This window comes from Lycium ferocissimum, chromosome 4 (assembly GCF_029784015.1).
Source record: "Lycium ferocissimum isolate CSIRO_LF1 chromosome 4, AGI_CSIRO_Lferr_CH_V1, whole genome shotgun sequence".
NCBI classification, from domain to species: Eukaryota; Viridiplantae; Streptophyta; class Magnoliopsida; order Solanales; family Solanaceae; genus Lycium; species Lycium ferocissimum.
This window is the reverse complement of record NC_081345.1, coordinates 23,053,686-23,125,774: the sequence shown is the minus strand read 5'-3', so window position 1 is coordinate 23,125,774 and position 72,089 is coordinate 23,053,686. Positions and strand designations below refer to the sequence as shown.

Below are 72,089 nucleotides of genomic sequence, written 5' to 3'. Positions count from 1 at the left end.
AAAAATTTTAAAAATTACGGTCAAAGCCCCCCCCCCCCCCCCACCCCCGAGAAAGAAACGAGGCCATAAGAAAACCAAAAGGGGTGGATATGCTAATGAGAAAAAAAAACTACAAAAGAAAAATAAAAGGACAAAGTAAAATCTTTTTGAATTTTTCTTGGTTTTCTATTTTTAATTTTTTTTTAATAAACGACTAGGGAAAAAAATTCTTTGGTATAATCATCCTCAACCTTAAAATATCAAAATTGCTTTCCCACCCTACACTTAAATATATGCATTGTCCTCAATGCATATGTAATAGAGAAAAAATTAAAACAAAGGTGAGAAATGCTCCCGAGACTCTCTAGGGCCTATTATCGTTATCATTGCCATTATTATTATTATTATTATTATTATTATTATTATTATTATTATTATTATTATTATTATTATTATTATTATTATTATTTTTCATCATACTGCGAGCACTTAATATTATAATCGCGATGGTCACTCTTAACATTTCTAGTTATCGTCTTATGCAAAACGCATGGCATTTATTTTATTGAACGATAACATTTCTTTACTTTTAAACCTTATAAATATTATTGCACAACTATTATAATATATATATATATATATATATATATATATATATATATATATATATATATATACACATTTATTTTATTTATTTGAGTACTAACAAATATATTTTTATATTAAGTAATATTTTTAACGCCCGTTACTATATAATTAAATAAAGAGTGTTCATCATTTAATTTTTGAAATCCAAATTTACATAAAATCTCGGTCCTAATTTGGTCAACAATAGCCCAAAGGAGTAGCCCAATCCCAATAACCCATTCCATTAACTTTTTCACGTGGATGCCACTTGCGCCACGTCCGCGCCAAATGGTCAACACACAAAGGCACACACCTCCCACACTAGTGCCTGCCTATGACGTCCTTGCCACTTGTCTCCTCTTTATTGGCTAGTTAACGAAAATACCATTCTCCGTCCCAACCTAACTATCCTAAATAACTAAAATACCCCTACACCATATGGGAAACCCTAACATTTTCCTATCAGCCCTCTTTTCTCATTCTTCTCTAGGGCAGGAGACATGTTGTCTCTTTGCCCATTTTGGTCGATCTGCACCCTTCCGCCAACCAAATTCAGATTTGCCCTTCTCAATTTGGGTAAGTTTTTTTTTTTTTTTTACCATCGAAAGTGGGCAACCTCGTGATCTTCCCCGCCCATTTTCAACTAATGTTTCCACCTCTAACCATGGTAGAGCATGGTTTTTCCATTTTCGAGTAAGATGACGGGCCCTCATCTCTCTCTTTAATTAGTCAACACAAAAAACCAAAACAGATTTCAAGTTTCTAAGAGAAAATCGATTTGCAGAGATTGATTGTTGACTTAAAACGGCTCTTGATTTTCGTTTTGGAGCCAAAAAGATTTGAAATCCGAAAACTCTAGCTCACAGCTATAAATAGGAGCTTGTAGCATTCATTTAAGGGAGGGGTTAATAGCCATAGCCTCACTCTAAAAAAAAAAAAAGCAAAGAACAACCAACATATTACTCTATTTTCACTTTTCGGTTTGAAACTTTGGTTAATTCAAGCGGATTCGGGTTCGTCGTGTTATGAGTGTGGATCCGGGACCTAAAAGCTCTAGTTATTTGCACTCGAAAAAAGGTAATATCACTTTTCCTTCGTTTTCTCTTGTCTATGATTCGTAGTTTTAGTTTTATGTTTTAATTGGTTCCATCTCTGTTTGGATTCTTCATTGATATTCATGTTAGTTTATGTGAGTTGTGAGTTTTAGTACTTATTTGCATGCTTGAATTAGAATAGGTTACGGTGTTGAGATTGCTTATGAGGAAAACAAAAACTATTGTTTGTGCACTGATTCAATATAGATGTTGGTGTAATATAGCTCCAGTTTTGAGTAGCTTGATTAATGATTGAAATGAATCTGATAAGTGATTAAGTGCTCATTACGTAGTCTTTATTGGTGGTTATTGAATTGGAGTCCATTCGATAATTAGTTGAGTTTATGGATTAGTAGTTACAATATTCTTAGTGTTGTCGTCTCGGTCTCACTCTGTTTTAACTAAATATATGACTAAGTATGGACTGGGGGCTAATTAGCTACTTAAGCTTGTTTAGGATTCCCATTTAAAATATAACAGTTTAGATAGGATTGGTATTTGACTCTTTATCTTGTGATTGGTCCCAAAATGGTTTAATGTAGAGTCAATCCTGAATTACAGATCTGTCTATGTTTTAACCTCAGGAATAGTTATTTGAACATGGCTTTAGCAGGTCTGCTGTTATGAGTTGGTTCCTCTTCATATATTGTTTGTAGGAAAGTATTCTCTCCTGTGTTATTATTTGCTGCTTTAGGCTTCAAAGGTCTAAAATGTTCTGTGAAGTGTGTCTAGAAATATTAGTTGATGTGCCATGTTCCAGTTCAAGTATAATGTTGTTTTCCAAATGTTAGTGTAAAGACTTCAAGTGAGTTTCAGAATTTTGCTTTTGAAGTTAGATGAAGAATTTTGTAAGAATAAGTGTTAAGTACGATTTGAAATACGTTTTATCCTGTCATGTTATTCCTACCGAATTAATTTACATACAAAAGAATAACTTTTATATAACTTGTCATCCTATCCAATATGAAGTGCTATTTGAAATGGGCTCAAGTGAAATGTTCGGTTAAAAGAGATCCTCCCCTTTCCTCTCTTTCACCTTTTTCTCAGTTTTGATTGCTACATTTACTTTGGGACCTCATTTTGTATGGTTATGGTACTTGTATGCAGTGAGAATATGCAAGGATCATTTATATAAGGAAAATCCATTTCTGTCTCATTTCACTTATCAATATAGAGATTTAGAAAGTTTCTCACAAATTCTTTAGTTTAGTTGGCTTAAGTTAAGAAAAGATTCTTTAAAAACTTCTTAAATCTTTTAAATTACCTCTCACTTGTGTAGGCTTGTTCCTCGTTTTCTGTCCAAGTGCTATCTATTGATGATATACCTTGAGATACATCATTTTTGGTCTTAACTGTATAAGTGTTTTTCACTAGTATATTTGTGATGAACATTAGATTAATTTGAATCAGTAAATCTCAGCCTAATGTAGATTGTTGTCTGGGCTTAGCTGCTTTAGTCCCATTTTGTTTTAGCTCAAGATGGTTTCAAATGTTCTTGCTTGAAGAATGACTATCCAGTGCTTTCGAGTTTGATAATATGTTTTAGAAATGCTCAGTACTTCTATTTCTGCCTCTTCCCTTTCTATTTTTAAATTTGATTCCAGTAGTGATTGCGTTAGTTTTCTGAAATGGAGTCATCTAAATCTGAATATGTGGCAGATAGAATTTTAGGTTTCTGTAACACTCAGTAGTTGCACCCCGTTTTACCTTGTTACTTTCTACTTCTATTTGTGCATAATCCTTTTGAAGTTATGTGTTTACATTTGATCATGGACACTAAGTAATGATTATTCCTATCTTTGTAGAACTAAAGTTATACATGATTTAACTTCATATGCCTATCTTGATCTTTTGTTCTTTAGTTCCTAACAAGAAAATTGGGTGTATAAATACTGTTATTTTTTTGTTTCTTCAAAAATCTTTCAACTGAAATTTGCCTCGCCTTTGTCTCTTAAGTATTCGAGCATGCGCTTTGTTTCTAGTTTGTTGTTGGGTTGACAGCTTAGTTTAAAATTACAGTCTCAGTCAACTTGCGCCTTGTTATACCTCGCATTTCGCACGTCGGAATATTGTTAAGTTGGTTGCAAAGAATTATGGATAAGGTTATCTCTCGGCCTTGTTTTATGACAAATGGTTTATGATTTTATTGGAAGGAAGCGTTAAGGAAAGATTTGGGACTAAGAACGCATTATGGAAAAATTTAAAAATTTCATGAAGTGAGAGTAAGGTGGGCCATGGCCACATGGAGACTTGAAATATATATGCATGTGGAATTAGATGACTTGTTGACCATATTAGTCATCTTTCATTTTTTTAAAGGAAAATTCAAAACAAAAGTTTGAAGAAGCTTGGAGGGAAAGAAAAAGAAAACTCTAGAGGAATTGAGAAAATTGAAGAAAAATTGGATGGAAAATAGGCACACATGACCGGCCATGTGCCCCCTTCATAATATATATATGTGTGTGGTTAATAATTTAAGACACAAGTCATTATTTTTCCTAGAATTTTCAAGAAAGAAGGAGAAAAAGAGAGAAAGAGCAGCCACGGCCAAGAGCTGGCCGAACAGCTCTCTTGGTAGTGATCATGGAAAAATTATTTTTCTTCTAGTTTTCTACTAATTGAAGAGCTCTCGTCGACGTGGAGTGGTTGTTGGAACAAAAAAAATCATTCGTTGGTGTCATGACAATTCCTAGCCGAGAAGATGAAGTGGATGAGGAAGGTGAGGTCCAATCTCTTATATTGAATGTTATGCATGATTTATGTATGTTGTAGTGTGTAGAAGTGAATGAAAGTCATGGAAGTGTGGTGTGTAGTGTAGCCGTGGGGTATGGGATTGTAGCCGTGTGTGTATGATTGTTGAAGGAATGAAGAACGAATTGTATTCAACATGTTTTTGTGTTGTTGTAACGCATAGATAATGGATGAAACTTATGGAATGTTGTATGTTGTGGAGAGAACCGAATAGGGGCTGCTTGGTGTGTATTAAATGAATCAATGTTATCTTGCATTTTGGTTGTCGTCGATATGAATTCTACGACGTAAAATAAAGGTTTAATGACTTATGTTGGTGTTGCAATTGTGTGGGCTGATTTGATGTAGTATTTTAATTGTTGTGGTATTGTGAACTTTATGATGGAAAATGAAGTCTTAATGATCCAAGATTAAAGTTGAAATCATATGAGCCGTTTGGAAGCTAATGTGATCGTAATATGCTTTCTTGAATTTATAGAAAGAATGTTGTAATGCGGATTGTCGATGTAGTCTATGAGTTTGGAAGGAATGAAATGCGATTTGTTGATATGAGTTTGAATATATGGAGTTGAATTAAATATGCATGATTGTCGCCGAATTATGTAGAATGGAGTTATTAATGTTAGAATGCGGTTGGAATTGCTTATCGATATTGTTGAAGTCGTTGTTGGTGTTGTTGTTGAATATTTGGGCGAGCCATAATTCTCGGGACGGTGTACTTACGGGATGTCTTTCGAAATTCCGCGAATATAAGTGAACGTGTTTGAAGGGTTAAGGCAAGTGTTTGATAATGAAACTAATGAGTGGATGAATTCTCTTGCATGTAGACTATCAAGTTTGGATGGATAAGCGTAGCAAGGAAGGCGCGGCCAAGGTATGTAAAGCTCACCTTTCTTTCTTTGGCATGTCTTAGTACGGTTAGGCTATGACTCGAGCCTTGGGGTAATTCCATTCTTAGATTCCGAGCTTAGGTATGTATCTTGTTCGTTCCTTAACATCTATTCTTTGACGGGACCAAAATAAGATTTTCATGTTTTCAAAAGTATGAATTTCAAAGTTTTATAAAGAATTTGACTACAAAAGGTCCCGAACTTCAAACGTCCGTAACTTTTACATACGAGCTCGAACGCCCCCAAACATAATATGTATGTTCACAAGACATAACTTTCCCTACTTACCCTAGTTGGGCTCGGGCGGGGTCGACACCCGTCCGTGGGGCCCGCGACCTTTTATGCTCATTTCGGACGATCTTCGGAAAAAGGTAAATTTCGCTTTTGTTTGGACTTTCGCATAAGGATTTCTTACTTACTTAATGATTTATGAATGTGATTTTATGCATGTGTATGCTCACGACTCCGCTCGTGCTCATAGTTATACCTCCTTCACCGAGTCCCGGGCCGGTAAGCTTCGTGCGCATTATGATGAATTCCGGTGTGATGCTGTGTTACGGTTCTCCGAGCTCCTCTCCAGAGGGCCGGGTTCCGTTTGGTGTGATCTTTGTGTTATGGTGTGATGGCTGGCTATGATGTGTTACGGGGATTTGTCGGGTTACGGAGATCCGAAATCTTTACGGTGTGATGCGTGGCGTGGCGCCAACGACGGAGCGGCGACCACCGTTCTAAGAGCGTGTGCATGATTTGCATTTTAATTACATATTTTGATACTTTGCATATTATGTCTATCTTCCGTATTTTGTTCCTATGGTTCGCATTTACTTTACATACTCGGTACATATTCCGCACCGACCCCCTTTCCTCGGGGGCCGCGTTTCATGCCGCGCGTGCACACCTGTGTGAGCTAAAGGACACTAGAGAAATGTTCCACGGATTGGCGAGCTCCACTTGTTCCGGAGTGCCGCCGAGTCGAGTTTGTGCATATTATGATATCCGAGTCATGTTAGAGACTTTGCGCAGTCAGTCATGTGCATCGTATGATATACGTTGTGAGCGGCTCTATAAGCCATTCCGTCATTTTGTGATATGTGATATTACAGATTTTGTACATTCGCAAGTTTGTATTTGATTTGAAATTATGTATTTATGATTTGGCCATGGGCCCAATGTGAGTATGTGTGATACGATAGTCCGAGGGTTCGCTCGGCCCGAATAAGGGTCGGGTGCCCATCACACCCTATCGGAAATTGGGGTGTGACAAAGTGGTATCGCAGCGGTGTCCGTCCTAGGGGGTTGCCGCAAAGTCGTGTCCGGTAGAGAGTCCTATTTATGGTGTGAAGCGCGCCACATTTATAAACGAGGAGGCTACGGGGCATCTAGGATGGTTACTCTTCTTTGGCATCTTAGATCGTGTCAGAGAATATATATAGGAAATATCCCGACCTTGGCCTTTGATCCCGGCGAAGGATTTGGCGTTGACGGCGGAAGCGACTAGCGGTATGGAAGGTTGCAAAGCACGCAGTAAGTAAAGATACGAAAGATATATGTTAAATGTGTCGGTATGCGATTGGAAGGCAAAGTTGGAAAGCGAAAAGGAAGGTAAGCAAGAAAATGTGATATGTGTGGTCGTGTGGAGCATATGAGGTAAATCTAATATCTTCGGACCTTTGTGAATATTGAGAGCCCTGTGTGGCTATGATGCGATACAATATGATGTGATATGTATATATGTTGATGGCCCTGTGAGGCACTGTTGGTATTTCCTGCGTGCAGGTTCTGGAATGGCAAGAAATATAGAGGAAACTCTGCCGAAATTTTTCTAGAAACAATACGAGAGCGAGATTCAAGTTGGAAAAAATATATTTTGAAAAAGTCGGGCTAATAGTAGCAATAAAAGTTGACTGAGCTATAAAGTATGGCTGTCCTCTAGGAATGAGTTAACTGCGGAGTGAGTGGCGAAGTAGTAATTAAGACGTCGATGGAAATATGGTAGTAAGGAAATTTGGAAGGACTTGTGCTGCTAGGCGACGACTTTGCAAGGACTGGTAGGTTTAGATAAAGTGATATGATTGAGATAAGGGTACGAGGAAAAAAAAAAAGAAAAAATTGTGATGAATAGGAATGGGTGAATCGATCGGATAGTTTTAAGAAAGGCTATGAATTTGGCGCGGATGATGGGACGATTACTTGAATGGAAGCCCAGGGCAAGAAGTAGTCGCACACGCGGGTGGAAGGAGAACATTCGGAACTAAAAAGGGGCAAAAGAGTAATTATAAAAGAAAGGACGTGTTACGAAAGTGTTTCAGACTCGGTGAGACTTCGACTTACTCCAAGACATGTAATAAAGGTCGTACGAGGAACTGGACGCGATTATGTCAGCATTAAGGCGCCGTATTCCATCAAAGTTCCAAAGTTAAGCGTCTTTGGCGTGGGAGCAATTCCAGGATGGGTGACCCCCCTGGGAAGTTTTCTGAAAATCCTACAAATTCAGAGGTAAGGAGTGAATAAGAAATTGAGGTAGTTTAAGAGAGATTAGAGCATGTGGAGTGACCGAAACCTTGAAAGGACACGCGAGAATAGGTGTGAATCGGGTCGGCGAAGAAGGAGTTAGTGGAAGAAAGGAATAAAAAGGAAGCGAGACAACAGTGTAGTAATAGGCTATGATGTATGATTGAGGATACGAGTACCATAAGCGGAGGATTGTGAAGGACTAAGTTATAGAAAGGCAAGAAACAAGGCGGAATAAACGCTAGAAAATGACGGAGGTGATATGGATAAAATGTGAACGCATAGGACACGTTTTGGAAATGAGAAAAAGGGCTATGTAAGAGTAGTATGTTCTGAACGATCCGGAGGTAGTATAAGATTCCTCGGGTGCAGATAAGAGACAGGCATGGATGGATAATGGTATAAGCATACCCCTAAAGGGGGGAAGCGGGTAAGAGAAATGCAAGAGTGGGAAGAGAACAGTTGGTATGATAATGTGTTGGTATGGACGTCTGGGCTACCAAGGAGGCCCCCCCCCCCTTACCGAAGTAAGCTAGTGGGATCGGAAAATCAACAATAATGTACAAGGTTAGGATGGCGTTTGAGGCAATGTGGGAAATCTTACAAAAGACCTCGAATGACGGGGCACCAGAAAACGGACGGGTATGAAGAAAAAGAGTGTGACAAGAGAGATACGGGATAACAAAAGATGGTATGAAGGATGGAAATAGCTATAAAAGGAGCTCCCCTAAGGTGCTTGTGAGACCCTGTGCGACTAAGTTGAACATTCGAGGACGAATGTTCTAAAGGGGGGAAGAATGTTATACCTCGCATTTCGCACGTCGGAATATTGTTAAGTTGGTTGCGAAGAATTATGGACAAGGTTATCTCTCGACGTTGTTTTATGACAAATGGTTTATGATTTTATTGGAAGGAAGCGTTAAGGAAAGATTTGGGACTAAGAACGCATTATGGAAAATTTAAAAATTTCATGAAGTGAGAGTAAGGTGGGCCATGGCCACATGGAGACTTGAAATATATATGCATGTGGAATTAGATGACTTGTTGACCATATTAGTCATCTTTCATTTTTTTTAAAAAAGGAAAATTCAAAACAAAAGTTTGAAGAAGCTTGGAGGGAAAGAAAAAGAAAACTCTAGAGGAATTGAGAAAATTGAAGAAAAATTAGATGGAAAATAGGGGCACATGACCGGCCATGTGCCCCCTTCATAATATATATATGTGTGTGGTTAATAATTTAAGACACAAGTCATTATTTTTCCTAGAATTTTCAAGAAAGAAGGAGAAAAAGAGAGAAAGAGCAGCCACGGCCAAGAGCGGCGAACGGCTCTCTTGGTAGTGATCATGGAAAAATTATTTTTCTTCTAGTTTTCTACTAATTGAAGAGCTCTCGTCGACGTGGAGTGGTTGTTGGAACAAAAAAATCATTCGTTGGTGTCATGACAATTCCTAGCCGAGAAGATGAAGTGGATGAGGAAGGTGAGGTCCAATCTCTTATGTTGAATGTTATGCATGATTTATGTATGTTGTAGTGTGTAGAAGTGAATGAAAGTCATGGAAGTGTGGTGTGTAGTGTAGCCGTGGGATATGGGATTGTAGCCGTGTGTGTATGATTGTTGAAGGAATGAAGAACGAATTGTATTCAACATGTTTTTGTGTTGTTGTAACGCATAGATAATGGATGAAACTTATGGAATGTTGTATGTTGTGGAGAGAACCGAATAGGGGCTGCTTGGTGTGTATTAAATGAATCAATGTTATCTTGCATTTTGGTTGTCGTCGATATGAATTCTACGACGTAAAATAAAGGTTTAATGACTTATGTTGGTGTTGCAATTGTGTGGGCTGATTTGATGTAGTATTTTAATTGTTGTGGTATTGTGAACTTTATGATAGAAGGAAAATGAAGTGTTAATGATCCTTGATTGAAGTTGAAATCATATGATGGAGGGGCCGATTTGAAGCTAATGAGATCTTAATATGCTTTCTTGAATATATGGAAATGAATGTTGTAATGCGGATTGTCGATGTAGTCTATGAGTTTGGAAGGAAGAAATGCGATTTGTTGATATGAGTTTGAATATATGGAGTTGAATTAAATATGCATGATTGTCTTGAATTATGTAGAATGGAGTTATTAATGTTAGAATGCGGTTGGAATTGATTATCGATATTGTTGAAGTCGTTGTTGGTGTTGTTGTTGAATATTTGGGCCGAGCCATAATTCTCGGGACGGTGTATTTATAGGGGATGTCTTTGCCCGAAATTTCCGTAGAATATAAGTGAACGTGTTTGAAGGGTTAAGGCAAGTGTTTGATAATGAAACTAATGAGTGGATGAATTCTCTTGCATGTAGACTATCAAGTTTGGATGGATAAGTAGCAAGGAAGGCGCGGCCAAGGTATGTAAAGCTCACCTTTCTTTCTTTGGCATGTCTTAGTACGTTTAGGCTATGACTCGAGCCTTGGGGTAATTCCATTCTTAGATTCCGAGCTTAGGTATGTATCTTGTTCGTTCCTTAAAATCTATTCTTTGACAGGACCAAAATAAGATTTTCATGTTTTCAAAAGAATGAATTTCAAAGGTTTATAAAGAATTTGACTACAAAAGGGTCCCGAACTTCAAACGTCCGTAACTTTTACATACGAGCTCGGAACGCCCCCAAACATAATATGTATGTTCACAAGACATAACTTTCCCCTACTTACCCTAGTTGGGCTCGGGCGGGGGTCGACACCCGTCCGTGGGGCCCGCGACCTTCTTATGCTCATTTCGGACGATCTTCGGAAAAAGGTAAATTTCGCTTTCGTTTGGACTTTCGCATATGGATTTCTTACTTACTTAATGATTTATGAATGTGATTTTATGCATATGTATGCTCACGACTCCGCTCGTGCTCATAGTTATACCTCCTTCACCGAGTCCCGGGCCGGTAAGCTTCGTGCGCATTATGATGAATTCGGTGTGATCTTTGTGTTACGGTTCTCGAGCTCCTCTCCGAGGGCCGGGTTCCGTTTGGTGTGATCTTTGTGTTATGGTGTGATGGTGGCTATGATGTGTTACGGGGATTTGTCGGGTTACGGAGATGCGAAATCTTCGGTGTGATCTTTGTGGCGTGGCGCCAACGACAGCGGGCGACCACCGTTCTAAGAGCGTGTGCATGATTTGCATTTTAATTACATATTTTGATACTTTGCATATTATGTCTATCTTCGTATTTTGTTCCTATGGTTACGTATTTACGCTTTACATACTCGGTACATATTCGTCATCGACCTCCTTTCCTCGGGGGCTGCGTTTCAAGCCGCGCAGGTATACCCAGGTGAGCTAAAGACACTAGCGAAATGTTCCGGCGACGTTGGCGAGCTCCACTTGTTCCGAGTCTTCGCCGAGTCGAGTTTGTGCATGTTATGATATCCGAGTCATGTTAGAGACTTTGCGGCGAGTCATATGCATCGATGTCGGTTGTGAGCGGCTCATAAGCCGTCATTTTGTGATATGTGATATTACGCATTTTGTACATTCGCAAGTTTGTATTTGATTTGAAATTATGTATTTATGATTTGGCCATGGGCCCAATGTGAGTATGTGTGATACGATAATCTGAGGGTTCGCTCGGCCCTGGATAAGGGTCGGGTGCCCATCACACCCTATCGGAAATTGGGGTGTGACACGCCTGTATGCGTGCTAATCTTTATTCTTCTTTTTTTTTACATGTACACTTCAGAGCCAAATGGAGTCTTCATAAAGACTCATTGTCCAAGCGGTCTCATTTTGAGACTATGCCGTCACTAGACCTTGAATGCGCATTTTCATTCACTTCTCTCGCTCCTTCGAACACATCTGAACAGAAACATGGAGGAAATCTGGGATTTTCATTTGCTTCTTAATTTGCTCCTCTTCCTTGCCTGGAAATGGTCTGAATGAAAATGAGAAAAAGAGGGAGGAAGGGGAGAATACCTACTGCATTGTTTAATTCTCTCTTGTGATTAATTGTCTCGGTTTGTTCTAAGTTTTGATTGTATATCTTACTTATTTAGAACTACCAGCCTTAAACATTAGAATACTTTAACTATTAGAGGGGTAATGGGGATATTAGTTTTTTTTTTTATAAAATCTTAAGAAGGATTATTATTTTCGAAACTTAATTGAGCTCACCTCCTGAATGGTTCGACTACGGTTTTTATGACTCTAAAAGCTTCAAAATCAACTATATATTTTTCAAAGGGAAGCTGAAGATATTTGTAATGATTTGAATGTGTCGTTGAAATTTCTCTTGAAAATAGGTTGTTGTTTAAGTGCAAAGATAAATAAGATTTCTTATAACTTTCAAAATTAACGTGATAAAAAAGTTGTAGGATTCAGTTCATTCGTAAGATTTGAGTCTATTTTTGTTTCACAATTAACTTTGGGGCTTTGAGTCAAATCAGTTTTTTTAAAAGCTGCCTGTTAATGCCAAATTAGAATCAGTTTTTTTTATTATTATTTTTTATTTTTTTTTATATCTTTCATAATTCGTTTAGCTATCAAATAGTTTTTCAAATCATTCGACTTAATGCTACCTCTAAGTGTAAGCTCTCCAACCGTTCATACTAAAAAATATACAAAATTTTTCATAAGTCTTTACCAATCTATTATTTTATGTACTTTTGCCTATATTATATTAACCTAAGTTTGGCCGGTTAGCGTAATTAACGGATTCTAATGGATACCTAAGACCTTCCCATTAGGATATTTAGAACCCTTACCTAGAATTTATTAGGTTAGTAAGACCTTTAAAATTGAAGATTAGTTTAGCATTACTTAGTTAATAATTAGGTGTCCTAAGTCACCGTTAAAATAATTAGATGGCGACTCCTTATATCACTACTAAAAAATCCTGATTTACCTAGGGAATTTACCGAGGGACGTCCATCGATAAACAGGATTTACCGAGGGACACCATCGGTACTAGGCTCGTAGGGAATTTGACCCTTGGTAAATAATACCGAGGGACACTCTCGGCAAATACCGATGGAGACCCTCACACATCCCTCGGTACTTCCCTTCCATCATCTTCAAGCAAAATTAAATATACCGAGGGACGACTCTCGATACTTAAAAAATATATATAATATTGATATATCATTTGCGAGGGACAATCGGTATATTAATTTTAATCAAATTAAATTTTTAAATACACCGAGGGACAACCCTCGATAAATATAAATATTTAACAATTATATTTTTCATTTTGCGAGGAATGTCCATCGGTAAGCTAAATGAAAAGCACTTTGATATTTGAAAAATAACGAGGACGTCCCTCGGTCACACGAAAATACGAGATTTACAATTACACATATTCCGAGGGACTATATCGGTAAGTCCCTCAATATTTCGGTAATATTTTGGCAAGCATTGCCTATTTTTCAATCGTAGCACCTATTGTAAAAAACATTTCGATAGGCGATTCAATAAGAATCGAAACGCATCCAACAACAACCATCAAAACAATAATAAAAACACATCAAAATAATTCAAACATTAAAATTAAGCCAACAAAAAACGTACGAATCCAACCAATGTCAACGTTATCCAAACATATATCAAAAGCATCCCACTAGACTTCAAACAATCCAAAATAACATAAGTTAGAACAAAAATAACAACGGACACCTAATACTCCATTTCGGCCTCTCCATGCTCCCGATCCTCCTCGATCCTCTACATCCTCACCATCATCATGATCGGGGCTCGGGGGCGGAGAGCGAGGCAACTTGATGAGGTTACACACGATTCTTGAGTTCTTTGACATCGACTCAAGATTTATCTGCGTCTCTCCTCCTCCAACCTTTTCTTACGTTCCTCGTCATAATTCCTAGCAAGTTCCGAAGTTCATGTCGCATCTCCTCATTTGCTCATTTGACACGGTGGCGAACTTCCTATACCTTGCAATCCAACGGAGGCGGTGAAAGTTCTTCTCGGAGCAAAGGCCGTATGCTCTTCCCTTATTCACGCCGCCGACCACGTCCAACCAAGGAGATAGTTTGTTCCTCCGATGGCATGATTGTATTGCCTTGATCATCGGTCGTGACTCTAGTGAGCTCCTCCATCGCTTGATTATACCGATTCTACATAAAAAGTGTCACGCCCCAAAACCCATATCACGAACAACATCGGAAGAACCTAAACAACACAATAATGATAAAAGTTCAACTTTCCAACAATTTATAAATTAAATGTAACACATCATCCATGAATTAAATGGATCTTTATAAGTCATAGTCATAAACGTGGCAAAAAATACGAGACTTTGACAATCTACCCACAATTCGACAACTATCTATGGAGCTTCTAAGAGACATAACAATCGTCAAACTTCGGGACGCAGCCCGGAAATCGAGAATAATAGCGAAAGCGGGAAGTGTTACGAACAAGAATGTGGGATCACCAAATCGATAGTCCTCTTAGCGTCGAAAGTATCACGAACCTGCTCTTCTTCGTTACCTAACATACCATCAAAAACAACAATGGTATGCCTGAGTACTTTCGTACTCAGTGAGTGCCTCGGGGACAACAAGTAATATATAAAAAAATAAAATATAATAATACACAAAAGAAATCGATTAAAAGATAGTATAAAAGTTGATGATTCTTAATATCACTTATTCCACGGTTTACAAATCCATTAATCAATATATAAACAAGTATTCAACATATGTATCTCCATAAGAATTATCAAAACCGATTATGAAGTCTTTTGTTAAGTTACAACTTTTAATTATGCCTTTCGAGTGATTATGATTGTCAACAAAGTTCCATGAGAGATTACGAATATTACACATGCCAACGCGAAGAATCAATCACGTCGCGCATAGCGCACCACACATGAACATATATCATTTGTTCTCAATATCATTTGTTTAGTTTATCAAGTCATTTCAAAATCCCGATTTGCAATTATGCTTATCGATAATAAGGATGGATGTCATGCCCGTATAAGCCCAACTCAATATCAACAACACTACGTAATACACCGGAATATGAATTCACGGTGGCTACTCTTCCTCCCGAATAGCAAGGCACAACTTGCGCAATCACCGGAGTATGGATTCACGGTGGCTACTCTTCCTCCCGAATAGCAAGGCCATTAATGCACCCCGGTAGCGAACCGGAAGTGGCCACTCTTCCTCCCGAATGGCAAGGCAATTAATACACTAGGATCCATAGTGGCTACTCTTCCTCCCGAATAGAAGGCAAACACAACAACAAAGTTCATGGCATAAGGATTCGATTCACAATTCGTCTCAAAGTAGTCACACCATCAATAACCTTAAATGCGTGTCGAAATGATAAGTCATTCCAACCAATATTTTGAAAACGCAACTTCTTTACAAAGATTGTCATGTCCCAATTCACCAATGAGAAGGTCATTACCAACAATTAAGTAGCATTACTAAATATCCCTCATAGAGGAAAACATTCATAATAGCTTATACATATATAAGGTTTGTTGTCATCTAGGTATAATGTGGGTTTGTCCCACACACATCAACCACCATTTAGACATGAATTAGAGTTCAAGAAACATGAACATATTGCTTTTTCTTTCATTCATTTAAAGAGTCTTGAATAATATTTATGCTTCCAAATTCAAGATAACAACTTATCAACATCATCAACAACAACATCAATAATTATTTCATATCAATATCCAACTAATCATATCCATTAAATCATACCAAAACAGCCACGAATTTTATCACCAAAACAACCACGAAATTTATCACAAAACAGCCACGAAATTTATTACCAAAACAGCCACGAATTTTATCACAAAACAGCTCCAAAACAGCCACGAATTTTATCACAAAACAGCCCCAAAACAGCCACGAAATTTATCACAAAACAGCCACGAAATTTATTACCAAAACAGCCACGAATTTTATCACAAAACAGCCCCAAAACAGCCACGAATTTTATCACCAAAACAACCACGAAATTTATCACAAAACAGCCACGAAATTTATTACCAAAACAGCCACGAAATCATATAAAAACAGCCCCCAAATATCGTCACAAAACAGCCCGGTATACACTTTGTATACAATATCTTCATACACCTTATTCTCCCAATTTCAAGAAAAACAACTTACCAACAACATTCACAATTATTTTATATCAATATCCAACCAATACTATCCATTTAATCATACCAAAACAGTCCACAAATCATTTGATATCCAAAAATTATAACCGAACTTTCAATGCCATTTTCTCTATTCTAACTCGTCAAATCTATCAATGATAAGGATAAAAACATCATTAAAATATTAGACATACCTTATATGGGCAGATACCAGAAAACAACATCCCCAAGTTCAATTTTTAGCTTATAATGACGGCAACAACTTGTTCTACACTTTACCCTTCACGAGCCTCGGGATTCGGGGCCTCGAACTTGATTGAATCATCACTTTCTCTCTCTAAATCTCCTCTCTCTCTCTCTCTAAAAATTCTGAACCTTTGGTAGGGGAAATGTGGCTGCTAGGGCTGAACATTTCCCTTAAATACCAAGGGAAATGGGCCTGACCCGGTTTTGAATTGGGTTGGGCCAACAACTTGACCTTTCTGTCTTAAAACGTTCATATCTCCTTGTCCCGATGTCACATGGAGGCCCACGACCTATGGTTGGAAAGGTATTTCAATTATCTACAACTTTCGTTCTTTGAGTTTCTCCAAATTCCCAATAAATAATGGGGTTATGGCCTCCTGAAGTTAGATCAGCCAAAAACGTACTTGACGGACCAAGTTACGGCCCCAAGGGACGGTCCGTAACACATGTTACGGCCCGTAACTTGGCACCGTAACTTGGTGGAAATTTCCAGTGAGTTTCTGGAAATTTTTGGGAACTGACCAAGGGACAGTCCGTAACTTGTGTTGCAGGACGGTCCGTAACGCAGATCAAATTTCCAGTGCGGACAGGCTTCAGTAAAACGGTCATAACTTTTTGTACATAGCTCCGTTCAAGACCCATAATATACCGTTGGAAAGCTCTTTCAAGGATCTACAACTTGTATTTGAGGAATATTTTCCAAATTCTTAACAGAATTTCACGAAAATCGCCTAGAAGGCAGACCTATCAAAACTTAGGCGAATTTAAGAGCCCTTAAGAACTTCACTAGTTGGTTTGACTTCAAAACGACCATCCTCCACCCGAATTCATCAAGAATTGATTCATATAGATAAAATATCATCTTAACACTAGATATTTACATACTCACACCTAGTTCAAGTTTACGGGGTGTTACAAAAGTAAACTTTAGTATATAAATAAACAGTATGCCAAATGGATCTTTATACTTTACATTGCAATACGGGGAAAAATATACACAAGAGATAGGCTTCATATTTGGGGTATGATTGATCATATATGCCCATTATGTGAATAAGATCATTTTCCAATATATATAAATATAAGGAATGGCAAGGATATCATAGGAATGTCTTACCATAAGGAAAAATGGATAATATTCTATGCTAATGGCAAGGGCGCAAAAGATGAAATGCTCATAATTGTTCTGGCTGGGACCATATATTTCATCTGGCAAGAGAGAAATCATCATGCATTCCAACAGAAACAAAGGAGAGCAGAAGTGCTGATTAGATTAATAGTACGGGAGACTATGTAGGATGGCCAAACCGAAACTAGCTGCTAGACTTAGTCAGTTAAATTTCTATCCGTAAGATAGTGTCGAGAGAGGAAATGTTGTTTGCTGTTGCTGTCACTGATAACTTGGGACTCTGTCCAAGCATTAGTTTTTTCTGCGCCTCATTGCTCTTGGTAATAAAATGGTTCCATCGTTTACCAAAAAAAAATAAACAATATAAAATAAATTCTGAAAAGGGAAAAACAAAAAATACAAGATAAGATTCACACCAATACCAACTGCCCAAATCTTCCTCGTTAATCAAATGGAAAATGCTTTTGCATATTACATGTTAAGCTACGAAGATAACGTTTTACAACTCTCCTTGGCCAATACATAAATAATAATGTGATAGGTAAGATTAACCTCTACTTTTCTCTGTTACAGGTCTAGCAACAACAAAAAACTACTATGTAATATTATAGCAGTAAAATGGATATCAGTAAAAATACTCAAATTGCCTTGTGTCTAACTGCTAATATATCAGACTTCTAAGGAAGTTCTGATTTTATAAGCCCGAATGCTTAATATGATCTCCATTTTGTGTCCATAGAATAAACCAAAGTGGAAAACAAAAAGCTTTGCTACTAACAAATGAGACATAAAATGCTTACGACTATCTTTCTAAACTAAACTATACTTCCAACAAACACAACTAATAGAAAGCTCTACCATATTTTACATTACTTGAATATTTTAGTGTATTTGACAAAAGACTAAGCTTTGTCGATGATATCAGGCATTAAGTGCTTTTCTTAACTTACATACTGACATTGACATTGACAATCCATAATAATTCATAATGAAACACATTTTATAGTTCATGAATAAGCATTAAATGTTTTATTTGTAGTATTTAAGTGATCAGTTGTCTTATGTCTTACAAATAACCATAAAAACAATATTACTAGTCAAATATATTTCACATAAGTTTAGAGCTTACATAGGTATCCAAATCTCGTTCCACAATTTTTGGAGAAACCAAACAACATAACGTGGCTCGACCCAAACTTCTTTCCGTCTTCAATTTTCGTATGTGTCTTCTTCCATACCTCATGACGATTGGGTGGTCTACCAAGAGTAACTTGCTGCAAATGAAATAAACAAAGTTAATGTTTTTTGTCATTATTTGTAATTGTATTTGCTACCATCCAAATGGTTAAACAATTACCAATTTCCTCCTAGCATTCCCCATGGACACCGAACCACAAGTGTGCAATGAGCCACCCTTCTCGGACTTTCGAGCTTGCACAACTTAAAGCCTTTGTCCGGGCGCTCTTCTTTTGAAACTCCGGCGTAGCCACGTAATTGATTAAGCTCCTCCCAAATTCTTTTCCGTCCCAAGCCGTATGTGTTTTTGACCTTTTTTTCGAGCTGAAATAAACAAAGTTAAAAAAAATGTTTGACAACCGAGAACTCGCCTTCTTTGTAAAATTACTTCTAATAACATTATCCTCGACGGGGTTCCATGTACACTTTTACGCAAACAAATATGTAACAAACATCAGAGAAACAGATGTCCGGAAGTGCCTACACTAAGAACACAAAATTAGACGATGAAATCTGTATGATCTCTGTAATTAAGGATTAAAGATCATCCTGTCAGGTTGATCTGATTTTGATGAGTAGATAACACTATGAAAATCACAGTAACCTGATACGTTCATTTTCTATTTTCCCAAGTTCAGTGTAATTCTCATTCAGACACGAATCCGATAGTCTTTGTCGATAGCACAGCACATTAGAATCTACAGCAAACTGTTAATACTTGTTGCTAAGTTCATCAGCAACTTGCTGGGTTCAGATTTTCTAATAAGCAATCTGTTTACATAGAAGTAGTGTCTAGTTTGGAAAACTCGGTCACACTTTTTAAACATGAAAGATTTCCCTTTTCTTTGTGATTTTTCTTTATCAACTCTACCAAATACATACCATAAACTCATTAAGGATCGCTGCTTTGCGTATGACACGGCACTTCACCCCACGTCGCGAAGGCACCACTATAAAGTTTTTGTATTCTTTGTTGAGATTGCATTTGCGGTGGCCTAGAAGGATAAAACTGCAAAATAACAATTTTAAAACATTTAAAATTGTTAACTCAATAATTAGAAAATAATAGAGGAATTAGAATGTAATAAAGAATAAACTTACCCTTCTCCATCAGCGATGATGCGCACCCTCCGTAGATGATCTAACTTTCCAGGTGATGGAAGATTTGGACCATCAACTGAAGACGGAGTAGAAGAACGGCTAGGAGATGCCTCAGAATTTCTCGATCCAACATTTAGCCTAGAAAGGCGTGGACTGGCTGATCGAGTGGCCTCTGACGAAGGAGTCTCTGGAGATGGACATCGTTCCATGGCAGCGAGGTAAGCGGAATGCATTCCAGGTGGAGTTATATAAGAGGGAGGCATCGAGGAACAGCCTGGGGGAGGCATATTGTAGAAAGGTGCAGTAGGTGAAATCCCGGAATAGCCTTGTGGAGGCATTGGACTATATCCCGGGGGAGGGATCAAGCTATAGCCTAGGGGAGGCAGAGTACCATAAAAAGAATGTGAAAATGATGACGTCCCCTGTGAAGGAGGATGCCTTTGGTGGAATGGAAGAAAGTGATGGACTCGGTGTAGATATAGTTGATTTCTCTTTACTCTTTGATGACGGGCCATGTGAAGGAGGATGCACTGGTGGAATGGAAGAAAGTGATGGACTCGGTGTAGATACAGTTGATTTCTCTTTACTCTTTGATGACGGGCCATGTGAAGGAGGATGCAATGGTGGAATAGAAGAATGAGATGCCCTCGATGTAGAGACGGTTGATTTTCCTTGACTCTTGGTAGTATTCTTCCCACGCTTACTCTTAATAGTACTCTTCCCAGGCAAACTATTACTCCGATGTCGCTCATTTTTATCACTTGATGCCATCTGCAAACTGAGATTGTTAGAACATAATAAATTAGCTAATTACTGGATAATGAGATTGTTAAAACTAATATGTTGAGGATTAAGTTTTTTTTTATTGAAGTGGACATTTCATCTTCTCCCATAATGCACAAAAAGAGTAGAGAAAATTAATATTCACATGCATCATTTTGTATGTTAGTGCACGACTATGCATCCTTTGTATGTTAGGGAAGAGTAATATTCATATAGCATCACCGTAATTAGATAATTCGCATAATGAGATTGAAGTTTATTCCGAAAAAAAAAAAAAAAAAAAAAAACTAAGAGAATCCAACACCAATACTAGTCAACGCATATTTTGATTAGGCATCTTGCATATTTTTGGAGCAAGCTGGAATGTAGAGTTGCAGGTCAGCACAGATGGTATGGTGCAATGTTGGTTTTCAGGAAATATGGCATGAGAACAAAAGAGAACCTGGTGTATCTCTTGGTTAATACTAAAGACTGATAAGTTGCTAATTGTAGATCTCAATAGTCTTTGAAAATTACCACAAGTTTTGCAACTAAGTTGGGTTTTGAACCTGGTGGTTATTGGTACATGAATTTTGGGAACTTTGAACAAAAGGCTCCTGGTGGTTGCTGTTTGCTCTGATGAATTACTGCACCTGGTGTGGTCTATTCAGCTGGGTCAAAGATACAGAGCTGTTGGTTTCTCAGTTTCTTGTACAACTGGAGGAAATTACAAGGAGGAATTACAAGAAAGGGGCCTGTTTGTCACTGTTTTCAGGTGGAAATTTGGTTTCCTATTTTTGTAACAGGTATGGGAGTTAGAATAGGGCAGCAGCAGCAGGTTCTACTACTGCTGACTCTCTCAGACATGCATCAGAGGAGCAGCCTGGTCTTTGTCACTTTGCAGCCTTGGTTTGGTTGCTGTTGGTGCACAAGGTGCTACTAATAGGTAAAAGGTGTACATAAATGCAACATTTGTTGCTGCTGGTGTGCACCAGCAGGGGAACACACAAGGAAAAAAAAAACAGAATGCAAGAGTCTTGTCGCGTCTAGTTCAAAAAGTTCTTCCACATGGACAGAATTCAAGAATGATCTATTTGATGACTATGGTGGAAAAAAAAGATATTGGGAAAGATTTTAGGTATATCCATAACGACGCCAAGCCTACTATCTTTTTGTCATATAAGAACACTATGAATCATAATCATTCGGTGCAATATGATTTAAGTTCTTGATTGATGTCAATCAAAGTCCGCATAGTATTGCTAAGAACGTTCTTGAAAAACGAAGAATCCATTAAAACTAATTATACAAGATTCCTTTGCTTGATCACCATTTGGTTGTTATGGGACTTGGACACACACAAAGGTACATAAGTTAGTAGGATCTTTGTCAATATGAGCAAGTACTTGAAAAGTAGGATGATGTGACCTTTAGCGAGAGAGTTTTTCGGAGAAAATAATAAGATGGTACTACAATAGTACATGTAACTTTGAATGTTATTGGAGAGTATTAAATAATTGAATATACATCATATCAATCTACTATTAAAGGGACACTACCATGGTTAAAATTGATTCAATTTGGATGTTAGCTAGATATGCCAAATCCACTTTGTATTAAGTTGTAAGTTCTATTTGATTATTTGTCTAATATTCATTTTGGCTCAATTTCTTACATCTTTAGTGGAGATAACTTGGAAATCATATGAGAAAAAATGCAATCAACTAAGAAATCATGATTCAAGATGAAGGACGGACGACTAGGAATAGAAAAGAATATATAGTAGGATCCTAGTCAATTCGAAGTGCCGAGACCATATCAAAAAGAATTGACGAACTACGAGATGAAGAATTGCGGCCTCAAATCATTGAACTGAGAAGACAAAGGAATTACCCGAGTAGCAAAATATCTCTTAATCCAAGATCTTCAAAAGGACTTTTGACCCTTTTCCACAAGATGATGAGATGGAAGATCTTTTGTTCCCATCAAGAAGACAAGATTATACAAACATGAAAAAGTTTCAAGGTCCTACATATGAAAGTTTTCCAATGACTCTTCGGCTTGTAGCGGCTTGACGTTGAGGTGGTAAATTACATTGTTGCCCGAAGGCTTATGCGGAGGCATCCATGGAGACCTTATATTCTACACAAGGAATGGATTCTAAAAGTAGGAGTTCAATTTTGTCGAGCTAATGGTCCTCCACTTCTCATGATTTGTCAAGATTGGTTGTCGCATGAACAAGGACATGATAAGGAGGAATTGTCTCTAAAATATTATCATGGAAAATTAAGAGCTTTGTGGGTTCGGCGGGGAGGGGAACAAAGAACAAAAGCGAAAAGTTGACAGCATGTCCAAAGAATTAGACAGGAAAATACTGGCATTCCAAAAGGCAGAAAACAAGCTTTATGAGTTCAAGCTCACGGACCGAAGCTTGGAGCTTGAAGGTGATCATAGAGCTGAATAAACAAATAATTAGCCCAAGCAACCAGTTTGTAGAACCCTTAGATAGAAGTCACAGGTTCAAATACCGCCATTCCTACCTATTTGTATATATAGGCTTCATTGCTATGTTGAATGAGAACGGAAAGAAAACCATTTCTTAAACTTAAAACTACTAGTCATTAAGAAGAGTGAATCAAATTGGGACTTGGCTATGCATTATATCGACTTTTTAAACGAGTTTAATCTTAAGAAAACAAATGAAAGCATACGCTATGCAAAGGAGTTACAAGAGCATTTACACAGAATATTATCATCTATGTATCCCTTTTGTGAGAAAATAATCGAATTCGTCTAATCTCAAAGCCACAAATTTTCATGGACGGGGGGATTAAAATACGGTTGATAGAAGAAGCAAAGCGAGTATAATCTATTTTTTTTTGAGGAAGCAAGTAATTAAAATGTATGAGAATGGCATCAAGAAGATGTGAGGTTACAACTAAGCATAGAGTGCTTCAAACAAGAATTAACATGAAGCTAGCGGAGCAAAAATCAGTAAAACCAGTCAAAAGATCCAAAAAGATATCCCCTAAGACCCTACTGTGCTAGAGCTAGGGAGCTAACAAAATCCAAAAAATTATCCACACTGTTTACAGGGGAGAAAAAGTGCCAACTGAAAAGAGTTTAGTTACTCTTAAGGCTAGATGTTTAGTTACTCTTTTCAGCAAAGCAGATAACCTATACTAACTTTATAATTCAAAATCTGAATATTGTCCGGAAGTTACTTCAATCCAACGCTCCTCAGAGAGGACAATAAGGAGGAATTGTCTCTAAAGGTATATTATCATGGAGAAATGTTATTCCAATTACTAAAGACTTTAGCTATTTGTAGTATCAAGTTAAGACAAGCAATTTTCTCTAACATCTCAAAAATATTTTACGTTTTTTACCAACACTTGGTCACAAAAGATGATCTTAAAAAAAAAAAAAAAAAAAAAAAGAAGCAACAAGAACAATAATCAGAATACCAAAACAAATAACTGGCATTGAAAAAGAAGTTGAAGCTACTGCTACTGCTACTGGTGCTACTGGAAAAACATCCATTTTATCATAAGCACAAACAAGAACAAGAACCTGAACCCGAACCTGCAAACCAAAGAACATTCAGGGTTGAGAGTTTAGGGCACGGGACTAAGAAGAAGAGTACTCATCATCAACAGATAATTCTTCGCTTATTTCTTCCTCCTCGCTTATTTCATTTTCAACAGGTAATTCTTCCTCTTCACTTGTGTCGCTACTGTTTGCTGGATCTTCCTCATAAGAAGAGTACTCATCATCAACAGATAGTTCTTCCTCTTCATTTGCCATGGAAGTTCCTTCCCCGAGATCAATTTCTTCATATATCTTTGTCGGGATGCTCCAATTCATTTTCTAATTCTCTCGTCCTATCGTTTCTTGAACACTCGATATGTCATTTTGGTATGCAACATTCAAAGCATTCTCGACTTCCACACGACCCACAGGCTTTGTTTTAATAACAACCCACCAATCCGATTTATCCCTACGCAATGGATAAGGAGCATAATACACTTGCTTGACATTTTGTGCAATGACAAAAGGATCATAGCTTCCATACTGCCTTGTATGCTTAACTTCAATAATTTTGTAATGTGGATCTATCCTTGTACCAGTTTTTGGTGTTGGGTCAAACCACTTACAACGAAAAAGTATCAACTTTTTGTATGGCCAACCAGGATACTCTAGTTCTAAAATCTCTTGGAGCACACCATAATAATCAATATCTCCATCCTGATTGTTAGTGTCCCCTTTAACCCAAACTCCGCTATTATTGCTTTTATAATGCTTGGAGCTTTCTTCAGTACGGAATTTGTAACCATTGACATTGTATTTTTTCATTGTTTTGACATAAGGGTCTGGTCCCCAAGCTATATCTTTCAGAAATTGGTCAGCTATGCCATTATTTGGATCATGGACCTAGTGGTAAAAAAAAAAAAAAAATTATAGTTTATAAAAAATGAAATATAGTTGAATTTTATAGCTTAACACTTACATAACATTTGAACCACTCGCTAAACTCGGAATAAACAGGAGCATAGCCATACATACCCACGAACAAACTGTCCAACACATTTAACGCTTGTCAGTGACATATTAGTATGGATTATTTTGAAAAACTCAATAATATAATTCGAAACATACTTATAATATGGTTGAACTTCCGGGCAATTCAACAATACATGTGTTGTGGCTGATTTTTTCTCCATATCGATTAGAGTCTTCTTTTAATAGTTTTAGAACCCGGCACGGTCGATTGAATATGGATTTTGGCGGGGCCAAAGGATCATTCTCACCTTCATCGTTTCGAGTTGGCCTATTTCTCAAACATGGAATGTGTTTCTCAAAATAATAAGAACGAAGTGAGAGGTTTCCGCGCAAAGCAAGATAGGCCTCACATATAGATCCCTCGATCCTATTCTTCTGTTTCACAAACCGTTTACATTTGCCAATTTTCCTGTATAACTTCAAGTTAGATAGGAACTACAAGAATTATTCAATATTCAAAAATTAAATAATAATTTATAATAGTTACCTCTCCCAAGGGTACATCCATCTATATTGAACTGGGCCTCCGAGTAGTGCCTCTTGTACAAGATGGACCGGAAGATGTTCCATCACATCAAAGAAACCACATGGAAGAAATCTCTCCAGCTTACATGAGGTTACACGAATGTTCTGATTCATCAAAAGTAGAGTATCTTCCCTCAATGTGTTGGAACATAACTCTTTGAAGAACAAACTAATCTCTGTAATTGGTTTCCATATTCTTTCGGGTAAGCCACGAAATGCAATAGGAACTAAAGTTTCCATGAAAACATGGCAATCATGACTTTTCATACCCACCAACTTTCCTTCTACCACATCTACACGCTTACCCAAGTTGGACGCATACCCCTCGGGCATCCTCAAACTCTTTATCCACTCACAAATCTTTCGTTTATCCTCCAAAGTGAATGTATAACTGGCCTTTGGCTTGGCGATCTTATTTTTATTTTTTGATTGTTGTAGGTGCAATTCTGGTCGCCTACAATATTCCATTAAGTCCTTCCTGGCCTTTATGTTATCTTTTGTCTTGTCCCTAACATCCATCACTGTATTAAACAGATTATCAAAATAATTCTTTTCAATATGCATGACATCAAGATTATGTCGGAGAAGATTATGCTTCCAATAAGGTAACTCCCAGAATATGCTCTGTTTCGTCCAATTATGCTCAACCCCATATCCATTTAATCTAGAAGGTGGAGTTTCTGTCACCTTAGGCAAGTCCCTAACCCTCTCCCAAATTTGCTCCCCTGACAATGTTGGCGGTGGTAAGTCATGTTCAGTTTTATTCTTCCTGAATGCATTTCTCATACTCCTAAACTCATGATCCATTGGTAAGAACTGACGGTGACAATCAAACCATGAATTCTTGCCCCCGTGTTTTAAAGTGAACGATTTAGTGTTTTCCATACAACAAGGACAAGCTAATTTGCCAGCAGTCATCCACCCTGACAACATTCCATAGGCAGGGAAATCATTAATAGTCCACATAAGAGCAGCACGCATGTTGAAGTTTTGTTTGGTTGATATGTCGTATGTTAAAACACCTTCGTGCCACAAAGTCTGTAACTCGTGAATCAAAGGCTGCAAATATACATCAATCAAACTTTTTGGATTACGTGGACCGGGACAATGCAAGTTAGGAACAAATATGGACTTGTCATACACATCTCGGTGGAAGATTATACGGTGTGACAAAGCGGCCAACATGAATATGGTGCGCAACCGAGACGAGAAAATGGTGTGAATCCATCAGCACACAAACCCAATCGAATATTCCTTGGTTCATTAGCAAAATCCGGAAACGTTCTATCGAAATGCTTCCATGCTTCTCCATCTGATGGATGACACAATACACCGGGTGGCCTTCTATTTTCATAGTGCCATCTCATATGAGGAGCAGAACTCAGTGATGCATACAACCTCTTTAACCTTGGTATAAGAGGTAAATAATGCATCGCCTTAATCGCAACCCTCTTACCGCCGGGCAAGCTGTTTAAAACGAGATATTCCACAAACTTTGCAATTCTCTAAATCTGCATCATCCCTATAATACAACATGCAACCTTTTTCACAACAATCAATTTTCATAGACGAGAGACCTAATTTGGAAACCAATTTTTTTGCTTTATAGTAATCATCGGGTATGTCTAAGTTCGGATTAAGTTCTTTCATAAGCTCAATCATAGCGTTCATGCCCGCTATAGAAATATTCGCATCCGATTTAATACTTAGCGATCTAACGACAACGTGACAATGCGAGTGTGACATGCCTTCGCAAAATGGACGACTAGCAGACTCTAATTGTGCATAAAAACGTTGTGCCTCTTCATTGGGAGGTTGATCAACAGGTTGTTGGTTGTTACCCTCATTGTACATCCCAAGAGCATCCATAACCATTTCATGCAATCTAGGATCTTGACTACTTTCACCAACAACAAAATTATGATTGCAAATATTCGGCACTACCCTCAATTTCTCCATGACTAGTCCAAACATAATAGTCGTCCATAAAACCCTTACTACAAAGATCAGCCCTAACATCCTCGAGTTTTAACCACTTTATACAATTGCAATCTGCACAAGGACACCTAATTGTCCCATCCTTTTGACAAAATAAATTTGCCTGATTAATAAACCCCTCAACGCCTTGCTTAAATTCATCCCTCAACCCCCGTCGATTAGGTAACACCCTATCATACATCCATCTACGATGTTCATTGTCCATCTACATGTACAAATAACAAATCCACATGAATAGTTTAAGATGCATAGAGTAATTCTACATCTAGTACACACTTTAGTGATCTAGTAAATAAACCAAATTCGATATACAATTTCATGCATACTTAATATTTAAAAGATTACATGATGAAGAGTTGACATATGATGAAGAGTTGTTTTCAAAATAGATGATCCTTCCATTTCAAAATAAATAGTGTTTTAGGCTTTTCATTTTGTTTAAAAATAAGTTGTTCTTTAGAATTTCAAAGAGGAAATTGATCTTATTCTTCCAAATTAAAAACAAGGGGCTTGGGGGAAGATCTCATAGAAAAGCTTCTAAATACCACAGTACACAAACAACAACTATGCTTCAATCAAAACTAGTCCGATAAATAATATGAATCCTCGCTATCCTTTTCCCTCTATTTGGACCTTCTAGAAAGAAAACTAAACCCTATGGCAATTTAAAGCTAAACCCCCCCCCCCCCCCCCCTCAAAAAAAAAAAAAAAAAAAAAAAAAAAAAAAGGCCAAAAATGCGAAAATACTCTCACAAAAAAACCCCAAATCGAATTCATTTAGCATAAGCCTAAAATGTTTGAAACTTATATCTTTGCACATAAAAAAGAGGAAATTTAAGCAACATATGCAATCAAGATATTTCCTATTAAAATCTAGAAAGATGACAAATTTTAAGCCGAGAATACTTCAAATTCCTTCAAAATAATTGCAGTAATTAATGACTTCAAATAATAAACCTTACCTCTTCAAGAATATAGAAAAAACCCAAACTTTGTCTCCACTTTGAAATTGCAAAGTCAATTTTTTTGCTTTGTGTTCACTGTTGCTTCCAATTCCACAAATTGGGTATCTTCTGCCTTGTATTCTCAAACTAATTCATGTCTCTTAGCTTTCCTCTGTTCGTGATTGAAGTGGCGCCGTTGAGAATTTTGCTTGTGATTGAAGTGGCGCCGTTGAGAAGAGAGCAGCACATAAAATAAGAATTTTGCCTGTGATTACGTAGTCCTCATTCTCTGTAATCCTCCGAATGAATGAAAGAATTTGGGGAAATGGAATGGTTAGGTTAAAAGTGCTCTATTTTTCTTTTGGCTAAAATAAATGGAGCCTAAGTTTCCCGCTGTTGTTTTTTTTCCCCAACTTTTTTCAGCTCCACTTATGTTCTAGCGCCTAAGTGTCTTTTATTCTAGCCTTAGTTTTTTAATTTTTTTTTTTTTAACACAAATGGGATGGGTAATGGAATGTATATACTCTCTCCGTTTTAATTTATGTGAACTCATTTGACTTTGCACGAAATTTTAAAAAATAGAGAAAGCTTTTAAACTTGTAATGTTAAATGAGTCACATATATTTTGTGTGGCTATAAATCATTGCATGAAGGTAAATTGTTTCCAATTATACAAAGAGATCATTCTTTTTGACACGGACTAATAAGAAAATAAGTTCACATAAATTGAAACGGAGGGGGTATTAAACTATTTATAATCTTTGAGATAATAAGTAAATAAAAATATTAAATTTAGATAATAACCATCAAATTCGTAGAAAACTTGCAAAACAATTTACTTTAAAAAAATTGATAACTCAAATTAGCCTATTTTAGATCGAATCAAGTTGAATAAAATTTTAACTTAACAAAAGATATATTATATATTTGTGAAGACAAAATTGAGATTGTTTTAATAAAAGATGAATTTATCATAAAAGAGTGAAAATAAAATTTTGTTTGGGAATGTCAAACCAAATTATCTCCAAACAAATCAAGAATCACTAAACTTATCTTGGTAGTAGTTGGTGGTGGCGATTGATAGTGATAGCTAATAATGTTGGTAAATGATGACGGTGATTGACGATACATAGTGGTGAAGGATGACGGTGATAAACGATATATAGTGGTGGTGATTGTGGTGATTGCGGTAGTCATGAACGATGGTGTGTTGTAAAAATGGTGGTTGGTGGTGATGATTGTAAATAGTGACTAGTGGCATTGTACGTTGATTATAGTAATTGATAATGGCGGTGGTTGTGAGTAGTGACGAGTTAATAATGGTAGGCAGTGACAATAATTGATAATGATGGAAGATGTCGTAATGGTAGCGATAATTAAATTGAGGAAACGATGAGCTGCCATCTTTGTAGAATTTTTGTAATCGATATTTTAATGATATTAAGACTTTGTTACAGATCTTTAATAATCATTCGGACTCATTAAGTAGTTGTAACATAATAGATTAATATCACAAATACAATTTCACGTACTGTAATTATTGACGTATACGCTAATCAATAAATAATATTTCTTAAAGATACCACTCATGCACTATATACTACTTAGTATAATTATCGATTTATAAGTTAATCAATCAGTATTACTTAAGAATACCACTAATATACTTCTACTTACTAGAATTATTATATAATAGACTTATCAATCACTAACATTACTAAACAATACTTCTAATACAACGCACTTTAATCATTGTCAATTTATAAGCTAAACAATCATTAACTTTTATTAAGGATGCCACTAAGAACACTTCTATTTATACTATCACTTTTTAAACTTATCACTTATAACATTCTTTAGAGTGCTATCACTATACACTTTTACTCGGTACAATAAATAAGTGGTACTAGTTAATTTTCTTATGATAAGTCTAGAAATGTAATATAAGCGAAAAAAAAAAAAAAACTTTAAACAATTACCGAGGGACTTACCAATTGACACCATCGCTATTTTTTATTTAAAAAATATAAAATAATTATTTATTAAATACTCAATTTTACATATTTAATTTACCAAGAGACGTCCCTCGGTAATTTCAAAAAGAAAACTCAAAATAATTATATCTACTCTATCGAGAGACTCCTCGGTACATTTTATTTAATTTTCATTTATTTTTTATTAACATGCGATGGTGTCCCTCGGTACGGGAAAAAAAGAAATTCAAAATATTTATATTTATATTACCGAGGGTCTCTCTCGGAAATTTTAATTTGTTTTTTATTATGTACCGATAGAGTCCCTCGGTATAGTCAATTAAATGTTGACTTTAAAAAAGTCAAATAATTTACCGAGGGATGTCCCTCGGTATCTTTAAAAAATAATTAAAAATTAAAATATTTGACTTTTTCGAGGGACGCCGTGGCAAAGTACCTCGGAATAGTGACATCAAATTTGTCCCTCGGTAACCCGCGTAGGTAAATAGCTTGTTTTTAGTAGTGTTAAGTTAAATAATTAGGAATCACCAATATGTTGTACTCCGTTTTGACCCGGTTAAAATGGGGTATAACAGCTTGGCGACTCCACTTGGGATTTTAGGGTCTAACCATAATAAACTTAGGTATAATTAAATTGTTGACCTTTGGTTGCTATTTTTTAGGTCATTTTCCTTATGTGAAACTTGTTTTTTTATGTGATGTAATATTGTAATTATTGTTTAAATTGTTCCTTCTATGTGAATGACTTTTCATGTAATACTGTGTTATTGCTTTCCTTAATTGTCATTCCGTTCATATTTCCTCCACTCCTGGAAAATTCACACAAATTCACACACTTAAGCGGTTTCACGGTTCGCGGCCGTGCACTACTAAAACACCCTCTAGATTGGCTCGATCTTGTGGATTTAGTCGATCGGCGGTGCAGTCGACATCCACGGACTTTTCACTCCCAAGTTGTCCGGTTGGGGAGCCTTGTGTCATAGGAAACCAACTCTTAGTCGGCCCTAAGATAGAGCTCAACCAAAACCCTCCTTAGGGACATGCATCATGCAAACTTAGGAGGCTTAATACCCAAGGTGCATTAAGTCCATTAGTCAACCTCGTCCAAATATCCGAGTGTGTGTATGACCCCGAGTGACGATTATCACATTATATGCATTGGTTTGAAGGATAAACATGTTTATTATGTGGACCATGTGCTATTTGAAAGGGTAGTGGGTAGAACTAACCATATGTGAACGCAGGTAACCATGAGTCAGTACAACATTTACCCAAGGTTTGGCATGGTCTTGAGCACCCCTCCTCAACTAAAGGCATAGTGGATTGATTTGGGGGACTACGGACAGAGGGTGGTACGTGGAGCACTTGGACACTTACCGTCTTTAATGGATATCCAACCATGTAGAGACATCATCGAGGCGGCAACTGTGTTTTGGGATGAGAAGAGAGTCGTGTTTAGATTCGGCAACAACGAAATGACTCCATTGTTAGAGGAAATAGGTGGCTATGTGGAAAATGCCGCTTTATTACATAGGAAGAAAAAATGGCAAAAATGCGGCATGATTATTCCAAAAGAAGCTTCACCAAAAGAATTTGTTGACAGTTTCGGATTCAGGAAGGGTAAAGGCGTAGAATGTTTACAAGGGTCTGCGATACCATTTGACTACTTGTATCATAGGTTTGGCTATCAACAAAGTTTCACCAATCATCAAGATGAATTTTTTTCGTATGACTCTTGGAAACAAAAACGGTGCTTCGCTTTCGCAGTGTGCTTTTTGGAAACTATGGTGTTCCCTAAAGGGCAAGAGATATTCACACGACTTTCATTCTGCGTAATGTGAAGCTCTATTTGGTGGCATTGAAGGGAAATACTACCCGTGGTTCCTATGGTCGTGGCAGATATCTATCGAGCGTTAGGACGTTGCAAGCACGGATACAAGCATTTTGAGGGATGCAACTTGCTTTTACAAATTTGGCTGATGGAACATCTTCAAAAGGTCGACAGAAGTCTAGCATTCCGAAAGCCGACGGGCGAAAATCACATTCTTGGACATGTTCCAGGTGCTATTTTGACTAATAGATCATTTGAAAAGCCAAATTGTGTAGAAGGGTGGGTAAGACTTCTGAGCCGTTTGAATGATGATTCAATTCAATGGATGTTCGGTTGGTTTCCATCCGAAGCTTTGGTGTTTCGTACAAAGATCGTACCATTTTTAGTTTTGATGGGACTTCGGGGCTTGCAACCTTATGCCCCACTGAGAGTTTTAAGACAATCTGGAAGAAAACAAAACATACCCTTAGTGGCATACATGGATCATTATCGAGCCGACTACAAAGAGGGGAAAAATTTCTTTTGCAAAGGAAGTTCTAAGCATGTGAAAATCGACGGAGGCCATGAAAGCAGAGTCAATTGAGCCAAACAGATACCAAGCTGGATGCGATGATAACTATTTGGAGTGGCTGACCGCTAACTTGGAAGGATCAATCAAACCCAGTGTGTTTGAGGGGACGAGTTAAGGATGGAGAAGCGAGAAGCACACATCTTACTCGGCAAAATCGCATAAGAAAAAATCTTGTCTGCGAAGCTAAGCACCGTGCACAACTTGAGGAAAGGAAAGGGGAGACGAGAGAAATGGAAGCAACGGGCACTTAGTTATGAACAAAGCATGCAAGAATTAGATACACTTCTAGCTCGAAGGAGAAACTTGCATCAAAGAAGGTATCAAGACGGGGAGGGGTTCGGCTATGTCATACCTTATCCGGGATCGGCGGAAGATCGATCAATCAATTCAAGCAACCAAGAGGCTCAAGAACGATGAAGGGCCTTCTTCATATTAATTAGCTCATGAAAGTCAAGTATTAGTTGTAATAATTTCCTTTATTACTCTGTACTAAGATTTAAATTTTCAAACAATGTATGTTTTTGGGTCTTAAATTAATAGCACGTTGGGATGACATATAATTGCATGTTTTATCCTTCAGATCTTCGCTAGGCCTACCTCTGGCACAAAAGAGGTCCCATGCATAATAGGTCGCGCTATGATTTTTCTTTTGCTATGTGATTTGTTTGCTATGCGATATATGTTTCTTTCAACATTATTTGTTAACGTTAACAGTATTTTATCAAAGTAGCAATCATTCGCACTATACTAACGTAGTTTTCTTCATTTTTGAAGGTTTTCTTTTATTTTGATTATTTCCCCAAAGGTTGATTCATGTTGACTGCGAACTGGCGGATCACCCATACTTCACAAGATCAAAAGCACGAGCATCCAACAACATGAATGATTCAGGTGCATACGAACGGAGAATGGCTTAGGATTATCACCGTTCGAGAGACGAACACCGAGGCTTCGGAGGGAAGGAATCGATGAACTCATCGCCCAATTGATGCAACAAATGGCCAACATGCAAAGTAAAATTGAGCGACTTTGAAATCTCACCAATTTGTCCATTACCCTCAACACTCCTCCTCACGAACAGAGAATAAGTGCGACAATCCCACCATGCTTTTCGCCTGTTGACTCGCTACTTTGCCCTCAACCATTTCCTCAAACCCTCCACCTCACACAATCAATCCAAGTGCTACTAATTCGCCCCCATCACATAACAAACTAATCTACAACAAACCATCTCACAACAATCTAATCCACAACAAGCCATCCCACAAACAACTAACCCACAACAAGCCATCCCGCAATAAAATAACCCGCAACAAGCCAACCCGCAACAAGTTAACTTTCAACAAGCCAATCCGTTACCCTTCACCACTCCATATGTTTCTCAGCCTTCAGTTATCCAAACTATCCCACTCAACTAGACTACCCCACTTACCCAAAGCTACCAAGCAACCCAACACATACCGTTGGCACACGCCGCTAACCATAACTCGCATAAGATGCCACCGGTATATGTAAGCGGAAGCTCAACCCTTCACTACCCATTGCAAGCCGTGCGGCCGACGGTGATCCGCATGAGGAGATGGAAAGGGAAGCTAGGAAAAAGCGGACGAGAATGTTGCAAAAGAGATTCATAGTACGAAGGAAGCATTCGAAGCATCCAAACCCACAAGGGATGTGAAGGACTTGAATACGAGGATACGTGTATTCATCCCGAGTATTGATTTACTGCGGATATAAGGTGCCAAAATTTGATATGTTTGATGGAAAAGGAAATCCTCGGGCTCATTTGAGATCGTCTTGTGATAAGCTTGTTGGAGTAGGGAAAGATCAAGCCATTAGGATGAAGCTGTTTATAAGAAGCTTGACAGGAGAAGCACTTAATTGGTACACATGCCAAGATCGACAAAAATGGCGTAGTTGGGGAGAGATGGCGCAAGAATTCATGGATAGGTTCAGGTTTAACACTGAGACTGTCCCGGACAGATTCTATTTGATGAAGTTAGAAAGGAAGTCAACAGAAACTTTCAGAGAGTATGCTATGCGGTGGAGAGCAGAAGCTGCAAAGGTCCAGCCCCCGATGGCGGAAAGTCAGATGACGACGCTCTTTATACAATCTCTAGAAGACGCAACATACTATGAAAGGTTGATAAGTGTCATCGGGCAAAAGTTTTCTGAAGTTATTAGGATGGGAGATTTCATAGAAGAAGGTACCAAGACGGGAAGAATCACAAATTTGGCAGCCTTGCAAGCAACAAGCAAGGCAATTCAATCAGACTCAATTGGGGGAGCACCTAAGAAGAAGAAGGTCGGAGTGTCCGCGGTCATGACCATCCAGGAACGTAGACCAAACCAGATGTTAACCTACCAATACCTTTCATCCCAGCCTTCATATTACAGCCAATACGCCCAAATCCCTCAGCCTTATTACCAATCTGCACCCGTTTCCTATCTTGTTTACCACACCCAGCCAACATATTGTCCACCTCGAGCACCTGCCTATCAGAGCCCATCACAATACCAACCAACCTACCCATCTCAACCCCAATACCAACCACAAAACCGTCCACAAAATACACCCAGACCTCGCCCAAACTTTGAAAGAAAACCAACTAAAACTTATACACCATTAGCCGAACCTTTAGCCCAGTTATATGAAAGGTTGAGAACCGCAGGGATACTCCAACCGATTCAAGGAAGAGTTCCCAACCCCCTTCCTGGATGGTATGATGGGACTAAACATTGTGCGTATCACTCAGGAGTTGCCGGACATGATACTGAAAATTGTCTTACTCTCAAAGATAAAATTGAGGCGTTGATCAAAGAAGGAGTCATCCAGCTCAAATGAGCTCCCCCAAATATAAACAACAACCCTGTACCCAATCATGGTGATGCAAATATGAACATGGTCACTATTGATGAAGACTGTAACTTGGAAGGGACTATTATACCGGTCAAAAAAGAGAAAAAAGTTAAATCATCAGCCTTTATAGCTCCCGTAATTACAGTCCAAATGAGGGCACCAATTGAAGTGGAAGTGCTCACTCCAAGGCCTAAGATCACAGCCTTAGTTGCTCGCACCTTTCTTTCAACACCAAAGCGAGTTCCTTGGAATTACTCGGGCGATGAAAGGAACAAAGGAAAGGCAAAATTAGTTGTAAAAACTGTTGCTGCCGGGATAACAAGATCTGGGCGGTGTTATGCCCCCGAAGAGGTAGCACGAGGAGCACCGAGTAAGGAAAACAACCAAAAGAAAGCTATGACAGAAGCTGAAGTAGAAGAATTCTGGAGGAAGATGTCGACTAAAGAATATTCTGTGGTAGAACAGCTAAAGAAAACACCAACCCAAATTTCTTTATTGTCATTGTTCATGAATTCTGAAACCCACAGGAGCGCTTTAGTAAAGGTACTGAATGAAGCTAATGTTCCAGCTGAGACCTCTAGCGAGAAATTTTCAGCCATAGTTGGGGAAGTCCTCGAAGCCCACAAAGTCTCTTTTCATGACGATGAGTTGCCACACGAAGGTTTGGGGCACAACAAGGCATTGAATATCACAGTCAAATGCAGAGATAAATCCATTTCTAAAGTGTTGATTGATGGGGGTTCAGCTGTTAACATATGTCCTGTCGTTACTCTCCGAGCTTTAGGACTTGATATCGGGAAACTTCGTGACAGTCACGTGAGGGTTAAAGGTTTTGATGGAGCTCAAAGAGGTGTCATAGAGGAAATTGACGTAGCACTGGAATTTGGGCCCGTGGAGTTTACGGTGGAATTCCAAGTGATGGATATATCCGCTAGTTACAACTTCTTTGATAGGAAGACCTTGGATCCATATGGGCCGATGCGGTCCTTCTACCCCGCACCAAAATTTAAAATTTGTCCGGAATCATCGGAAATTGTGATCCATGGAGAAGGCAACAATTCGATCTATCCCGAAAACTCAATTCCTGTTATTGAAAGTGTAGAAGGGCTAGATGGATCTGTTTTCCATATTAAGGAAACCATGTGTCCTACTCAAGTTGAAAGGGTAAAGTTGTCGCGTGTGCTTATGATGGTGTCTTGGGAGATGTTGAAGAATGGTTTTGAGCCTGGTCGAGGTCTCGGAGTGCACTTGGATGGAATAGTAGAACCAATTCAATTACCCGGTCAGAAGGGTACTTTTGGTCTTGGATACGAGCCCACTCTTGAAGAAATCTCATTGGCTAGTCTCAAAAGGAAAGGTGATATTCCCTTGCCAAAGCCTGTCCCTCTCCTGAGTCAGTCATTTTTTAAGGCGTCTGTCACCCGAGTATCAGAGGAAGCTGCTGAAGACAACCTCGTGGAAGGTCTCAAGATCTATTCATTACCGAGGAAGAAGTTGAATGCAATGTGATTCTGGATGGTTGCCCTGAAACTCCAACTATCTGGGATGCTGAGCCTGGAGATGCTTTAAACAATTGGACTTGTACCCCGCCCTCGGTTCTCCGGGAGTCTTGGTAGATGATTTGTATTAGTATTTGATGAAACAACGCGATTCAAATTGGAGGCCTGAATCGGGTTTATGCTTTTGTTGTGTTTTGCCTCCACCTTTTGAAAGCTTAAATGCCAAATCCAAACTATAATTTTCTATTTTAATTTCATCTTCATTTAATTAATTTCTCTTTTCTTTTTCAGCAATCAAACTAGTAAATTTGTTGATACTGTGAATATGACACGTAATAAAACAAGCGAACCAATCCTAAATGCCGAACAAGATTCTGAAGAATATGAAGAGGACATACAACCTGAAGAGTTAACTAAAGATTTTGAACATTTTGAGAATAAGCCAAAACCAAATTTGGATGAAACGGAGACCATAAACTTGGGAGACTCAGAAACAGTGAGGGAAACAAGAATTAGCGTCCATTTAACTCCGTCACAAAGGGAAGAATTTTAAGACAATATATAGACGTGTTTGCTTGGTCTTATGATGATATGCCCGGTCTAAATACGGATATTGTTTCACATAAGTTGCCTATTGATCCATCTTGTCCTCCAGTGAAACAAAAGAAAAGAAATATTAAACCGAATTTGAGTTTAAAAGTCAAGGAAGAAGTCTCCAAGCAATTTTATACAAAAGTCATTCGAGCTGCAAGGTATCCCACTTGGCTAGCCAATATCGTGCCTGTACCAAAGAAGGATGGCAAAGTTAGGGTATGCGTGGATTATCGGGATCTCAACACGGCTAGCCCGAAAGATGACTTCCCCTCCCCGGATATTCACATACTTATTGATAGCGTGCGAAGCATGAGCGATCATTCATTGATTGCTTCGCGAGATACCACCAAATTCGATGGATGAAGAAGATCGAGAAAACGGCATTCGTCACACCTTGGGGAGTATACTATTATCGAGTGATGCCTTTGGGACTCAAGAATGCGGTGCCACCTATATGAGAACCATGACTACCATTTTTCATGACATGATCCATAAGGAGATTGAAGTCTATGTGGACGATATCATCATCAAGTCACGAAAGAGTTCAGATCACTTGACGGATTTGAAGAAGTTCTTTGACAGGTTGAGGCGATATAATTTGAAATTAAATCCCGCAAAGTGTGCATTTGGTGTTCCTGCTGGGAAGCTGTTAGGCTTTATTGTGAGTAGGAGGGGCATGGAACTGGATCCTTTGAAGATAAAGGCTATTCAAGACTTGCCTGCCCCAAAGAGTCGAAAGGACGTGATGAGTTTCCTCGGTCGTCTCAACTACATTAGCCGGTTCATAGCACAATCGACAGTAATATGTGAGCCAATAATCAAGTTATTGAAGAAAGATGTTGCTACCAAATGGACGGAAGATTGCCAACGAGCTTTTGATAGAATCAAAGAGTATTTGTCTAGTCACTTTGTTTTGGTGCCTAAGCGGAAGACCTTTGTTATTATATTTGTCTGTGTTAGCGAATGCATTTGGATGCGTGTTGGGACAACATGATGAAACAGGAAAGAAGGAGCAAGTAATATACTATTTAAGCAAGAAGTTCACGCCTTATGAGGCCCGATATACTTTGTTGGAACGCACCTATTGTGCATTAACTTGGGTTGCACAAAAGTTAAGACATTACCTGTCTGCATATACTACTTATCTCATTTCAAGAATGGATCCACTCAAGTATATCTTTCAGAAGCCCATGCCTACTGGGAAGTTAGCCAAATGGCAAATTTTACTAAGTGAGTTCGATATTGTATATGTTACCCAAAAGGCTATCAAAGGGCAGGCAATAGCGGATCATCTTGCTGAACATCCCGTAGATGAAGAGTACATGCCTATTAAGACTTATTTCCCCAATAAAGAGGTGTTGTTTGTCGGAGAAGATATCTCAGAGGAATATCCAGGGTGGAGAATGTTCTTTGATGGGGCTGCAAACTCCAAAGGAGTTGGCATTGGAGCAGTTTTAGTTTCGGAGTCGGAGCCAAGATTATCCAATTTCAGAAAGCTCGGGTTTCCGTGCACCAATAATATGGCAGAGTATGAGGCTTGTATTCTTGGAATCAGAATGGCCGTTGATATGAGCATACAAGAATTATTGGTTATAGGTGATTCTGATTTATTGGTTCATCAAGTACAAGGCGAATGGACCACTAAGAACATGAAGATACTTCCGTACCTGCATTGTATGAAAGATTTATGTAAGAGATTCATCAAGGTGGAATTCAAATATGTCCCAAGGGCTCAAAATGAGTTCGCTGATGCTTTGGCAACCTTGTCCTCTATGATTCAAACACCGGACAAGAATTACATAGATCCTATCAAGGTGAATGTGCAATATCAGCAAGCCTATTGTTTCCATGTAGATGAAGAACCTGATGGAGAACCTTGGTACTATGACATTAAGATGTATCTCAAGACAGGAGACTATCCAGAAGGCATAACCAGTGTTCAGAAGAGAACACTTCGAAGATTAGCAAACCACTTTTTCCTAAATGGAGAAATCCTTTATAGGAGGACTCCAGATTTAGGATTGCTAAGGTGTGTTGATGCCAAAGAGGCGGTCAAGTTGATAAAGAAATACATGGCGGTACATGCGGGCCTCATATGAATGATTTCACCCTGGCTAAGAAAATTCTACGAGCTGGCTATTTCTGGATGATTATGGAAACAGACTGCATTCGTTTTGTGCAAAAATGTCACCAATGTCAGATTCATGGTGATTTGATTCGCGTCCCACCAAATGAGTTAAATGTGGCAAGTTCTCCTTGGCCATTTGCAGCTTGGGGCATGGATGTCATAGGTCCTCTCGAGCCGGCCGCATCAAATGGACATAGGTTCATTTTGGTAGCCATCGACTACTTCACAAAATGGGTAGAAGCATCTTCGTACAAGTCAGTGACGAAGAAGGTAGTGGTAGACTTTGTTCGCAATAACATCATTTGTCGATTCGGAGTCCCTGAGTCAATTATAACAGATAATGGAGCTAATCTTAATAGTGGTCTAATGCGTGAGATATGCGAAACGTTTAATATTACTCACCGCAATTCCACCCCATACCGACCTCAGATGAATGGAGCAGTTGAAGCAGCCAACAAAAACATCAATAGAATATTGCGGAAGATGATTGATAATTACAGACATTGGCACGAAAACTGCCATTGGCCCTTCTCGGTTATCGCACCACTATTAGGACTTCAACTGGGGCAACGCCTTACCTTTTGGTCTATGGAAGTAGGCCGTGTTACTGTAGAGGTAGAGATACCATCCTTGAGGATTATCCAAGAAGCTGAGTTGAGTGATGCCAGGTAGATACAAAATTGATATGAACAATTGATGCTCATTGATGAAAAGAGGATGAATGCAGTTTGCCATGGACAACTTTATCAGAATAGAATGGCCAAAGCTTTCAACAAGAAGGTAAGACCGAGACAATTCAAACCGGGGCAATTGGTGTTGAAGCGCATATTCCCACACCAAAATGAAGCTAAGGGAAAATTTGCACTTAAGCGGCAAGGGCCTTACATGGTTCACCGAGTACTAGCGGAGGAGCACTAATTTTAGCGAGAAATGGATGGCGAAGTGTGGCCGAAAGCTATCAATGCAGATGCCGTCAAGAGATACTACGTCTAGGAGCTTTTCATTTATTTTATATGTAATGTTTTGTAATGTCTTTCTATGTAATGAAAACTACATTCCCTCGGTGGGATACGTAGGAAACCCATATCGGGTTTGGACTCTTTAAGATAGGAATATTTTTAAAATTTCCATTTGCTTGTATGTTATGAACTACGCCTGACCTGATTCCCGTGGTGGGATACGTAGGCGGCCTACATAGGCTTCGGTCACATTATTAGAAAATTTCAATTTTATTTCGCCTTGTATGTTTTGAACTACGCTTGACCTGATTCCCTTGGTGGGATACGTAGGCAGCCTGTATAAGGCTCGGTCTCGTCATGTTAAAAGTTCAATATCCTCCTATGCCAGAAACTGGGACAATTTTTAAGGGCATCATTGCAAAACGACATCGAGAGACATGAAAGAGTATATGGTCAACAGAGTCATCAGACAAAGGAAAGACTTTGGAGAAAAGACGTTCGCTTTGTTTCACAATGTGTCACGGTTCCAAGTTCGGCAGAAATTATTTATCACTATATACATATTTACCATAAATTTATGCATATTTCCTTTTGAAATAATATGATTTTTAATCAAATAGTCTTATTAATTGGCTAAGACTTAGAAATAGGCGGAGGTTACAAGTCCAGACAAAGCTGGAAGCACGAAGCATCAAGAACTGGATCTTCAAAGTCAACGCGAATCAACCTCCCCCGAAACTTACAAATTTTCTTTGAGTGCAGGTTTTCAAATTGCGGAAGCTGAAAATATATAATGTTTACAGCCTTGCAAGGACTATGTGTCGAACGGTTTGGGTTTTCTTATAACATTTAGGAGAAATTATACCTCTCAAGTGTCAATAATTCTCGAAATTTACGATGAATTAATGCTTAAGTCTTACAAATATTTTCGAATGTATCGATGCATAAATATTTTCTACTGCTTTCAAATGCTCCGCATAAATTCTTTCAAATGCACTGCACATGCACTACTGCTTTCAGATGCTTTGCATAAATGCTTTCAAACGCACTGCACATGCATCGCGCTGCTGCTTTCAAATGCTCTGCACAAATGCTTTCAAACGCAGTCCACATGAATCGCACTACTGTTTTCAAATGCACTGCACACGCATAGCACTACCGCTTTCAAATGCTCTGCATAAATGCTTTCAAATGCACTGCACATGCATTGCACCACTGCTTTCAAATGCTCTGCATAAATGCTTTCAAATACACTACACATATATTGCACTATTGTTTTCAAATGCACTGCGCATGCATTGCATAACTGGTCTCAAATGCTTTGCATGCCTAGTTTAAGAAACACTGCACACGCACTGCACAAATACTTTTAACCGCTTCGCGTAAATGCTTTCAAACACACATGCACCGCACAAATGTTTTAAAATACACTGCATAAATGCTCTACGTCATGAATCATGTTGGTTTGAAAAACCTCATTTTCATCAATCATTGGGTTTTAAAGAAAAACCTCATTATGCCGGCTTAGAAAGCCTCATTTTCATAAATCATTTGGCTTAAATAGCCTCATCTTCATATCTGGTTTAGGGCCTCATTTTCATTAATCATCGCCAAAGGCATCATTCTCATGAATCATCGGCCTAAAACCTCATTTGCATTTAGCCTTAGCTAAGGCTATTTTATGTCGCTTTACTTTCGATATTTATTTACTAACTATTTTATCTAGTTTAAGTTTCGTAGGAGCTTTAGCGCAACGTGAAACTATTTCTTCGGCAATGAACTGGGGAAATTTGTTGGGAAAGGTAATCAAACTTCCCGACAAAGGTCAGGGGTCTACCTCGAACGCTCGTCTCTACCCCCAAATATTTCGCTTACATCCATAACCCGATCATCGAATTCGCACGTGATCCTAGTCATAATACCCAGTGTCATTATAATTCGACACTGGGGCAATATTTTTAAAAGATTTGCACCAGTCATGATTGCTTATTCGCAGGTGTCGTAGCTATCCCAGAACTACACACGGCCTGATTCTCGTGCAACCCGGGATATGTAGGCAACTCGGAGACCGGAGTTCGGCCGCAATTCTCTCAAATTTTCTTTACCCTTATAGTCTCCCAAATTCTTTTAGTCGGGACAAAATAGGCTACTAAGTCAACGTCTTTGCCCGAAAATTCTTTCATCATTACCGGTCAAAGAGGGACAAGTTGTTGACACCCAATTTTGTCCCGCCTTTCTTCCAAAATATTTATTTGCGCTTCTAATATTTTGACAACTTGAGAATAGTTATGTATACTTTACTACAATTATTAGCTTTCTATTAATATGGTCGTTTTCCACTGTCCAACTATAGTCATCGCCTATTATCATTATCATTGTCGTTATTATTTTATTATTATTATTATTATTATTATAGTTATTATTATTATTATTATTATTATTATTATTATTATTATTATTATGATTATTATTATTATTATTATTATTATTATTATTATTATTATTATTATTATTATTATTATTATTATTATTATTATTATTATTATTATTATTATTATTATTATTATTATTATTTTTCATCATCCGCGAGCACTTAATATTATAATCGCGATGGTCACTCTTAACATTTCTAGTTATCGTCTTATGCAAAACGCATGGCATTTATTTTATTGAACGATAGCATTTCTTTACTTTTAAACCTTATAAATATTATTGCACAACTATATATATATATATATACACACACACACACATATATATATATATATATATATATATATATATATATATATATATATATATATATATATATATATATATATATATATATATATACATATATATATATATATATATATATATATATATATATATATATATATATATATATATATATATATATATATATATATATATATATATATATATATATATATATATATATATATATATATATATATATATATATATATATATATATATATATATATATATATATATATATATATATATATATATATATATATATATATATATATATATATATATATATATGTATATACACATTTATTTTATTTATTTGAGTACTAATAAATATATTTTTATATTAAGTAATATTTTAATGCACGTTACTATATAATTAAATAAAGAGTGTCCGTCATTTAATTTTTGAAATCCAAATTTACATAAAATCTGGTCCTAATTTGGTCAATAATAGCCCAGAGGAGAGCCCAATCCCCATAACCCATTCCATTCAACTTTTCCACGTGGATGGCACGCAAGCGCCACGTCCGCGCCAAATGGTCAATAACACACTACCAGCACACACCTCCCACACTACCAGCACACGCCTCCCACACCCCCCACACGTCCTTGCCACGTGTCTCCTCTTTATTGGCTAGTTAATTGGGAAAATACCATTCTGTCCCAACCTAACTATCCTAAATAACTAAAATACCCCTCCACCATATATGAAACCCTAACATTTTCCTATCTGCGCCTCTTTTCTCATTCTTCTCTAGGGCAGGAGACATGTTGTCTCTTTGCCCATTTTGGTCGATCTGCACCCTTCCGCCAACCAAATTCAGATTTGCCCTTCTCAATTCGGGTAAGTTTTTTTTTTTTTTTTTGCTTTTCTGCTAAATTCAGAACCTTTCTCCCTCTTTTTCTCTGTGGCAGCAACCTCGTGGTCTTCCTGCCCATTTTCAACTAATGTTTCCACCTCTATCAGCCATGGTAGAGCATGGTTTTTCCATTTTCGAGTAAGATGACAGGCCCCTCATCTCTCCTCTTTAATGGAGTCAACACAAAAAACCAAAATAGATTTCAAGTTTCTGAGAGAAAATCGATTTGCAGAGATTGATTGTTGACTTAAAACGGCTCTTGATTTTCGTTTTGGAGCCAAAAAGATTTGAAATCCGAAAACCCTAGCTCACAGCTATAAATAGGAGCTTGTAGCATTCATTTAAGGGAGGGGTTAATAGCCATAGCCTCACTCTAAAAAAAGAAGAAGCAAAAAACAGCCAACATATTACTCTATTTTCACTTTTCGGTTTGAAACTTTGGTTAATTCAAGCGGATTCGGGTTCATCATGTTTTGAGTATGGATCCGGGACCTAAAAGCTCTAGTTCGCTGCACCCGGAAAAGGTAATATCACTTTTCCTTCGTTTTCTCTTGTCTCTCAGATTCGCAGTTTTAGTTTTAGGCAGTTTTAATTAGTTCCATCTCTGTTTGGATTCTTCATTGATATTCATGTTAGTTTATGTGACTAGTGAGTTTCAGTACTTATTTGCTTGGCTGCTTGAATTAGAATAGGTTACAGTGTTGAGAATGCTTATCAGGAAAACAGAAACTATTGTTTGTGCACTGATTCGATATAGATGTTGGTGTAAAATAGCTCCAGTTTTGAGTAGCTTGATTAATGATTGACATGAATCTGATATTTGATTAAGTGCTCATTACGTAGTCTCTAGCTGGTGGTTGCCCTGTTCAGTCCATTCTGATAATTAGTTGAGTTTGTGGATTAGTAGTTACAATATTCTTAGTGTTGTTGTCTCAGTCTCACTCTGTTTTAACTAAAGATAACAGCTAAGTATGGACCTAGGGGGGCTAATTAGCTACTTAAGCTTGGTTAGGATTCCCATTTAAAATATAACAGTTTAGATAGGATTGGTATTTGATTCTTTATCTTGTGATTGGTCCCAAAATGGTTTAAGCTAGAGTCAATCCTGAATTACGGAATTGTCTATGTTTTAACCTCAGGAATAGTTATTTGAACATGGCTTTAGCAGGTCTGCTATTATGAGTTGGTTCCTCTTCATATATTGTTTGTAGGCAAGTATTCTCTCCTGTGTTATAATGTGCTGCTTTAGGCTTCAAAGGTTTAAAATGTTCTGTGAAGTGCGTCTAGAAATATTAGTTGATGTGCCATGTTCCAGTTCAAGTATAATGTTGTTTTCCAAATGTTAGTGTAAAGACTTCAAGTGAGTTTCAGAATTTTGCTTTTGAAGTTAGATGAAGAATTTTATAAGAATAAGTGTTAAGTCTGATTTGAAATCTGTTTTATCCCTGTCATGTTCAGCTTCTGAATTAATTTACATACAGCAATAACTTTTATATAACTTGTCATCCTATCCAACATGAAGTGCTATTTGAAATGGGCTCAAGTGAAATGTTCGGTTAAAAGAGATCCTCCCCTTTCCTCTCTTTCACCTTTTTCTCAGTTTTGATTGCTACATTTACTTTGGGACCTCATTTTGTATGGTTATGGTACTTGTATGCAGTGAGAATATGCAAGGATCATTTATATAAGGAAAATCCATTTCTGTCTCATTTCACTTATCAATATAGAGATTTAGAAAGTTTCTCACAAATTCTTTAGTTTAGTTGGCTTAAGTTAATCCAGATTCTTTAAAAACTTCTTAAATCTTTTAAATTACCTCTCACTTGTGTAGGCTTGTTCCTCGTTTTCTGTCCAAGTGCTATCTGTTGATGATATACCTTGAGATACATCATTTTTGGTCTTAACTGTATAAGTGTTTTTCACTAGTATATTTGTGATGAACATTAGATTAATTTGAATCAGTAGATCTCAGCCTAATGTAGATTGTTGTCTGGGCTTAGCTGCTTTAGTCCCATTTTGTTTTAGCTCAAGATGGTTTCAAATGTTCTTGCTTGAAGAATGACTATCCAGTTCTTTCGAGTTTGATAATATGTTTTAGAAATGCTCAGTACTTCTATTTCTGCCTCTTCCCTTTCTATTTTTAAATTTGATTCCAGTAGTGATTGCGTTAGTTTTTTGAAATGGAGTCATCTAAATCTGAATCTGTGGCTGATAGAATTTTAGGTTTCTGTAACACTCAGTAGTTGCACCCTGTTTTACCTTGTTACTTTCTACTTCTATTTGTGCATAATCCTTTTGAAGTTATGTGTTTACATTTGATCATGGACACTAAGTAATGATTATTCCTATCTTCGTAGAACTAAAGTTATACATGATTTAACTTCATATGCCTATCTTCTGATCTTTTGTTCTTTAGTTCCTAACAAGAAAATTGGGTGTATAAATCTGTTATTTTTTGTTTCGGTTCAAAATCTTTCAAACTGAAATTTGCCTCTGCCTTTGTCTCTTAAGTATTCGAGCATGCGCTTTGTTTCTAGTTTGTTGTTGGGTTGACAGCTTAGTTTAAAATTACAGTCTCAGTCAACTTGCGCCTGTATGTGTGCTAATCTTTATTCTTCTTTTTTTCTTACATGTACACTTCGGAGCGAAATGGAGTCTTCATAAAGACTCATTGTCCAAGCGATCTCATTTTGAGACTATGCCGTCACTAGACCTCGAATGCGCATTTCCATTCACTTCTCTCGCTCCCTTGAACACATCTGAACAGAAACATAGAGGAAATCTGGGATTTTCATTTGCTTCTTAATTTGCTCCTCTTCCTCGCCTGGAAATGGTCTAAACGAAAATGAGAAAAAGAGGGAGGAAGGGGAGAATAGCTACTGCATTGTTTAATTCTCTCTTGTGATTAATTGTCTCGGTTTGTTCTAAGTTTTGATTGTATATCTTACTTATTTAGAACTACCAGCCTTAAACGTTAGAATACTTTAACTATTAGAGGGGTAATGGGGATATTAGTTTTTTTTTATAAAATTTTGAGAAGTATTATTATTTTCGAAACTTAATTGAGCTCACCTCCTGAATTGTTCGACTACAGTTTTTATGACTCTAAAAGCTTCAAAATCAACTATATATTTTTCAAAGGGAAGCTGAAGATATTTGTAATGATTTGAATGTGTCGTTGAAATTTTTCTTGAAAATAGGTTGTTGTTTAAGTGCAAAGATAAATAAGATTTCTTATAACTTTCAGAATTAACGTGATAAAAAAGCTGTAGGATTCAGTTCATTCGTAAGATTTGAGTCTATTTTTGTTTCACAATTAACTTTGGGGCTTTGAGTCAAATCAGTTTTTTTAAAAGCTACCTGTTAGTGCCAAATTAGAATCAGTTTTTTTATTTTTTTATTTTTATTTTTATTTTTATTTTTATTTTTTATCTTTCATAATTCGTTTAGCTATCAAATAGTTTTTCAAATCATTCAGCTTAATGCTACCTCTAAGTGTAAGCTCTCCAACCGTTCATACTAAAAAATATACAAAATTTTTCATAAGTCTTTACCAATCTATTATTTTATGTATTTTTTCCTATATTATATTAACCTAAGTTTGGCCGGTTAACCGTAATTAACGGATTCTAATGGATGCCTAAGACCTTCCCATTAGGATATTTAGAACCCTTACCTAGAATTTATTAGGTTAGTAAGACCTTTAAAATTGGAGATTAGTTTAGCATTACTTAGTTAATAATTAGGTGTCCTAATTCACCGTTAAAATAATTAGGTGGCGACTCCTTAAGTTAAATAATTAAGAATCACCAATATGTTGTACTCCGCTTTGACCCGGTTAAAATGGGGTATAAGACCTGTAACTTGCATATCATTACAAGTTTCAGCTTCAGCCTACATCTCTGTGAGTTTTACACGGATCCTCTCTATGGCCTTCCCTAGTTCTGTGTTTTGCTCTCTTATTAATGTGTCATGCTCCATTATTTTTTCATCATATCTCTAACCCGAGCAAGACATTCTGCATCCTCCACTTCATTATTCCTATTAACATCACAAATGGTAAGAGAATCATAATAGGGGATGGGGAATAAGAGTTAAGACAACCATTCCAATGGCCATCTTGACCACCACATATACTACAAACATTCCACTCAATGGATTGGGTAGGTGCGCACAACCCATTCCCGGAAATATTATAACAGTGTTTCCACATGCGGGGTCTTCCACAAATTAGAAAAGAATAACCAAAATAGGAACAACAAATATTCGACCAATTTTTATTCCAAGATGCGATGTCAAGAAAGATAACCAAAATATTAAATTAAAAAAAAATTAATTAAAAAAAAAACTTGAATAGACTAAAAAAAAGTCTAATCAAGATAAACAGTTAATTCCTAAGTCCCCTGCCACGGCGCCAAAAACATGTTGCTCCTAAATGCACACGCAAGTATATGCGGTCATACAAATAATATAGGATTTAAAGTCCAAATATCGTACCCACAGGAACTTATGATTAACTATTTACTAAATTAAACTAATGTTAATTATCTAAAGAAGAAATAAAAACCAAATTTATATTTATAAACTAACCAAAAATAAAAGAAAGCAAATAATGAACTTCAACTAAGAAAGAGCGAATTTTTATCAGAGAAGAGACAACTAAGAAAGAGCGAATTTTTATCAGAGAAGAGACAAGTCTAGGGCTATGACCACCAACAATCCAGTTGAGTCTTCAAATCGTTCTACCGATGGGTTACTAGTTGATGGATTGATGTTAACTTCATGAGCATCTTATGAGTTGCTCACAAGCCTGTAGATACTACTATAACACTTATATTCCTATGGCTGCCAGAGGTAACAAGAACGCATTTACTTCTCCGTATTCAACTAAGCAAGGCTAAAGGGTATATTCCTATCCTCAGTAGCAAAATGATTAATCGAACAAGCTCTATTTATTCTTATTACGCATGAAAATTCCCTATCCCTATTTCAATTCACACACCACAGATAGTGTTCAACTATTTCATCGAATATCAAACAATTATGATCAAGAATAAATAAACAACTCAAAGATGGAAAATCAATAGATATAAATGATAATCAAACATCAACTTTCATGTCTGGCCCAAAAACTTAAAACTAAAGAGTTTAGCTCCACATAGACATGGAGGAAAAACAACAAATCATCCGAATAAAAATGTAAAAAACAAGTAATACAAAGAAGAAAGGATAAAACCCTGTAACTACGGACTCCATGACGGCTCCAAGCTCTCTCTAGGTCAAAATTTATGTAAAAACCGTGTAGAATATATATTTATAGGGTACTAAAAAGCTTGGACTTCTAAAAACCAAATCCAAATCGGAGGAGAAAAACCGCCGAAAATAAGCCTGGCGTGATGCCTTGGGCGTCGCTCCAAGGCAAATTTTCAGTGCTTCAATTTTCTCGTCGCTGCCAATTGTTATTATTTATTCTTGTCTTCTCATTAGGGGGAAAAACTCTAAGGAGTGTCCCTCTTCTTGTCCCCCATCTTATTCTTCCCTCTTCTTGTCCCCCATCTTATTCTTCTTTCATTTTCTTCCGGTTTTTATTCAATTTCGCCCCAAATCTCTTCATCTTCACACTGATTTATTCCTACATAATAAAAATATAATATTAAGCACAAATCAATATAATAGTACTCAAAAGATGATTAAAAGTACTAAAATGTGAGGCAACTACTAGCTAAATATATGCATTTTAGGCCGAACATCAGTAACCCTGAACCACCAGCCTTGCTTCGTTCTTGTTATGTTTCCAAACTCATCAAGCTTGTTGTGAAACACCCACTTGGTTCCTATCATAGTTCAATTAGAAGGTCTAGGGACCGAGTGCCACACTTTGTTTTTCTCAAATTGATGGAGTTCTTGCATAGCACTTATCCGGTTCACATCTTTCAATGCTTCCTTGATATTCTTGGGTTCAATTTGAAATAGGAAGGCTGAGAGGGCAAACATGTTTCTCACCTTATATCTAGTTTGAATACCAGAATCTAAGGGAATGATCACATTTTGAAGTAGATGAGATCCCTTCTGCTTCCAGTTTGAGACTTGCACCTCAGGATAACCAGAGTTTTGAGAATTTGAGGCACCTGATTCCTCTGTGGTATTACCTTTTTTTGCTTCATAAGAAGCCTGACCTTTATGATTTATTTTTCCAGCTCCAGGTGTACCTGATACAGCATCAACTACTCGATAATTGGCTTCATGATGAGTAATAGAGGAACCCGGTTCCTGTGTGCTTCTTAGGGATTTTGCACTATCTTTATTATCTTGCTTAACTTGATTCATTAGATCAGCCTTTTAATTTGTAATTTTGATGGCCTCATCAGGAACATTTGGAAAAATCCCATCTTCTGCTTCATCGTCCTGTGTGCCTTTATCACCCAAGTTGTTTGATTCATAAAAAATTACATGCACACTTTCTTTAATACATTGAGATTCTCTTGTTATAAACTTTGTAAGCCTTACTGTGTGAAGAGTAACCAAGAAAAATTCCCTCATCGCTTTTAGCATCAAACTTGCCCAAAGCTTCCTTACCATTGTTAAGAACAAAACATTTGCAACCAAAAGCTCTTAAGTAGGTCAGCTTGGGTTTTCTCCCATTGAGTAATTCATAGGGAGTTTCTCAAGCAAGGACCTAATCATGCACCTGTTTATCAAGTGACAGGCAGTGTTAACAACTTCAGCCCAAAAGCTTTTCAGAACACCACTGGCTATTAGTGTTGTTCTAGCCATATCTTCAAGGGTTCAGTGCTTCTTGTCAATGACACCATTCTGTTGAGGTGTCCTTGGTGCAGAGAAATTGTGACTTATTCCATTTTAGCATAGAATTCATCAAACTTAGCATTTTCAAACTCAGAGTTATGGTCAGATCTGATACTGACAATCCAGTTCCTAAGCTTCACCTGAATTTGTTTCATAAAGATAGCAAAGACACCAAATGGTTCTTAGAAACAAAGTCCAAGTGAATCTAGAGTGGTCATCAACAATGACAAAGATGTACCTCTTTCCCCCTCTACTTAGAATTCTCATTAGCCCACAAAGATCCATATGAAAAAGTTCAAGTGGCGTCGAGGTACTAACCACTTTTTTTTTTTTGTTTAAAAGAGGATCTAACTTGCTTTCCTCTTACACACGCATCACACACCTTGTGATCTGCAAACTTGATCTTTGGCATCCCATGAACCAGGTCATTCACAATCAATTTGTTCAGTAGTGAGAAGCTTGCATGCCCCAAGTGTCTGTGCCATGGATCAGTATCATCATTAACAACACTAAGGCATGTCAGATCATTCCCATTTAGAGAATCAAAATCAGCCACATAGATGTTCTTGTATCTTCTTGCTATCAGGACCACTTCTCCAGATTTCATGTTGGTAACTGTGCAAGCATCAGATTTGAACTTTACTTCATTTCCTCTATCACAGATTTGAGAGACACTCAACAAAATATTTTAAGCCATCCACATATTACACATTTTTTATAGCATGACAGAGTGTCTTGCCAATTTTTCCAACGCCAAAAATATAGCCTTTCTTGCCATTTTCAAATGAAACGCTCCCTCCTTGAAAGGCTTTGAGTGAGGGAAAATCCTTTGTATTTTCAGTCATGTGTTTTGAACAGTCACTGTCCATATACCATTTTTGACTGCTTTCTCTCATTCCACCCTGCAAACAAAGTCATTGATTAGATTTAGGAACCCAAACCAATTTGGGTCCCTTGAGATGATAAAAAGGATGAATTAGACTACTTTAAGTCCATGCTGGTAATTCAAATTTTCTTTTACGGGGACCAAGTCCCCCTGTTCTAGATTCCTTTGCAATGAATTTCTTATTTTTGCCAATAGCTTGAATTTTGGCTTTACATGCACTTTTGTAATGACCTATTTGACCACAGTGAGTGCATAGCTAGTCTTAAGAAGTAGTAACATGCTTGATATGTGGATTGCAGGGAGATTTTATTTTTTGAAAACCAATACCTTCCCTACCTCCTGTGCTGCTCATGTACATAGATGCAGCCACATCGGAGGACCAGGTCTAGTGAAGTGAATTATGAAGATCATGTTTCACCTTTTTTAAGTTCTCTTGAAGCTGTTTATTTCTTTCAAGCTCAACAGTGAGATTCATTTTGGCCCTTTTAAGCTCATTTTTCAAGGTCAAACTGAATCTCACTAGTTGTTTCCTTTCCTTAGCAGGAGTATCTATCCATTTTTTTAATCTGATTTTTTAACAAAGAGTTTTCTCTAGACACTTCATCAACCTGTTCCTTCAAACTTGTGATAGTGTCTACTATGTCATTTCTCTCTTGATCCATTTCACAAAATTCTTCAGTTAAAGCATCCTTTTCTTTTATGAGATAGTGATAGGCATCAATCAACACATTTGCTAATGACATTAATTTTTTTAAGAGTAATTTTTTAAGTTTTTCTGAACTTCAAGAAAATTTACGTCATCCTCATTGTCATCATCACCGTCAGATTTGGTCATGAGTGGAAAGATTGACTCATAATTTGAAGGTCCATCATCAATAGCCATCATGGAAGTATCTCCTAGATCATCTTCGTCTTCAAATTCATTGGAGGAGTCTCCCTAGGTAGCCAGATCCTGTTTCACCAAGTTGTCAGCTGCTTCTCTTCTTTTGAATTTTCTATCAGGAACCAGGTTCCTCTTTGCTGCTTTTTCAGAGATGTTTTTGAAATAGTCCTTCTTGTAGAGAGGACACTCTTTGATGAAATGTCCAGGTTTCCCATACTTGTGACAACAGTCATTTTCTTTGGAATTTTTGCTTGTGTTTTCTTTCCTTTGGAACCCACCATTCTTCCGCACCATCCTTTGAAACCTTTGAGTGAGATAAGCCATGTTAGACTCATTATCACTAGAGTCACTTTTAGCGGTAGCCTTGAGAACCAAGTTCTTCTCTTTCTTTGGCTTTCTCCTTTCTAGCTAGATCCTGTTATCTTTTTAACTCATAGGTTTTGAGATTTTCAATGAGCCCATCTATGGTCAGTGTTTGCAAGTCCTTTGCTTTAGAGATAGCATTGACTTTGCTTTCCCAAGAACTAAGCAATACACTAAGTATTTTACGCACAAGTTTATTTATTGGAATGATTTCACCAAGGGAATGCAGTTGATTGATTATGGAGGTGAACCTGGTATGCATGTCCTAAAAGGACTCACTATCCTGTCACACCCCTACCAGGAGTATGACGGGCTTCGACCTGTAGGCTGGGAACCACCTGACTTATTCATTACTTTGAGCATTATAAACCATACCTCAAAGAACACCTGCACGTAGAAAAGGCCCAACATAGGAATATCCGATCATTCAGCACATACGTTCATATGCGGACCGACAAAGTCTCCATAACATAACGTATATCATAAAGCCAACAAGGCTAATAGTAAAGTATCAAGAGCTCAAAATACCGACAAGGCCACCAATATATTATACGACAATATGAACCGGTGGAGCTATAAAACATCTAACTGTACACGCACGTCTACGAGCCTCTTACACAGAATACAAATGATCATAAGGATAATACCAAATAGACGGCAGCTCCGAACTAAGTGGAGTGCTCCTGAGAATCCGCTGATAGAACACCTATGGGTCTGATCCGTCTCACTGCCTACCTGCGGGCATGAGCGCAGCGTATTGTTTAGATAAGAGGAGTGAGTGTTGATGTAAAAAGGACATTACAAAGTCCTAAATGTCCACTAGCAAAGCTGCAGCTATCTTTGCAAAGACAATCGTCACTCGGTATAGTGTCGCATGTCTACAGCTGTACTCCGTAGTTGTAGAGTTGATCCGGCAATGGCTAGTGGAACCTGATCCCACCTGGTCGCTCTAAAAACATATCTGGTTCCTCGGGTCAATTTATCAAATCATCAAAACAATAAATAGCATAACTTATCACTATGAGATAACAGATCTTGACAAGATGATGTATTTCCACAAATGGAGATCAAGCAAACTCAGAATGATGTTTTTCTCTGCCAAAAGAATTTGAAGGAAATTCCAAAATGATTTAGAATGGAAGATTGCAAGAGTGTGAGTACTCCAATGAAGCAAAAGGAAAAGCTGCAAAATGACAATGGAGTTGAACTAGTTGATAAAGGAGTGTATAAAATTTTAATTGGATGCATGATGTATCTCACAACAATAAGGCTTGACATCTTATTTCCTGTGACTGTTTTATCTACATTTCTGAATTGTGTTACTGAGTTACATATAATGGCTGGAAAAAGAGTGGTTAGATATCTTAAAGGAACTCTAACCAATGACATCAAATTTAAAATTCAAAATTTCAAGCTTCATCGATATTCCAATAGTGATTGGGCTGGGTCAATTGATGATATGAAAAGTACTTCGAGTTACTGTTTCACTTTTGGATCATGGTGTTTTTCTTAGAGCTCAAAGAAACAAGAAACAGTGGAACAATCGACTGTTGAAGAAGAGGTTTTGGCATCAATATATTCTGTTAATCAAGCACTATGTCTGAGAAAAGTTATGATGGGATCTATAGATGAAGCAAGAAGAAAGCACTGAGATTTCTGTTGATAACCAAGCTGACATAGCCCTATCTCAAAAATCCAGTCTTTTATGGAAGAACTAAGTATTTCAATATCAAGTTTTATTTCTTGAGAGATGTGCTAAAAAAGTGATGAAGTTATATTAATCTACTACATCAGAGAAACAAGTGGCAGACATTTTTACCAAGTCATTTCATGTTAGCATATTCGAATTACTTAGAGAAAAGTTGGGAGTTTGAAGCTCCTGATCCAGGAGGAGATGTTGGTGCATCTCAGGAACTGATTGCATTGGAATTAGAGTCTTCAGCGGATTTCTTAGTGATCAATTTTTGCTTTTTAGTCATTATCCAAGTCTGTTATAGTTGTTCCTATTTTTCAAGGCATGTTTGGAGATGTTTTAGCCATTCTATTTTCTACTCTCCGTCTCAATTTAAGTGTTTTAGTTTGATTGAGCATAAAGTTTAAGAAAGTAAAAGAGATTTTTGAATCTTGTGATCCTAAATAAAAGATGTGTGTAATGTACTAAAATGTCCTTGAATCTTGTGGTTTTAAACTAGCCACGTAGAATGTTTAAACTGTCAACTTACTAAATATAGAAAGAGACACTCATTTTGGGATAGACCCAAAAGGAAAATAAGACACTTAAAATGAGACAGAGGGAGTATTTCAGTTGCACTGCTCCTGCATTTATTCCAGAGTCTGAAGTTCAATAAAACATAGTTTTCTTCGACACAATTCTTCTCACTTATGCAATTTTAAACCGAAAGGATGCTGAAGAAGTAAGCTAAAATAGAAAGAGTAGGAACTTTACGCAAGAATGCTGAATAATAAAACTAACATGCATTTTTGCCTTTTATGGAGAGAGCAAGAGTGAGAGGGTTTGTGAGAACCATCAAGGCTGTGGATAGGGATGTACAAAGAAAATCTATAAATCGCATCAAAACGATAATTCGATTCAACCCGAGAAAAAAAAATTCAACTATCGGTTTGGTTTGACTTGGTTTTGTATTGGAAAAAAAAAACCTACTATAATTGGTTTGGTTTGGTTTTAGGTAAAAATAAATCAAACCGAACAAAACCACCCCGTCATTACATGTATTCAATTTTTTAAAATATTTTATACATAAAAATATTTATTTGTAAGGTAATTTATAAATAATTCTGAAAAAATTTCATAGTATTTTGTCTCTTCACATACTATTTTAAGCTTGGACTTACAATTTTTAATGCCAATAAGTTTTATAGCCCATAGATGTTAGTAACTCAAATAAAGTCCAAACCAAAACTAACTCAACCCTAATGCTAACAAAATAAATTCAATTCTAACACTAGGAATGACAATAATGTTGAATATCTATTTTTTAGTTTTGCATAATTGATTTAGAGAATTAAAATACATTAGTTTTATATTTTCCTTTGTCATGTAATTAATATAAGTACTTATTACCCATACTCATTTTAGCATGACTTAGTATTTTTAGATTATGATCATTTTCTTTATGGCTTATTAATTAACGATATTTATTTAGCCGATTGTATTATTTTTTCTGTTGAATATTTTACTATAATATCATCATTCATCTCACATTTTGTGTTATTTTCTTATGAAACACCTTAATTATATTGTTGTATCTTACTATGATGCAAGCCCACTTGCCTCAAGGCCGTTTACAAGGAGCCAAGCCCGGGAACTACAACAATTGCAAAGCCTATTCATGAAACGGGAGGCTCTTGAGTATACTTTTGATGAGCACCTTGGATCCCAAGTCCATTTGTTGATGAAGATTGCTTGGGGAGAAGAACAGGAAATGGAAGTCACCGCATTGGCTAAAAGATGAAGAGTTGGTTATTCTTCCAAAGGAGATTTCAAGATTTTGAAGAAAGAAGAATAGCCAAACAAGGCCCTTGTCTCATTAAGAGTGTTTATGTCATTTTGCTTTCTTTTATTTCTAGCATAGTATAAATAGTTCTCTTCTTCTTCATGAAAGAGTTAGACTATTTTGGATATTGATATTTTGAGAATTGTAAACTCTTTTGAGTGTTGAGAGCTTGCTAAGCTTGAGATTATGACATTGTTGAGAGGATTGGTTCTTAGGGTGTCAAATCCCTATTGGTCATCCTAAGAGTTTGGTGCTCTTTAGTTCCTAAATTAGAGGTCAAGTTAATCTAAGAACTTTGGTTGCTAATTTGGGTCTTTAGTTGTGTCAAATTATCTATCCTTTTCTTTTCTTGCATTTTATTTCTATTTTCGTTTTTAATCTTGTATCAATTGGTATCAGAGCTTGGATTAGATTTGTTCTATCAAATCTAGCCTAGGGTTTGTTACTATATATAAAAAAAAAAAAAAAAATCAAAAATCCTAGGAAAACCCCAAAAATATTTTGTTTGTTTTGTTATTTTGTTATTAGATTCTTGTTCCTTAGTACGTTAGGGTTTCAAATCTTCAAATTTCGTGTCAATCGGGTCAATATTGAAGAATCCACCATTTTTGAGTTGAAGCTTTTGAAAAACTTGAAGAACTTGAAGTGGGTCTTGTTGATTTGGATGAAATTGGGACTTGAAACTTATTGGGCTTTGTTCTACATGTCTTGGGGATTCTAAATCTGAAATTTGAAGGAAAAACAAGTTGATTTGAAGGTAGTTGAAAATTTGAAAATTGTTGGTGTTCTTGAAGATCTTCAAATCTTCATAGGGAAGAAGACTCTCCAAAAGGGCATTTAATCCAAAGTTTTCAAGTCAAGATTTGGGAAAAGTGTTTTTCTTCCCCAAAAAGGTAAATACTAGGTTGAGTGGGTCCAGAAACGTCACCAGATCCAAGAAATTTGGTCCAAATTTCGAGAAGGTCGATTTCAACATGAAAATCACCGTAGCAGGAAAGGGGAACTTATACGGGGAACTTATACGGACCGTATATTTTTATACGGACCGTATAAGTTGGTCGTGCTTCAGGATCAGCGAAGACGACTTACTGTTTCGTGACATCATCTTATACGAGTACTTCCACGGACCGTATCCTATTCTACGGACCGTATAAGTTGGTCGTGCTTCAGGATCAGCGAAGGCGACTTACTGTTTTGTGACATCATCTTATACGAGTACTTTCACGGACCGTATCCTATTCTACGGACCGTATAAGTTGGTCGTGCTTCAGGACCCAACCAAGAGCACTTACTGTTTTGCGACATCATCTTATACGAGCATTTCCACGGACCGTATCCTCTTCTACGGACCGTATAAGTTGGTCGTGCTTCAGGACCCAACAAAGAGCACTTACTGTTTTGTGACATCATCTTATACGAGCACTTCCACGGACCGTATCCTATTCTACGGACCGTATAAGTAAGGTCGTATTTCTCGAGGTAATTTACATTGATCCAAGTTTCATTTCTCAAAAAATTTCTTGACTCTCATTGCTGATTTTGTGTGGCTATTCCTTTGGAAGGGAGCAAAAAAAAAAAGAGTATAGAAATTTTAAAATTTTCATTACTTCAAATTGATACCTTGGATCAATTGGGACTTCCCGACCGCCTTTTCAAGTTATCACCTACCCGGGCCCGAAATTCGATTTATTTCCGGATTTTTAGCATTCCATTTTCTTGTGTCTCTCAACTAGTAGCCATTTAGTAGTTGTTCCTACTTGTGTTTGCTAGTTCTTGTGTCCGCATTTCTTTCGTGCCAATTCTTTCGTGCTTTTCTTCGTTTTTTGCTTCGTTGTTAATTTCTTGGTTCAAGTCCGTTAGATTGAATTGAGTCGTCCGTCTTTCTTAGTCTAACAAGAATCTATTCCGACCAAGAGTAGAATTTGAACCCTTGTGACTAGTCGACATTAACAAGCACACAATCTTTGGCGGAAGCAATTTGTGAGGCAATTAAAGGTGCGCATACTCGAGCGATTGTGAGTTGATTTTACTAATCTAACGTGTTTACTTGTTTTATTGAGTGTCTTTTAATAGGTACCATGGCTACGGAGGATGAAACACAAGTTCCCACCGGGGAACTTACATTAGTTGATGTCATGAGGGCTTTGCAAGCCTTGAACGATAAGGTTGGAAGTATGGATGGTCGAATGGAAAACTTGGGAAGTAGGGTTGAAGCAATTGAAGGAGGTAGTAGGGAGATCTCGTATTCGCCCCGAGTGCAATACCAAGGAGGCACAAGTGGAGCTACTCGAAGCACTTCACTTACATTGTCACCCGGCACCTTCCATCATCTATATAACCCCACTCCCCAAAACACTCCTCAAAACACAACCATCACTCCACCAAACAACATTCCCATAGGCCCACGGAACAACCCACCCCCACAAGATCAAACTCCAAATGACCCACATCCAAATGATCCACCCCCTAATGATCCACACCTAAATGCACCAATGCCACCCCAAAACCGTCCAAACATCCAACAACCAAATGACGACGAGATAGAAGAAGCTATACTTGAGCACGAACTATATGGTGACCAAGGTTGGCGGCAACGAGGGCAAGCACAAGGAGGTTATCGAGGGAGGGGTGGAAGGCATGGTCCTAACCCTCACATGGGTAGGCAAAGAGGGTACCAAGGTCGTGACCATCGAGGTTATGATGATGATGGAGATTTGAATGGAAACCATGGTTATGGAGGAGGGCGAGACACGAGTCTCAATTCTATCAAGGTTACTCTTCCAATCTTCAAAGGAGGAAGTGACCCCGATGCATTTCTTGATTGGGTGATGCATTGTGATAGAATCTTCTTGACGAATGACATGTCCGAGGTGAAAAAGGCGTCTTACGCCATTGCTCAATTCGAAGGGTATGCCTCCACATGGTGGGAAACTCAAGTGAAGGCAAGAAGAATTATTGGGCTTCCTCCCACCCCTACTTGGGATGAATTAAAGGACGCCATGCGGCGTAAGTATGTCACCGAACGCTACAAACAAGAACAACTCAAGAAGGTGTATACTTTAAGGCAAAACAAAAAGAGTGTGGAGGAATACTATGATGAGTTCCAAATTGTCAAGATGAGGATCGACTTTGACGAGGATGAGTTAAATGCTATGACTCGATTCCGAGCCGGGTTAAATGGTGAGATTGTCTCACAAATGAGACTCCACAACTATGGGAGCATTGAAGAGACTCTTCAAGCGGCTATTGAAATAGAGGAGGGTCTCAAGGAAGACAAAATCAATAAGTCAAGGGGCTATGTGAGTTCATGGAATAATAACAAAGAACGAGGAGCCTCCTCCTCCAATTGGCAAAAGAATAAGGGTCCCATACAAGAAGCTAAGAAATCCTTTGTGAAGAATACTCAAGTTGAGAAGTAAGTTGACAAACAACCTCCGAAGTTTGCTCCAAAAGAAGGAGGTACGAAAACCCCTATTCAATGCTTTAAATGTCATGGCTTCGGTCATAGAGCAAGTGAATGCCCTAATCGTAGATCGTTTATTTTGAGAGACACTTATAGTGAGGATGAGGAAGAATGTGAGGAAGGAGATGATAAGGGCGATCATGAGAATGAACAACATGATAGTGAAGGGATGGTGTTGAGGGTGATGATGAGCCTATTGTACCTCTCTATGTGGTGCGAAGGACCATGATAAGCAAAGCAATGGATGACCCAAGTCAACGGAAAAATCTCTTCCATTCCAAGTGCATCATTAACCAAAACACTAGTATCATGATCATTGATAGTGGGAGTTGTGCCAATGTTGCTAGTACCACCCTTGTTGATTTCTTGAAACTTCCCACCACCCACGATGAAAACACTTACAAGCTTCAATGGCTCAATGAATGCGGTGAATTGAAGGTGACTCGGCAAGCTATCATCAAATTCACGATTGGGAAGTATCACGATGAGGTGTTATGTGATGTTGTTCCCATGCAAGCGTGTCATCTTCTACTTGGCCGACCATGGCAATATGATAGGTCCGTCAACCATAATGGGAGAACTAACCAATACACCCTTGCCCACAATGGTGTCAAACATGTCTTGAATCATATGACCCCCTCCCAAGTGGGTGAAATCTATAACAAAATGAGGGAGTTGAAGGAGAAGGGTCATAGTGCATTGCAAAAGAAGAATGTGGGGGAAGAGGGAGTAGAGGAGAGTAGTTCTCAAGAGGTGAGTGGAAAGAAAGGAGAGCTTAGAGGAAAAACCAAGGTGTCTCTTTTGGCAAATTGTGGGGAAATTAGGGAGGAATTGGGGGAGCGTCAACCGGTGATTCTCCTCATGCATAGGGACTATGCATTGCACACTAATGAATTAACCCCTTCTTTTCCTAGTTCTATTTCTTCTCTTTTACAGGAATTTGATGATGTGTTCCCAACGGAACTCCCAAAGGGGTTACCGCCCTTGAGGGGAATTGAAAACCAAATTGACTTTATCCCGGGGTCTCAATTGCCAAACAAACCGGCTTATAGAGCCAACCCGGATGACGCTAAGGAGCTTCAAAGGCAAGTGGATGAGCTCCTTGAAAAGAGAGTTGTGCGAGAAAGTATGAGTCCTTGTGCCGTGTCCGTGATCTTGGTGCCAAAGAAAGATGGATCATGGCGCATGTGTGTTGATTGTCGTGCCATCAACAAGATAACGGTAAAGTATCACCATCCCATACCTCGTCTTGATGACATGCTTGATGAGTTGAATGGTTCATGCATATTCTCTAAGATAGATCTTAGGAGCGGGTATCATCAAATTCGAATGAAACCCGGAGATGAGTGGAAATCTGCATTCAAGACCAAGTTTGGTCTATATGAATGGTTGGTGATGCCTTTTGGCCTCACTAACGCTCCTAGTACTTTCATGCGTTTGATGAATCATGTGATGAAACCTTTTATTGGCAAATTCGTGGTTGTTTACTTTGATGATATTTTGGTGTATAGTAAAACCATGGATGAGTATGTTATTCATTTGAAATGTGTGTTTGAAGTGCTTAGACGAGAACAACTTTATGCCAATGTTGATAAATGTTCCTTTTGTGTGGATGAAGTTATTTTCTTGGGATTTGTTGTGAGCTCAAGAGGGGTTGAGGTTGATGAATCCAAAATAGAAGCCATAAGAAATTGGCCCACTCCAAAATCCATTGGAGATGTACGAAGCTTTCATGGCTTGGCTAGTTTCTATAGGCGTTTTGTTAAAGGATTTAGTACCATAGCCGCTCCTTTGACCGAGGTAATCCGAAAGGACAAACCTTTTTCTTGGGGTACGGAGCAAGCTAATGCCTTTTGATGTGGCGTGATTTTACGCCACAATTGATGCTTTCCGGCTGTAAGTTTTACTTGTTTTTAAGCAAGTCTATGTGATTTTACGTGGTTTTTGTTATGTTTCAGGTAATACGAGGTCCCTAGAGCCTAAGTGTGGAAAACAAGCAAAAAGGGGAAAAAAGTTGATCATCGGAAAGAACCGGAGATTCTGGAAATTTTGTTGGAAATATATACTCGCGCGTTCGCGCGCAGTAATCCACGCGTTCACGCCCACGCGCGCCGCTGACACTGCGCGTTCGCGCCAGTAGTCCACGCGTTCGCGCTGAAGTAAGAAGGGTGATGCTGACGTCATCCACGCGTTCGCGCAGAAACATGGCGCGTTCACGCTGAAGGTTTTCCGGCCCAGTCCGAGCAGAACTTGGATTTTGACGATTTTTTCTATTACAGTTCATTTAAAAAGCCAACTGGGAAGATTGTAAAAATTATCTTTGGCATAAAATACAAGTTTGGAGGCTAGGGTTCCTACTATATTTTCTTTCTTTTATTCAATCCTTGTTTATGGGAATTTCTCGAAGTGACAATTAAGATTAAAACTCTTGTTGTGCTTATTTATTGATCGACATTACTCTTAATCAAGTAAGTTCTTGTTATTTTAATTATTCTTGATCTTGAACGTTTCTCAAGGGAGTAGCTAACCCTAGGACTCGCCCATTTACTTCGTTTGAAATTCGGAAGAGGAAGAATGGGATTGGGATAGAATAATTAACATGAATTTGGGGCGTTAACCCCCATCTAATGGAAATTGACCTAGGAATAGGCGATACCACTTGTAGCCATATTCGGGTGTTCTTAATGCTCCTAATTGCTTGAGGGATCTTCAATTGGGTAGTCTAGTTAATCTTCGGGAGAAGTTAATTTAGAGTCATTATCCGAGGCTAATTAACATAAGCGTGCTATTATTTATACTTCGTGAAATATATTGGATCGTTACTTGAGAAGTAGTTTCCTTTATTCCATTCTTGTGGCTATTGATCAATTTACTTGCTTTTTAGATTAGAATTTATATTTCCGTATTTTATCAAAACCTTATCAAAAACCACCTAAATTGATGCGTCTCGGTCTAGCTATTGTTATTGACAATTCGGGGAACAATTGATTTTGCTAATTTAAATTGCCTACATATTGTTCTCCTGAAAACTTGGGATTCGACCCCAAACTCATGATGGAGTGTTGCTAGTGGTTACTATATTTGACAACGTCCGCATTATACCATTAATGGGTGTAATTTGAGCGTATCAAATTTTGGATGTCGTGATTCGTTGCCGGGGAACAATTCAAGGCGTATTTTGGCTAATTTAGGAAATAAGCTAAACTTGCTTTGAACCGAGTTGGGTGCCCAACATAAGCTCCAAATGAATATTTTGTATAGTTGTTTTGGGAGGCAACCCGTGTTTTATTTTATATATATATATATATATATATATATATATATATATATATATATATATATATAAACTTGTTTAGTAGTGACTTTTATTGTGAGCATGGCCAAATTGGTGAGTTCAAACTCACGCGATGGAGTGTCTGAACACAAAGGGTAATGAAAAAAATCAAAAAGCCTTGAAGAATACTGGAAACTAGTCTCCAACTTGGTTTGATGACAAACTAAGAAAATCCTACAACCCCCATCCCTTTCCAAATCATTATGAATCTTAAAGATGCTCAAGATGAAAATGTGTAAATCATGAAGACAAGTTTGTGAAAGAAAAAAGAAAAAAATAAATTGGAGTTGAAACCATTGTCATGTAAAATTATTGATTGTCGAGGGTGAGTGAGATTTGGTGTTGATGTGTTTCAAAATTTGGGGGCAAAATACGTGGATGTCAAGCCCCAAAATCATGCCCATAACCAGAGAAATGTTCAAGAGACTTATATTTTGCAATTTGAAAATTCAAGAAGGCAAAATGACATTCCTCAAGGAAAGCCAAGAAATGTAAGATGAAAAATATTTTGCTAATTGGCCTCATTATACATGTCTTAGGTATCTACTTACCACCTCTCGTTTTGTAGGCACTTCAAAGATGGCTAAACATCCAATCCAAGTACGATACCAGCCCAAATTCATAGAAAAATGGCATCGAAAGAAAAGTGGTACGAAAGCCGGTAACAAGCAGATGGATACGCTTTACGGATAAATCAAGGCAAGCGCTTTCTATGGGGAGGCAACCCATCATTTATAAATTTTTATAATAGTTTCTTCCATTATATATATATATATATATTTTTTTTTTTTCTGACCCACTATGGCGGGGAGCAACCAAAAAAAAAAAAGAGCGATCCGGAAAACTTGGGGATATTGCGACATCATATACCCGTTCGCGCGGTAGCGAGCAACTTATCATTTCCCCGTACCATTCTTAGCAACGTATGCTAATTTTTTTTTTTTGAACACAAAGAAAAGAAAATAAAGCTTCACTATCGCTCCATACAACGGCATTAAAATGCGAACATACCACATATTTAAGGGACACATCGATATGCGCTACGAGCCTCTAGACATAGTACACTTATACCTGTGTAATAACGTCGTGCCCGAAAATAACAAAGAGCCACGGAAGGGGTACAACCCCCATTTCCCTCCCTTCCTCCCATCCTTCTCTCAAACTCAAACTTCAAATCTTAAAGATTTCTTCAAGTTGCAACCACAAGGTATGTGATTCTATCATTCTCTTGTTCTTAGCTTTCCTTACTTATATATATATATATATGCATAAAAATAGTTGATTTTATCATCTTTTCATGTTAGAATTTGTGAAAGTAAATATATAAAAGTTTTATAACTTTCACTTATTATTAAGCATTAAATATCAACGTTGATCGATTCTTTTTGTTGTACATACTTATATTTGTCACTATCATATATATCATATATTGATTGCTATATGAGTGATGTGTATCATGTACATATACGTATGAATTGGGTCATAGGACATGATTCCATGTATTTAAAGTCCTTAGAATAGTCATTACCTACAATAGAATTGAGTTAAATAGTTTAATATCGTATTTTCATTTTTATAAAAATCATGTCTACATATCTAACGTAGGCATTTTGTTCATTTTCGACTCCATCGTTATCGTTATAGGATCATATTCTTCACCTTAGTCAAGGAATCACCTTTGTCATGCTTATCATGGGCATATGTTCTTTCTTAGCGTTAGCGCCATCATTGACAATCTACGTATGCCAAATAATGATTTAAGATAATCGGATCCTCTTTATGCAAGTTCTAGGGGAGGAGGTCTTTCCGACATTTGCAACGTTCTATTCCACCGAAGGTAAAAGGAGAAACTTTAGGTGCGGATTCCGGAGAATAGAATTGTCCCCGAGGCTCGTACCCAACTTATTATATCTAAGACATGCCGAAGGAAGGGTAAAGCCACATACCTCTTTCCACTCCTTTTCTATTGCAGCCTCGTCAAAATCCGCAAATTGGTCATGTTTACCAAAACTTTATTAGGATTCTTAGAGTTGAATCTTAAGGAAAATGGTGTTCGTTTCCGTAAATATACCATCCTCAACATTCCAAAGATGGCTACAACATCCGGAATTCAAACCCGGCCACACTATTAACCACAATTCCAACAAGTACTAACAATTGAATACTCAATCAATTTACTACCTTCCACTTTCCAACTTCAATGAAAATAATAACAACTTCATAATCTACATTCCAACAACACCATACTAATCTTATTGTCTTTCATGCATACAAGAACATTACATTCCATTCGTATAACTTCTAACACAAGTCTCCATTACTACAACTTCATTAAGGTTCCTAGACATTCATTAACAACATAGAGTCCATAACATAACAACAAGCAAAACACTAAATAAAATTGACTCATTTTCTTCGAGTCACCACAACCAAAGCCACACTAGCCCACACATGTACGGTCACACACACTCAACACACACGGCCACACCAACATACGGCTTCATCATGTATGAACTACAATCCAAAATCATTAAACTTCCATTTTCCCATAACATTCGGGGAACAATAACAACCACACACTAACTAAAATAATTAAAACATGGTTCCCACACATGCATACATGTGTGCACGGCCACATGCAATATTCCTCCCCCTTCATGAATTTCATCCATTTTAAGCATACTACAACACATAAACCTTCCATTCCAATCATTATAACATACATACATCTTCAATGAACAAGATTCTTACCTTTTTCTTGAAATTTACGACAAACGTGGTTCTTTCGCCAAACTAATTGTACCACGTCGAAGAGAACTTGTTAAGAATTCACAAAGAACAAGGTTTTTGAATCAAGATTGAAGAGCTTGAAAATTTTTCTCTCTCTTTCTTGGCCGATTGTTTCTCTCTTCTTGATTTTTCTTTTTAATTTCTTGAAGCTTGGATAATATATAATGATCCCTTTTATTAATTAGTCACATGGATTGACTCCACATAATTCTAACGTCTCTCTTTTCTTTGGGCCTCCTTTTTCTTATTATTTTTTTTTCGAGCCCAATTAATCAAATCTCGTTTTGTAACGTCGAAACTAATTTCCGAAATTTTAGATATTGTGCCTCCGATGTTCCGTGTCAATATTTTCCATAAGTAACAACATATCCACCAAACGAAATCAAAATATGTCCCTATTCTTACAAATCACCATTATGATTCTAACGTGTGAAACAGGTGCCCCTTCCAAACATGATTTGCGAGGGCCCCTAAAGTGATTTGAAAGTGATTTGTGCTGTGATGGACGGGTTGCCCGTGGTGCGGGAAGCTTATTATGCAAGAAATACGAGAGGCGGTGATGGAAAGGACTAAGAGTCTATTTTTCCCGTCGTTGATCACTTATTTGTGCACCACCGACGAGGTGCCCACAAGGCCAGTGACAAGAAAAGGGGCCGGTGGACCGATTCATCCATTGAAGAAGAGAGGGCCCCGTAATGGGGCAAGAAGAAAAGGAAGATTGACATTAGAATATATATTTGGGCAGCTTCATTTACCGCATCGATTCGATCGATGGAGCGCCGTTTACTCAGCCTATACCACTCTTGCCAAGAAAAGAGAGAAAGAAAAGAAAAGAATCTCCACCTGTGTCCATGGGATGGACACTTGATTTAGCCTAGTGACTAGTCCCCCGCCGTCCATACATGGAGAGGGCACGTCTACAGCTCCTTCTGGTTCTGATGGTCCGACATTAGCAGGTGTAGTGGAGGAGCTGAAGCATATAAAGGAAAAACAGGGTAAGATAGAGAGAAGGCAGAAAAAGGCAAGAGAGCATGCCAAGAAGCAAAGCAAGTTTTTGAACAAGATGATGAGTATTCTGAGGAGTGTATGCGGAATGAATGGAGGAAAATGAGGAAGATTTTGTCCCGCCGTAGCCCAGCAGCTCCATCCGAGGGTGAGCAGAGATGACTATAGCACTCGGTGCAGCAGTATGCCTCGTATTTTTTTTTGTATGTATGTGACGCAGCCGAGGACACCACAAAATTTTTTTTAGTTGGGGGTGGCTATCTGGTATTGTTGTATTGTAAATATGTGTTTAGGACCCCCCTCGGCTTTTTTTGCGAGTTCTTTTCTGAGGGTGTTATTTTTGTTTCGGTATGGTTAGGATGTTGCTTAGGTTGAATAGAGTAGCTTTGACTTATTTGGTGTTACTCTGTAACTGATAGCATGTGCTATGGTTTGTTGGAAATTTTGAACCCTCGAAATTTGAAAAATGCATACTTAAGACAGTCATTGGTTAGACATATTTGATTCTTTATATGACACTATGATTATTGGGGTATTGTGTGTGATGAATGACTACTTGGGAGGTCACAAGTGTAAAAATAATTGTCCTTATGCCAATGTGTGTGTGAGTTGTTAGTTTGACTCTGTTTATGCATGTTTAATCTAACTTGCCCGATTGGTCTTGTTTGAAATCCGAAGGTTAGTTTGGGTGTGAGATGATCTTAGGCTTTCCTTGCGTAAAAAGTCACTTTGCCTAAATACGCCCTACCAAAAGTAAAAGTATCACTAGTTTCACTTTTTGAGCCTTTTGACTTTTTCTTGGCTAGCCAAGTATGAAACCTTACCCTTTGTACAATTAATCCATCTTCACACCCGTTCCCTCCTTGATTGCTAGATAAGATAAGGCAAATGCCTAAAGTGGGGGTGAATTAACTGTGAAGTAGATGTTAAAAACATAAGTTGGGGGTGGTGGAGTTTGCTAGCGTTGGAGATTAATGCGGGACAATATATATCTCGGAAAAAAATAGAAAATTGTAACACAAAAAGATTTGTAAGTTGGTTAGGAATAAAATCACATTGGTCGAAAACTTGAAAGAAAAAAAAAAGGAGTTGGAAAGAAAATAGGTGAATTAAGGTGAAGAGATGTGTAGTGTTCAAGGAGGCGAGTCACTAATATCTAAAAAGTATCCTACCCGTCCCTAAGCCTACATTACAAGCCAAAACAAGCCCTAATGAGATCACAACCGAGCGAGCCTCAGGATGAAGACATAGAAAATAAGGGCAAGCCTATGGTGTTTGCATGTGTAGATATGAATTTCTTTGCGAGTGTGAGTATTTTCTTGTCTCTCTTTCGTCTTCATCCCATTCCGTTGTATATATGTGTTTCGGGACACTCTTTTGGTCTATGTGAGGGCAAGCCGATGAGAAGTGAGCAAATAGTGACCGCCTAAAGTAGCGTTTGTGCGCATCATAATATGTTCGATAAGGTAATGTCATGCATTGAAGCCTCGGTGTTAGTCATAGCGTTCTTCGAGCTGTGTGTATGTTGTTTTAAAACGTAAAATTGGGGTGGTCATTGGAAGAAAAACATGCACGCGGTAGTTCGTAGTTAAAACCAATGTAGACATTGTTATTCTATGATATCTAGGTGTTAGATTGAGTCGTTGTGTTGTATGGCTTGCTTGAGGACAAGCAAATACTTTAAGTTGGGGGTGTTGATGGCGTGATTTTACGCCACAATCGATGCTTTCCTCCGTTGCAAGTTTTACTTGTTTTTAAGCAAGTCTATGTGATTTTACGGGTTTTTGTTATGTTTCGGGTAATACGAGGTCCCCAGAGCCTAAGTGTGGAAAACAAGCAAAAAATGGGAAAAAAGGTTGATCACCGGAAAGAACGGGAGATTCTGGAAATTTTGTTGGAAATTACGTGTGCGTTCGCACAGTAATCCACGCGCGCGCCACGCGCGCTATGACACCGCGCGTTCGCGCCGCAGTCCACGCGTTCGCGCCTGAAGAAGGGTGATGCGCCGACGTCATCCTTCTCTCTCGCGTAAATTAATGGCGCGTTCACGCCGAAGGTTTTCCGTCACCGAGCAAGTAACTTGGATTTTGACGATTTTTTCTATTGGCGCCTCATTTAAAAAGCCAACTGGGAAGATTGTAAAAATTATCTTTGGCATAAAACACAAGTTTGGAGGCTAGGGTTCCTACTATATTTTCTTTCTTTTATTCAATCCTTGTTTATGGGAATTTCTCGGTGACAATTAAGATTGAAACTCTTGTTGTGCTTATTTATTGATCGACATTACTCTTAATCAAATAAGTTCTTGTTATTTTAATTATTCTTGATCTTGAACGTTTCTCAAGGGAGTAGCTAACCCTAGGACTCGCCCATTTACTTCGTTTGAAATTCGAAAGAGGAAGAACGGGGTTGGGATAGAATAATTAACATGAATTTGGGGCATTAACCCTCATCTAACGGAAATTGACCTAGGAATAATGCCATACCACTTGTAGCCATATATTCGGGTGTTCTTAATGCTCCTAATTGCTTGAGGGATCTTCAATTGGGTAGTCTAGTTAATCTTCGGGAGAAGTTAATTTAGAGTCATTATCCGAGGCTAATTAACATAAGCTTGCTATTATTTATACTTCGTGAAATATATTGGATCGTTACTGAGAAGTAGTTTCCTTTATTCCATTCTTGTGGCCATTGATCAATTTACTTGCTTTTAGATTAGAATTTATGTTTTCGTATTTTATCAAAACCTTATCAAAAACCACCATTGATGCGTTCAGTTTGCCTAGCTATTATTAGTGACAATTTATCCGCTTAAATTGCCTACATATTGTTCTCTCGTGGGATTCGACCAACCTTGTTGGGTTACTATATTTGACAACGTCCGCATTATACCATTAATGGGTGTAATTTGAGCGTATCACTTTGAAACTTTAAAACAAATGCTTAGCTCCGCACCATCGTTGCAATTACCCGACTTTGACAAAATATTCGAGATTGAATGCGTGATGCAAGAAAAGGGTATTGGAGCCGTTTTAATGCAAGACCAAAAGCCCATAGCCTATTTTAGTGAAAAACTCAAGGGAGCGACTTTGAATTATACTACCTATGATCTTGAGTTGTATGCCTTAATTCGTGCTTTGGAATTGGCAACACTACTTGTGGCCTAAAGAGTTTGTGATTCGGACCGACCATGAGTCCTTAAAGCATCTTAAGGCCCAAGGTAAGTTGAACAAAAGGCATGCCAAATGGGTTGAATTTTGAATCCTTCCCTTATGTAATCCAATACAAAAAGGGAAAGGATAACGTAAAGGGCGGATGCCTTATCAAGGAAACATGTTTTGATCAATACTTGGTCTTCCAAATTGATGGGTTTTGAGAGTTTGAAGACATTGTATCCCGAAGACCCCGTTTTTGCGCAAATCTTTCTAGAATGCGAAGAATGGGAAAGGGAAAGGTGGCTTAGGGATAGATCTTCTACTCCCTATTCTAAGCTTGATGGTTTTGCTTTGTTCAAGAACAAGACTATGTGTGCCCATGAGCTCTTGGAGAGGAGTTATTTGTGAGGGAGGCACACAATGGGGATTGATGGGACACTTTGGGATTGACAAAACAATGGGGATTCTTGAGGAGCAATATTATTGGCCCCACATGCGGCGGGATGTGGCCCGAATTTGTGGCCAATGCCTTGAATGCCGAAAAGCTAAATCTAGGCTTCAACCTCATGTCTTGTACACTCCCCTCCCCATTCCTCAACAACCTTGGTTTGACATTTCCATGGACTTTGTGAGGGATTGCCTAGGTCCAAAAGGGGAAAGATAGCATCTTTCTTGTTGTTGATCGTTTTTCGAAATGGCCTATTTTATTGCTTGCCATAAGGTTGATGATGCTCCCATATTGCTTCTTTGTTTGTTGAAAATGTGGTTAAATTGCATGGCATTCCCAAGACAATTGTGAGAGATAGGGACCCCAAGTTCCTTAGCCACTTTGGAAAGAATTGTGGGGTAGGCTTGGAACGGTTGTTGTTTTCCACCTCTTGCCACCCACAAACCGATGGCCAAACCGAAGTTGTCAATAGGACTTTAGGTTCTATGCTTCGGGCCATGGTAAAAGGGAAGCTAGCCTCTTGGGAAGACCAATTGCCTTTAGTAGAATTTGCATATAATGGAGTTATTCATAGCACTATTGACATGTCACCTCGAGGTGTTGTATGGTTTTAACCCCCAACCCCGGGATCTAACGTCTTTGTCTCAAGACGTGGTATCGAGTTTAGATGGTAACAAAGAGAGCTGAAGCTATGAAGAAGATCCATGAAAAGGCAAGGCTCCAACTTGAAAAGAAGAATCAAAAGGTAAAAAGGCAAAACCAAGGAGAAAAAGGTGGTCCTTGAACCGGAGATTGGGCGTGGGTGCACTTTCGAAAAGAAAGATTTCCAAACAAGAGGAAGACAAAGTTGATGCGCACGGGGATGGTCCCTTTGAAGTCCTTGAGAGGCTTAATGGTAAT

General features: G+C 37.8%; 5 protein-coding genes across 6 annotated transcripts; 2 read left to right on the top strand and 3 right to left on the bottom strand.

Moving 5' to 3' along the window:
* Positions 1-19,280: 19,280 nt before the first annotated feature.
* Positions 19,281-28,796, bottom strand: LOC132054470 (uncharacterized). Of its 2 annotated transcripts, none has more exons than XM_059446473.1 (3): positions 28,503-28,796; positions 19,693-20,470; positions 19,281-19,600 (listed from the first exon to the last, which is right to left on the bottom strand). In XM_059446473.1, exons 2-3 carry the CDS (start codon positions 20,442-20,444, stop codon positions 19,459-19,461), a joined length of 894 nt encoding a protein of 297 aa, XP_059302456.1. In that variant the 5' UTR covers positions 20,445-20,470; positions 28,503-28,796; the 3' UTR covers positions 19,281-19,458. The 2 variants fall into 2 exon arrangements, with proteins under 2 accessions (XP_059302456.1, XP_059302455.1); XM_059446472.1 differs by having other exon boundaries at positions 19,693-20,463; positions 28,503-28,795.
* Positions 24,053-25,259, bottom strand: LOC132054469 (uncharacterized). The gene is made up of 3 exons (XM_059446471.1): positions 25,114-25,259; positions 24,965-25,031; positions 24,053-24,888 (listed from the first exon to the last, which is right to left on the bottom strand). Exons 1-3 carry the CDS (start codon positions 25,176-25,178, stop codon positions 24,325-24,327), a joined length of 696 nt encoding a protein of 231 aa, XP_059302454.1. The 5' UTR covers positions 25,179-25,259; the 3' UTR covers positions 24,053-24,324.
* Positions 25,206-26,640, bottom strand: LOC132053838 (uncharacterized). The gene is made up of 3 exons (XM_059445936.1): positions 25,505-26,640; positions 25,329-25,426; positions 25,206-25,285 (listed from the first exon to the last, which is right to left on the bottom strand). The coding sequence occupies exons 1-3, from the start codon at positions 26,521-26,523 to the stop codon at positions 25,206-25,208; spliced, it is 1,197 nt and encodes a 398-aa protein (XP_059301919.1). The 5' UTR covers positions 26,524-26,640.
* Positions 28,797-38,990: 10,194 nt separating the features above from the next.
* On the top strand, positions 38,991-40,633 carry LOC132053837 (uncharacterized). The gene is made up of 2 exons (XM_059445935.1): positions 38,991-39,911; positions 40,034-40,633. Exons 1-2 carry the CDS (start codon positions 38,991-38,993, stop codon positions 40,631-40,633), a joined length of 1,521 nt encoding a protein of 506 aa, XP_059301918.1.
* A 13,981-nt stretch (positions 40,634-54,614) lies between these two features.
* On the top strand, positions 54,615-55,130 carry LOC132053836 (uncharacterized). Its single transcript, XM_059445934.1, has 2 exons — positions 54,615-54,833; positions 54,993-55,130. The coding sequence occupies exons 1-2, from the start codon at positions 54,615-54,617 to the stop codon at positions 55,128-55,130; spliced, it is 357 nt and encodes a 118-aa protein (XP_059301917.1).
* Positions 55,131-72,089: the final 16,959 nt, after the last annotated feature.

What these genes read in the sequence shown, in the direction of transcription:
- LOC132054470 (XM_059446473.1), bottom strand. Translation starts at nt 20,444, where the DNA reads ATGAGCGACATCGGAGTAATAGTTTGCCTGGGAAGAGTACTATTAAGA. An exon ending in ATCATCGCTGATGGAGAAGG is followed by an intron (nt 19,601 to 19,692) that starts GTAAGTTTATTC and finishes GTTATTTTGCAG; the next exon opens with TTTTATCCTTCTAGGCCACC.
- LOC132054469 (XM_059446471.1), bottom strand. Translation starts at nt 25,178, where the DNA reads ATGGAGAAAAAATCAGCCACAACACATGTATTGTTGAATTGCCCGGAA. An exon ending in GAAGTTCAACCATATTATAA is followed by an intron (nt 25,032 to 25,113) that starts GTATGTTTCGAA and finishes TGTGTTGGACAG; the next exon opens with TTTGTTCGTGGGTATGTATG. An exon ending in GCGAGTGGTTCAAATGTTAT is followed by an intron (nt 24,889 to 24,964) that starts GTAAGTGTTAAG and finishes TTTTACCACTAG; the next exon opens with GTCCATGATCCAAATAATGG.
- LOC132053838 (XM_059445936.1), bottom strand. Translation starts at nt 26,523, where the DNA reads ATGCGTGCTGCTCTTATGTGGACTATTAATGATTTCCCTGCCTATGGA. An exon ending in TGGATGTACCCTTGGGAGAG is followed by an intron (nt 25,427 to 25,504) that starts GTAACTATTATA and finishes GAAGTTATACAG; the next exon opens with GAAAATTGGCAAATGTAAAC. An exon ending in GCGCGGAAACCTCTCACTTC is followed by an intron (nt 25,286 to 25,328) that starts GTTCTTATTATT and finishes TTTGAGAAATAG; the next exon opens with GCCAACTCGAAACGATGAAG.
- LOC132053837 (XM_059445935.1), top strand. Translation starts at nt 38,991, where the DNA reads ATGGATCCACTCAAGTATATCTTTCAGAAGCCCATGCCTACTGGGAAG. An exon ending in TGATAAAGAAATACATGGCG is followed by an intron (nt 39,912 to 40,033) that starts GTACATGCGGGC and finishes CACCAATGTCAG; the next exon opens with ATTCATGGTGATTTGATTCG.
- LOC132053836 (XM_059445934.1), top strand. Translation starts at nt 54,615, where the DNA reads ATGGAAGATTGCAAGAGTGTGAGTACTCCAATGAAGCAAAAGGAAAAG. An exon ending in TAATGGCTGGAAAAAGAGTG is followed by an intron (nt 54,834 to 54,992) that starts GTTAGATATCTT and finishes TGTTTTTCTTAG; the next exon opens with AGCTCAAAGAAACAAGAAAC.